At 42.9% G+C, this 72,089-nt stretch overlaps 2 protein-coding genes across 2 annotated transcripts; one reads left to right on the top strand and one right to left on the bottom strand.

The window, feature by feature from the left end:
• Positions 1-28,193: 28,193 nt before the first annotated feature.
• LOC128707562 (neuroligin 4-like) lies at positions 28,194-49,074 on the bottom strand. The gene is made up of 11 exons (XM_053802519.1): positions 48,620-49,074; positions 48,234-48,397; positions 37,043-37,204; positions 36,781-36,978; positions 34,719-34,961; positions 34,463-34,613; positions 34,171-34,383; positions 33,863-34,001; positions 30,509-30,660; positions 29,864-29,970; positions 28,194-29,143 (listed from the first exon to the last, which is right to left on the bottom strand). The coding sequence occupies exons 1-11, from the start codon at positions 49,048-49,050 to the stop codon at positions 28,194-28,196; spliced, it is 2,910 nt and encodes a 969-aa protein (XP_053658494.1). The 5' UTR covers positions 49,051-49,074.
• A 12,130-nt stretch (positions 49,075-61,204) lies between these two features.
• On the top strand, positions 61,205-69,884 carry LOC128715748 (uncharacterized). The gene is made up of 7 exons (XM_053810665.1): positions 61,205-61,940; positions 64,818-64,970; positions 65,062-65,539; positions 65,672-65,839; positions 66,044-66,233; positions 66,370-66,518; positions 67,616-69,884. Exons 1-7 carry the CDS (start codon positions 61,205-61,207, stop codon positions 69,882-69,884), a joined length of 4,143 nt encoding a protein of 1,380 aa, XP_053666640.1.
• The last annotated feature ends 2,205 nt before the right edge of the window (positions 69,885-72,089 follow it).

The raw sequence follows: 72,089 nt of genomic DNA, 5'->3' as shown, positions 1-72,089 counted from the left end.
GGGATGCCAGAAAAGAAACCACTCGGTTTACTATTTGGAACGCATACTTAAGACATTATTCATTCAAATTGATCAGGTGCATCAACTCCGAACAACACATATTGTACGTGAGAATCGTTCAAAAGAAACGCTGCAGAAAAATCAAATTTGGTCTCATTAATTACACCGAGCATTAGCTAATTTCTTAACAACGAAAGACGTCGTAATCTTTCGCACAAAAGAAATCGCTAGGCACTGGGGAATGCAAACAAACTTGCTCTTATTAATGGGACTTTTTTGATCCACCCATGCCCAACCCTCGGGCTACCCATGCTCCGGGTGGCATTATTTAGCAGAAATGTTTAACGTGGCGGATAGAATAAAATTACAATTATTCACCTTCAGAACGGTTCCGAAATCTACCACTTCCGGTGCATGCTATTAAATCGAGCCCAACGGAGGCCAACGTTACAAACCGTACTTCCGCCTGCCACCTGCACGGGTTGCAGGAAGTCGATTTGGTGAATGGAAACAAAAACAAAAAAAAAACAAGCTTCGGATACCTTGAGATTGTTTCCATCGCTTTATATTGTGCGTTGACGGGCGGTGGTGTTGTCGGTGGTACACACCTTATTCGGTAACGGTAAGTTTAATTTCGTATTCAAATTGGCCACTTTGTTACTTACCGGATGGGACCTTTTCGCTTCGATCCTCCGACCAACCCAAAACTTGGGATCTCTCCCGCGCTAGTTAGTTTGATGGTCGGTGCGAAGGAGCGAGGCGTCGTGAATTTCATCTCGGTACCCTCGGCCGGTATTGTTTGGGGAGGGAAAATTTTGTAATTATTTCCAAGTTGTTTCGACGGTGTTCGTGGCGCCTCTCTAACCTAGACGCTTCTTTAATACGCTGTATAGAATTTCTCATTCCCATTCTTAACGAGAAACCGTTCGTGTGGTTGCCTTTTGATTGTCGGCACCGGTAGCTGGTAGGACATGGCTTCCTTTTCTATTGTTTGCAAAGGTGATTTTCATTCACTCTGCTATAAAAAGAGTAATTTTAAAAGCTGTAGTTGAAAAAAGTTGTCCTGAGCAAATTTAGTGTAGAAATAATAGAATCGCCATTAGATTGATATACATGATTTCAGGAAGGGCGTTATGTGTAGCTTTTAAATAGATTCAAATTATGTCTTGGTCGTGTCTGGTGGTACTTTTTGAGGTACTGCTCCGAAAAATGGAAGCCTGTTGGAAGCTGTTGAATTTCGTTGATTGGTTTATGAGAGTCTCTTGATCTATAGCTGGTATGGCTGCGGGACGTTCTTAGCAGTGGACGAGTCCGTAAGAAAATTTTGATAGATTTTGTATAAAGCCGTTCATCGGTCGTTGTAGTAAAGTTAGACTTTGAATACTCTCGTTGAGAAGGCCAGCCACATACAATAGCCGTGCTATATGTCGTCTATCGCAGTGATTGCCAAGTACCACAAACCGAGATTCACAAAGTGTATGTTTACTGCCAGGCTAAGGTGTTGTAGGGCGGGAGAGTTTGTGTTGGATAGACTCTAATCTGTATGTTAGCACTTGATTTAAATGCTTTCAGTTGCATATCATAGTAACAAGTGAACGACATTATCGCAGAAAAAAAAATGTTACAGAAAGTTTTAACTCAAATTAATTTCATTCAATTTATGTCATCGTTAAATGATAAAACATGAAAATTATTCAAAAGCTTCACTTGAAACTGAAAAATGATAAAGGAACACAGAACACTGCGTGCAAACGCCCAAAATTATTAAGCATCAATATGTTCAATACGCAAAATACAAAGCTTTTTCTGATGAATAAAACCATTTTACAGAAAGCCGATCCGGCACTAACGTCATTTGGGTAGGTTTCGTAACGATCTGAGTAGCTTCTTATGGTGGTGGGTGAATTGGGCATCGTTCACCATTTTTACAGTGTCCCGGTACTATTCAATGGATATTCGAGCCTGTTGTTGTTTTCGCCAGAGGGTAGCTCGGACCGGCTTCTGTTGCCAACTTGCAATCGTAACGTTTTCGGCTAAGCCAGGCTAAAGTCAAACAGTTATGCAGCAATGGAAACTATTGGATCCGGAGGCATCGGACCGTTTACGAAGAAGTGGTATTATCTTTATTTCCTTTATTTGGGTGCATTTTCTCCGAGCTTACGGTCAATCCCGTGTCGGATTGAGTTGGTTGAGCTTGGATTGAACTTTAACAATGCTTTCTAGCCTTGATGCTGCAGTAATCGAGCATTGTTGCGCGCAAGTAAATCGCTTCCGAAAAGAAGTCCCTGTTTTGTTATCGTTTTGCGGTCGATTCAAGGTTCTGATGGTCTGATGTTGATGGTTATGGAAATATAAGCTTTTTTAAGTGGTATTTTATAAAAACGTTTTTAGTTCAGGTGCAATCCGGTAAGAAGAATGTCTACAGTTTTTGGTTTGTATGGTCATTCTCACTGGTTTTCGATGTCCTAGTTTTTGATTTGCTCGAGTGTATAACTAATATTGCTATATTCAAATATTCATGATCCAAAATGTGAGTACTGCAATCCAAACGATGATAAGTACGCATCTCCATTTGAAGTAATCATTATGAATTTGAAGTAACCATTTAGCAACCCTCAGTTACTTACTAGATTTTTGCATTCTAAATTCGCAGTACTATCAAAATACCGCTACCCATTGATTGTCCGTTGTAGCAATAATATTTTTAATATGGTTTTGATTATCTTTTGATCTAAAAAAATATATGATAATGCGAAATGCATAATATGAAAGTATTGCAAACGCTAACCTCTAACAACCTTAGAATTTTCTCGTTGACAGTAGCAGATTGTTTGGTTTACGGAATATATTACACTGAAAGCTTTCAATTAAAATTGCTTCCAACCAGACGAGCGTGCTATGTAGTAGGATATTGAGCAGAGATATCCGCGCGGGGATGATAGTACCAGGTTTTTTGATAGCGATAAACTTTACAAGATCCTTCACTTTATTAAAACAAAATTAAGCAAACATTTCTGACGAGGAAGGCATACGAAGGAGACGCATTGTTAATAAGTGTCTTTGCTTTGTTGCTTGGCAGGTTTCAACCGAGTACTCGCACTGCGTACATCATAACAAAACCGTCGATAGCCTGGATGTCCCCGGTCGGCACGAGACGGTTACCATGGTCCTCTTACTCAGCCGCAGATTGGTGGCAGTATGATCTGAACTTAATTGAATTTGAAACGGTATTTTAACAAACAGCAACGTACGAGCTTCTTGGTCGTCGCCATGGCCAATAGCACGACTGTGTGTATGTGTGAGGCAACGCCATCAAGACGGACGCAGTCAGTGGAGGGTTGCGTTCGAGCTGCTTTTTCGTTTCGGAAACGATGCACGTACGTTTGAAGGGAGGCTGTTGCAGAAACCATAAAATTGTAATCTAAAATCTAATATATTCTGTAATGAGAGTATGCCGCGGGTAACCGGCCTTGCAGCCAAGGCTGGGTGCCGCCGGTTGGGAAAAACCGATTACGTCAGGTGACGGTGTCACAGTGCCAGTGTATCAAATTACGAGATGAGTAGAAAAGCTAATGGCTTAAAATGGTGGACGGAAAATTGGACCAGCAAATTGGAATTCATCTATCTTATGGTTGCTTCATTCTCTTGTTCTTTTCGCTCATTTTTTTCGTACGTTGCCCATGCAGTTGACCACAGAAGAAGTGATGTGTAGTCTAACATTAAATGAAGACTTTAAATGGGAGTTGTGCTATTCCAAATTGAGGAAGGAAATATTATATAATTTATTATATTTTCAATCCATTTCAAAATTGAAAATTGTTTTCAAATATCGAACATAATATTTAAATTAAAATTTGTACTTTTAGTGAATATTGTAAAAATAAATGAAAAAAAAAATCACATAGCATTCACGATTCTTCTTCTGTTTGATTTTGATGTTTGATTCTTGCAAGTTTGACGTTCACCACAATAAGTGTGAGTTACCTTCATGAGGTTTACTTTTTTTCAAATTTATTTTCTCAAGCTACTTCTTACTGACCAGTGTGCGTATGGAAAATGAAATACTGATGCGAATGTTTTTTTGGCTTTCATCCGTTGTATATAAAGCAGGCAGATATGAGTTACGGTTCAGTTAAATGTGTCTCAAGCGTATCGGGTTCCAGATCGGGATAAGAACCAATCATGGCCATGCATAATCAGTGTATCCGTATGTTTGATAAAATCAGTCACCCGAAGAGATTTACTGAGTCGATGTTGTCGAGTGATGCCCATACGATGGGTACAATTCTTAAAACAAAAAAAGCTCTTTACTCCTTCGTTTATCAAATCAAACTTGTGATTCAAAATCGAACTGTTAGAAAAGGGAAAAGTTGAAGAGGAAATGTGTTGAAAGTAAGCGAAGAGAAAATGTGACCTTTCTCTAGGTTTGCTTGGTTGTAACGTGATATTCTTCCGCCTTAAATGTAATAAGTATGTAATGGATTCTGCTTAAACAATGGCTACATGGTTTCACGTGCTTTGTACAGACATGACGAAAGCATAAACAGCGCTTATGTGGGTCTGCTAAGATTATCTAGCCTATTTGGTTTGTTTGCTCCGAAAATGACGTCATTGCAACCGGAGAAATTGTGTTATTTTTTGCTGCCATACCTATCGCAATAGATAGCGAGTGCTCGCTCTGCCTATCTTGACTTGCGGGTGGAAGAGCCATACCGGTTTAACGTTTGCGTAAGCCGCCCTAAGCGCTGGTGAGGTTGACAAATAAGATCGCTTATTCTCAGATAATAAATCGTCCTGACCACCCTTTAGCTCACCTTTGCAATTTGCAACGCGTAAGCACTTCCGGTGTCATGGCGTTGCGCTCGAACGGAAGCGTCGGACAAACGTGCATGCAAACCTTGACGGCAGGCCACAGGGTGGGGTTTCGGCACGAGTGAGTGTTTGAAAAATTTCTTCGTTAAGTTCCGCTCTAACAAGCTTCATTTATCACTTACCGGTTTGACCCGCCGGTGGCCGTGCGCTATTCGTGCTGGTTCCGGGCCACCGAGTGAAAGGTTTGCGGCCCCCGACATGCAGCCCGTGACGATGTACGGCTTAAGCAGTCAATCACTCTGACAGAATGATTGTCGTCTGTGGTCACTTTATTGGAAGATGGTTCAGCCATGGCAGTAGCAGCTAACGAACAGCCGAACACTTTTACCCTTTTTCGGGCTATAATGGTCGTTATAAATGTTGTGTGAATGTATTGGAATGTTTATCAAATGAAACCACATTGAACGAGGGAACGTCACAATCGATCAAGGACTTCCAAAGTGTTTGCATGAATTGTGTTAGCCCCGAGTAAAATTATTCACCGAAAAATGACGAAACAAACTTATTTGTTTGAGTGAACAATGGGACATAAAGAGTGTTCTATGATTTCGCTTTAAATTAAGCTTCATATGTAAACGAATGAAATTGGTTTCGGCTGGGGCCGTTATGATAAAAAAATATAATACCAACACAATTTACATAATTTATCTTGCATAACACGCTCCGATTGGGAACTGATACGTTGCATCATTATCATTTAAAACGATTTGATTTGTAACGCTGCAGAAAAGCAAACAGCGGACGAGTTCAGTTTTGCATTCCGCGCACAATTTGAATTAATCGGTCAACGATCGCACACACAAGCGCAGATGAAGAACTCCTTGTGTGATGCAAACTGCTGAGGTACAACACCCAAGCCCAGGTGATCGGGTGTGGATGAAATTGTTTCACGAATGGAGTAGAACGTGTCTCACCGTGGAACTGGGAAGCAGGCGGAAGGAAGCAAATAAAATAACAAAACGGACGGGACATCGAACCAGCGGTGGCAGCACTGATACTAACCGCCACCTAGCCGGCCGTATCTCGCGGGACGGGTTGGGTGTTTTACTGCCACGAAAACCATAAACCAAATTGAATGACTAACTAATGTTGTGCAAAACAACACGGCCTACGTGTGACTGTGTGTGTGTTTTTTTTTATAGATATCACCGTGAACACCTTTCGATAGCTGAGTGGAAATAGTACGCTTCCGGTGCAAAAGTTAGCTTTGTGTGGTTTTGGACAGGGATGTGTGCGAATATTATGCACAGCTCAATCCACGCACCTGCCGATACAAATTTCATGGTTTTTTGAAAATTATCTAAAATTCCATCGATAGCTTTGCGGTTGGAGGCATTTACTGACCGCAGGGGGAACCCGCAACTAATGTTAACCTTAAAAATATCGCTTTAGGTGTTCACTAGCCATGGTTTTTACTTTAGTTTTAAAATATTTAACTGGTTTGTGGTTGTATAGCCAATTTATTCGTGGTTTTCCTTGACTTTATTGACCCGCAGCAGGATTGTCATTCCTGTGTTCGAGTTCACGGGCCGAATGGGATTTGGTGTCGCTATTGTCTTGTGAAAGACTGGCGCTGGTACCTATTGATGGGAATTAAAACCGTACAAGACAACTTTTATACATATTACACAACAAAGGTTTCAACTTCTCGAGTCAAACTGATGGTTTTGTCAGCAGGGTTCAGGCGGCTCTTGGAGTTGATAACCGGAATGCTTTGGTGAGGTCCTGCATTTCCTTTGCAGCAAACATTTTGTCGGTTACTTGGATTCCAGTTGCTAGAACAGTATTGGGCTGTTATGAAATCCTCTTGAATGAAACGACATAAAATGAAATGTAAGAAACAAAGTTTTTTGCCTTAAGTTCTGAACTTGGAAGACTTGGCTTCTCAATTATTTTAATGTTGTAACAATGTATAATGTCTTGATTTAGTTCAATTTGTTCATCCTTGAAACGCAGCATTTCTTCTCTCTTCAGAATGAAGAAATTTCTTGTTTTCGTTGGCTTTCCATTTTCAAACTTGGATATGGATTCATCTGTACAACCTTGGAAGTAAATTTATTTCTTTTGGTAGTTTACGAGTCGGCTCCGCTTTACTATTTATGTTACAATGATTCACCATTTATAAACCCTTTTCAATGTTTGTAACTAAGCTGGCAGAGAAACATAATTGCGGGGAACATTCTTTTCGGGAATATTTATTCATTTAAACAGTTTGTAACAGTGCTTGGGAGAGTGGAAACTATCAACTGTGGCTTTAATACAACTTTGTGTATACTTTGGTGAAATGCTTGAACTGGCAGTGTAAAATTCAATGAAGTAAATTTAAGTGTTCAGTTTAATAGCTTAGAATTTCCCTTCGAAAATCAACTCGGCCATGTTAGATCCCTGTCTGTCTTTTGATTGATATTCTAAACGAAGAATACTGCTGTTCGCATTCAGGTCGAACGAGTTCTCAAACACGAATAAACAATAGCGACAAAACCCGTAACAATCCTTATCCAATCATAGTTTTCCCCCAATGGTTGTACAGTTTAAGTTCCGACTTCAGCTTTTCCAGTGCTGCACGTGCTGTAGACGGCGGTTTGCGCGGGCTAAAATGTAGCGCGTTTTTCAAGTCTTGGATCGATACTTTTCTCATTTATTTTCCTTTATCACGGGGACAATCCAGTAGTATCGGGCTACTCGCCGTGCTGGTTCTGCTGCTCGACGAGTTGCTCTCCTGTTAGCCAAAATGCCCTTTGGCAAACTTTTCACCGATCCTGGTACTGTTTTAGTTTGTGTGTGTGTGTGTGTATGTGCTAGCAAATGCCCACAAACCGTCATTCCAGCTCATGAATATTAAAATGGCAGAAAGTAGGACTATTGGAAATGGTTGACAAAAAAAAAAACGAAAAGAAAAGAAAAAAACATTACCGAATGCTCGCGTATAGCAACACTTTCTCAAGCTGCTAGACTCACGTGGCGTTGCATATGTATTGAGAGCGGTAAAGAAACCCCTGGAACAAGAAATACAGGAAAGGCCTCCGGACACGACCGAACGCAAGGAGCAGGATGTGAAGTGTTATTCGTTCAGTTCTCATTTCTTGTTTCCAGTGCCGCAGGTCCTTTGCTTTCCGGTGTACATTTGCCTTGCAATCGGAGCACAATGCAAACTACTTCCGACGCAACAACGAAGCGCAAGGAATGGTATGTGTTGATAGCTGACAATCAGCACCGCTGAGAAGTACGGAATTGCATGGAAAGCGATCCAACATAGTTTGCTGTATGACGTTTAGCAATGCCCCAACAAGAGGTTTTATATAAAACGAATATGGTTGTGGATGAATGTTTCTTTTGCAATATTTAGCCTATTGTTTGGACAAACCTTGCTAACAAATCGCATTGTGACCAAAGTCCAAAACGATCTCATATCTGTTTCCAAGCATAAACGCAACAGCATCATCGTGTGATGAAACAAAAGTTATGGATTTATAGCATTACATGATTTCGTAATGGTAAACTTTAAATTAGAATGAATTAGGAAGTGTCTGTCTTTTCCCGAATCCGTTTTATAACCGTACCATTAACGGTAAGTAAAGGATGAATTTCGGACGACGGACTGTTGCTATACTGTTCAAGGCAGCGTAGGTGTCGTTGCATCGTAGACGGTGATTGACTGACAAATGAATCACAGACTTGTGAAACGTACATAACAAACGTTCACTGCGGGAAAGAGCCGGGGCAATAACTTCCCGCTGAACAGCAACATTGTTTCTTCTGGGGTAAAAATCCAACAGTACACCAGCACAGCATAAGGACAAAAACAGATAATCATCATTCACACAAAAACACGACCAGCGCAGAAGTGCAATGGCACACCATCCGGGATTATGCTGGCATTCTGCACTGTTTCAGTGTGGTAACGGAACCACCCAGTCGTGTCTACAATTCCATTCACCATTATGCGGAAGTGCAACCAGAGATGCACCGAAGCAACAAAAAACACAGTCCAACAATGGTATATCATTTCGGTACGCCTTGCGCCAAACAAAAGAGCACATCGAACGGTGGCTGTGTGGTGCAACGATCGTTCCATCGGATGTGCCGGTTGGGTTGTGTATTGTATTCGTTTGGATTTCTGCTCTGCCCCGCAATGCTGCACACACATAATGGGTCGATTTTCATCTGGTTGAGTCTTAGGAAACCTTATCACCATTCCGCTTGCCGGTACTGGTAAGGTGTAGCTCATTAAAGGACGCAGAGTTAAGGATATGCAATTTACACATGTTCCGGATAAAGTTCCTGTCGGTTTTAATAGCTCATCGTGAATGATTATTGCGTCTTGTTAAAGGTTTCTCACAATGGAGAAGCCGATAAATAGTGGAATGAAGCGAAAGTAATGGGCTTTGCTGCTGTTAGTTTGCGTTTGCTATGCAAATAATAATTGATGTTTTTTTGTTCGCGATCGATCCCTACGTTGTGTTTTTTTATGGGTTTCTTTCGAACCGATGAAAGTTAATAATTAATATTATTCAGTGGTTGTGCAAACAAGAATATGATGGTGGAAATATTGTCTTAGCCAAAACCGGTCCTAACCACTGATACATTCATATGTAATGTTAATGTTGGCCCAGTGCAATTACTGATAGATTAAACAGGTAGATAGGGGCGGCTCGATGGCATGACGGTATCAGCGCATTCGCGCGAACACAGCGGACATGCAGCTGTTCAAACTTTTAAGGAATATTTGTTTTCGCTCAGAAAAGATTAGTGTTGTATTAATTAAGTAAATACTAAAATATCTTGGTAATAATCAATTGTTGTAGCACTCAAAGAGGACGACAACGGCAGTGACTAATATTCTTCGTTTGAAACTTTAAATGAGTTGTTTTATTTTAAAAATAACGAACGTATTTTTATGCATTCATTTAATTTTTTTATGATTATCTGCTTGTTACGCTTAAATACTGTTGATAAGAATGAACAGCTCTCAATCCTGACAGTATTGCTTTGTAAAATATGTAATTACTCCGTTAACTTCTTAAATTGGCAGAACCGAATGGAACGGGTAAATAGAGAAAATTGAAGAAATTAATGGAAACATCTGAACGACCTCTCGCTAGGTACGTATTTCTCGTAAGGTACTGCCAGACCCGATCCGTTAGCACTGCGTTCCCGTTCATTCGTTCATGCTCAATATTTTATTTCATTAGTTACAACCGGTGCCAAAGGCGGCCTTTCCTTCCCGGTTAGGGTGTAGCGGACTCCAGTGCCTCCAGGGAAATCAAGCCGGCATGTGCAGAAGGCTAGAAAAGGGCACGGAAACGGTTCATTTAAAATCTGTTCGCAAACGGTTGCGACTACGGAAACAATCTGCTAAATTATGTATGCACTTCTGATTTTATTTTACAGTCACTGTGCCTGGACGTAGTGGACGATGCATAACTTGGAGGGCGGTAGTGGATGACAGGATGGTGCAGCACAGCAGAACGTGTTGGATGAGATCGTCTAGTGTCGCCAAATTTATTTCACCTCGTTGAAAGTACCATAAATTTTTACGAGTGATGGTACAACGATGCTGTTCGTGTTCTTCAGCGGTTCAGAGATGTCATGTTGCGGAACAACCCCGACCATAAGGTGCGCAGATTGAAAGGCTGTACCGTGCCCGGGACGACTTATCGGGATCGATTTTACCCGGAGAGTGGCTCCTTCATACCATACCGTCATCATAACAAGCAGCTTAAGAAGCGGTGATAGGTTCTAAGAGTAGATGGGGTTCGGGTAGCTCGAAAGGAAATTCATTGCGTTCCAATTATTGAACAGAGCGAGTACTGTAGTCCTTGAGCTAATGCATCGCCCAGGCACTGTCGCACTGCCAGGCCCAATTCCATGGTCTGTCATTAAAGCTCAAAATAATTTACCGGGAACCGCCTCACACATTAACGCAATAAATGTCTATCGAAAAGGTTTCCATTAGAACACGAACCATCCGGCTGGCAGAAACATACTCCCAGCCGAACCGAGTTGAAGAAGGATTAGGTCAGGCAGGCAGAGCTTTTTCCAACTGTATACTCGCTAACCTTGAAACACAGGAATTGAATTTGTGAAGCATTGCCGATAGGAGTTGAAGGAATTGAAAGGTGAAAACAACCATTTTACCCATGTACATTGCTAACGGAGTGTTGTTCTCGTCTTTAATGCGATCAAACCATAGGGTATAGAAAATGACAAGCGTCACTGTCACAAGGGATAGATGAACTGTTATAGCAAACGCTGTTGGGGCAGTTATGAAGGAAAATCAAAAATATTATTATTTATAGATAATATCAACTTTCAGCTTTTATTCCAGTTATTTAACTCTTGGTCAGTAGTTTGCCTAACGCATCATTTAGAGGGATCTGGTGCGAAGCAGGAAACGTGAGTTCTAGTAATGTTAATACCGGTCGATAATTATCTACTGTAGAATAGCAGTGTAGCTGAAAGATGTACAATATTCCATCGCGTAACATTGATACCCGCAAGCAAATACCAAAGTTAGAGCATTAAACAAGAGGCACGTACCCAATGTGAACACAAATCACTGTAATCATAGTTAATTTTAATTTATGTCACACTCACCTAGCAGCCCACGTTTGGACATGGCTTTGAAATTCCCCTGTGGCTCATACTATTATCAAATATAATTAAAATTGATTATCAACCAACCGTCTTACCGGTGGCGCTGCGTAGTATTTCGATTTCGGCTGCTCGCTGTCCCCAAGCGGGAGTCGGTGTTGCAAAAGTTAGATCAGCAACTCGCTCCCGGTGGTATCAGCGTTGCATGCCATTTGTGCTAGTTTCGCTACTCTTTCTTCCAGTTCGGTGGAAACCACGAATAGTTAGCTGCTACCAATTATTGATTGCTTGGGGTAATTTGGATACTTCTGTGCTTTGATTGTGGTCATACCGATGACGGATGTTATGTGATTTCACACACACACCCACACGGTACATATCAAGGCCGTTTTGTCCGAATGAAGCTTTCAGTGGATATGTGTTTGGTGTGGTAAACCGAATGCAAAACGCACTTACTTTCACGACTGTACTAAAACTGGCGGACTTTATGTGCGTATCATAAATGGGAACGTGATATACAGCGCGTATCTGCATGCAAATAACACAAATTCCACCAAACTAAGATGTATGTGGTAAAGCGCGGTATTACACCACGGATGCGTGGTTTTTTTCCCGCCCAACCTTGTTTTATGGCTTTGGCTCTGAAACAATTTCTGAAAAAGCTTTCTTCCTTTATATCATTAAGTTTGCTTTACGATAGTGACTTTAAAAGGCAGTATGATCTTTTTTTTTACTGTTGTGTATTAGATGCAAATGCCATTTCCTACGTACATAGGATCAGGTTAGGGACATAATCTTGCGCAAATTTACCTGTGCTTTAAGATCCGTCCTAGCTGGTGCTTCTTGATTCCATCGGTCAGTCCCGTACCTTTCGGCAACCGTGCGTTGGGTGGCGGAGGATGAACAAAACTATTCGGCTGAGCTATGCATAATATAAATGCTTCCGATGGATGGGATGGTTCGTGGCTCTTTTCCACAAGTAATAATTTTTCGCATATTTAAAAAAAAGTATCTCAGTCAGGTGCAATTTGTGCTCGCTTTTGGAATGTTGCAGTCAAAAAAAAATGACGGTTCTTACCAACCGTTGGATGTTGGTATGGTAGCACAAGTTTTGTCCAATTAGGATTCAAGGACGACAAGGTAGGTGGGATTGATGCATATTAAACGATGTTTTTTTTTTAATTTATGGAAGCGTTCATTTTAACGAATACGCATAATAGCATATAATATTCAACATAGCATGTGATACTTAAAATGTTGTCAATAATAGGGATTCAAAAGTATTTCTTTACATTCAACAATTTTCTTCTCAAATTAACCATTTCTAAATTACACCAATCTACGAATCTATAGTGTAAGATAAGTATTAAAAGTTACCTCAAATTTTCGTAACATTTTTCTTTAGTCGGTTTTTTGTTATTAAATCGATATATGCTATAGTAAGCGAACCACACACTTTCATATGGTCGTTCAATATTATGAATTTAAAAATCCTTCGCCAACGAAATGTTCGCTCGCAAAAGAAAATAAACATTCGTATAGATCTGGTATATTAAATCCGAAATGTACCATTCGCGTGCAAAAACCACTAGCATCGATTATAGGGCCCGTGTCTGTTGCTGTACGGCGCACTGGCCGGATAGCGAAGAGTTCTTACAGTTGGGAGAAATTGCTGCTTCCATCGTATTATTGCTAACGACCCTCATAACAACTTTCATAAGTTCATTATAGCCAATATGATGAGGTCGTTGAAGTAATGGTTGTAAGGTACGCAAGCAGGTAAACGGGTAGTAAGTGCGGCCAACATTTTGTGGGCTTCGCCCATTCCGTGGGAAAGGTTATGTCGTTCATGATCCTTTCAAAAGAGGACTGATATTGATTTTTCGGCTGAACACTTCCGGGCATAGTGATGCTGAAATTTATGAAGCTTTTCGAAAAGCTGTGCCAAAGCTTTTTCACATGCAATGAATAAATGGGGTCAAAATGTATCGGAAAACTTTTCTCTTTGCGCAAAGTTGTGTAGTTTTATACATTGAAATTTAATAGCTTTTCCGTCAATTCAACGTAGAATATATATTGTTCAGTCTCAGAAATTTATAACACATCATTTAAATCAATACATTATTTTACTACTTAATGGTAGTATTCGACGGAAGCAACATAAAAACCGGTTTTGCTACCGGTTAAACTAACTTTGTACAAGTGTCATCCTTGAAAGTAACCTGTCAATTTGTAATTCACTATTTGGCACCATACAGGCCATCGCCGTGGTGTGAAATTTAGGCAACAGCTGTTAAACGCGTTGATGGCTCAATTTTTAACATATCGTTTCCTCGCCTCGAAAGGGATGGTTCATTAAATGCAGCATTCCACGGTACGGTTATTGTGTAGGAACGTGCTAAGGCTTCACTCGTTAGTGACAAGCAGCTTAGAAGAGGTTGCTTACGGAATGGATATAAGCAGTTTCCAGCCTTAACCATGATAACACCCATTCCCATTCGGCTTGAGGTTATCCCAATTTGCTATCTCTTCCTTCCAAAACCCGCTGTTCCTCCGCGCAGTCGATCAATAGTTGTTTCGGGTAGGTGGTTGGTTCGTGTGCATTCCACGGTCGTCGAAACGGATCACACGGCCGAACGAGGGAAAACCTTGTCACATACCTAATAGGCGGCACAGGTAACAGAATAGAGCTCGGTGGACGATAAAAGGACGAAATGAAAATTACCAACCTCACTCAGTCGGCTTCCGGTGCTTTTTGAACGGTCGGTCCCATTCTTTCATCGAGGATGCCGAACCCATAGCCGATTTGAATAGCCTACAAAAGGTAAACGAAAATGGCTACATCCGGTCGCAGCTTGCGACAAGGGCAAGGGCATGTAATCTTGGCTAGGTCCAAATTTTCCCATAATATTGTACTCCCTCCCCTTCGGAATGCTCTTGCGAGAGTTCTTCGTTGGAGTGGCAGTAGGTTTGAGTGCTTCCCATCAGCGATGGGTAGAGCTGGTGCGTCATTTTCCTTCTTAAAGTTTCTTGCTCTACCGGACGTGCGCTTTACACGTAATAACCTAAATATGACAAATTATAATTTTACCTTTCTCTCACTGGTTTCTGCACGCTCGAGCCGTCTTTTAGCAAGCTTCCCGAACGTTTCCATCTCCACGTTTTCTAAGTATTTCTACAAAATTCCACACCGCAAGTGAATTATTTTGACTAGGAACGTTTTCGTCTTTTTTCTGCTCACTTTTGCTCATAATTTTAATTTGTCATCGTCATCGTGCTCCACCAGCAGCACACAAAGGATGACTGACTCACATGGAAAGGAAGAAACAAAAAAGAGCACCCTCTAATTCCACCGAAGGTTATTGGGTTGCATAAATCAAGTGGGTTATTGTGCGGTCATATCGAACGTTGTCAGCCGCGGTGGTGAATTCGTAAAAGGTGTGCCGAATTAGCGCACACCATCGCAGGCATGAGGTACATTGTGAGTAGAAACCATGGAATGGAAAGATATGAATTAAAGCCGTGCGGACAGGTAGTTAAGTCCGGCATTGAAGGAGCTGAAAACGTTATGAGACATTATGAGGAACAACAATGAAGTGATTTACAGCGGTGTTAATTTTCATCGCGAACTATGAAGCTAAGAACAGGGAATAAAAGAACGCTAAAAGAAAATGTACTTTACCATCCAGTCAAAAGTTAAAGAAATTTTAAGGCTTAAGGTACTGTTAGTTTCGTGGAACATGTTACAAATTGAGATAGAGGAATCGTGGACCATTGAAAAAAAATAAAAGCTTCCTTTAATATTCCCTCAATTGTCTGAATCTCATAGATTTTTGGCATTTTGTTTAAATCCGGTGAATCATTTTGTTCAAAATATTCTCTTGTAACATGACAAGTTAAAAGCTTTGCAAAAGTGTCAGTCAAAAAAGCTTAGATTAGATCCGAATTCATCTTGTAAAACATTTTGAAGTTGGTAAGAATCCCAGACGTTCCTTGATATTTTCCAGTTCTACTTGAGCAGAGTCCAAAAAAGGTTTCAAATTTTCCATTTAAAATCGAACTGTTGCTAAAAGCCTGCCTTGCTGAAACTTGATTCATCGAAAGATCCGTAATATTTTGTGAGACTAATATAGTTTATTTGTGTTTTACTTTCTTCCAGTGAACTGGTTAATGGCAAGAAATGCACATACGGGTAAATGCACAAATCTGGTCTGACATACGAAGGTGTAGTCAATAATGAAAGCATATTCTACGCTTTGAAGATGTACCTTACTGCTGGTATTTGTCTGCTGGTAGACTAAGCATTTACCATGGCACATTCGTACTTGAGGAGCACATTGAATAGGGGATCAGATTCTTATGCAGAGATTGCAGACCCAAAATTACAAAAGTGGATGTACAGGATGGTCGTTTACTTACTGGCCTGTGTTTGCAAGCTTTATTGTTTGTCTTCATGTGGGTCGGCACCTTAAGTTCTTACGCTGAATTCCTATCGCTTGGAAGTTTGAGCAAACTAATTTAAAGGGCGTGTCTGTGCAAATGATGCATATGACTTACATAGCATAGTACAATCTGTTTTATTTATCATTTATATAGTGTTTCTTGTCTAATACCTGCTTCACTTATTTCCAGCACAATTAACAATGAAATGTGTATACAATAAAATGCTATCGGTAAAAAATAATCATCTGTCAGAGCATTAAACTGTTCCCGTGAAAACATCCCCCGACACGCAATTATTTTGCATCCAACCGCGTCCGGTGATATTAGCATTTGTATTATTTATAGGGAAATTAATTTGCATATCATAGCGACACTTAAAAACACTACGACTGCACGCCTAGTTGCTGCACAGTCCCTTCCCAAGGTATGTTGGTGGTAATGCAACACTGACAAACATTGCCAATGCACGAAAACGGATAAGTCATGAGATCGTACGAATAAATCATCCATATTAGCGCTAAAGTACAGTGCACAGCCGGCACGATATGATAGGCAGGCGTACTGCTGCACGCAGCAGTAATAGAAACGCTTGGTGCACGATCATTTTGTGTACCCTTTTGTTTGGTGCAATCTTTTTCAAACACCAGCACTGAAACGAGATTTTAATTAATACATATCCCGACCGAAATGAACTGTAAACCACATTATTAAGGGCGGGAACGGTTCGTTCGTTCGTCACAGTGTGGTGGGTTTTGTGGTGGTCTTTGCAGGCGAGAGCTGCACCGAGACGTGAGGTCGCCGGTGATTGAAAATCATGTACCGGTTACGATTTAGGACACTCGCAGCGTTACATCGTGACACCGAACACACGGGAAAGTGGCAGAAATGCATGCATGCATGTATACGTGCGTTTCCACGGCATGGCGAATATGGCAGGTGTGCTATTGTAATTATGAACAGTTTAATTAGATTGCACCACCTGGCCCGGTGTGCCGGAGAAATGAATGCTAAACATGCAATGCTGTGATGAGTAATAAGGTCCTGGTGGTTGATACACGGGCGAATATGGACCCGATACAATGTGTAGATAACCAACATGATTCTCAATTTAGCGAATATAAAGCATAAATTACTCAATGGAGATAATAAAGCAATCATTCAATGGTGCATCGATCACATTACTGTCATCTTGGTACATTGCTACCTAAAGCTTGATACAAACAAACGAAACATCATCAAACATGGTGTTTGCGTCCTTCGGTTGTACTTGTTCAAAGGTGTGCTGTGTTTGTTTTGTTGAAACCTTATATTCGCTATAGGTTTCTGGTTGAATGTTTTCGATTTTTTAATCGCTTTCACACAAACGTTAATTGAAGCGCCCAGTATCAGGAATACTTACAGATCAAACCATACCATTCAGAGAAATAATAACAATCTATGTGATGCCTGCCGAGTTCGGTTGAATCATAATGAGCACCCGCCATGTTCGTGTATCCCCCAATGGGCCCACGTTTGATTATATTGCGCCCAGCCCGCGACGTTGAACCGCGGCTTATGTGTATACGCTTGCATACGTAAAATGGGACCCGAAAGAGAAATTTTTCATCCACACGCAATGTAGAGCTTCACCGCAACGGTGCCGAACAAAATGGCGGGGAAATAAAAGCAACAAACCGAAATAAAACAAATCAAAATAATAATATAAAAAGAACACGATAAAAGTCTAATGTGTTTGTTAGTGCCATTTTTCGACGAATTAATTCCTGCGGGAGGCTAAAATATGCTGAGAAAATTCTGGAACGTGGTATGCTTTTCATATTTTGCGTGCTCGGGTACATGGACGGTGTTGTGCTGTTGATATACGCATGAAAACCACACAAAACCGTAGGATTTCAAGTAGAAATTGGTATTCGTAAGGGGAATTTGGGATGCAAAGTATTACGCGCAGTCGATCGAAGGCAATTGCTCAGGGATGCAGCTTATTGTTAAACTCCTGCCGAAACTTTTGGTTCAATTAAATTAAGATTTCAAGAGATTTAAGGGGAAATCAGCTTCCCCTAAACCTCCTAGAACAGCTCCTAAATAATGGAAGGGTATTGAAGAATTTGTTGTGAATTTTCTCAGAATATTTATGAACTTTTTCGTTCCAAATATGAAAAATTTATTGAAGCCGAGCTGAAGTAACTGCCCGGCGTATGAGACATTATGCGACCGTACAAAAATTCGACGTAGAGACAATATTCGACGATATTATCTAGAATCCTGCACCACCTGCCGTCTCCTGGGATCCATAAAATTGTTGAGTGTAATTAAAACTGATTCTACGCTTTGCTGCTGTATACGCGTGCGACACGAGCTACGGTAGCGCCCGGTAGAAACCGCATGCGGTGTCTGCAAAAGTGTTTTCATCTCCGACCCGTCGACAGCGTTGACACACACGCTTTACGGTAATTGAAAATTACATTCGATCTTATCTTACCGATGGGCAATGATTTAATAGGTACTCTGAAAGGCTGGCCATGTCGAAGTGTCACTGGGTCCCTGGTTGGTAGTAAAATTAAACGCTCTCATTTTGCCATGATAATGTGAAACTAGTGTTGGATGGATTGATTTATGGGAACGGTTAATGGTGCTAGAAAAACTGGCTTCGGTCACATATAATCTTTGTTTATGGCTACGGAGCACCCAAGGCAGTGGCCGGTGTTGGTGTAGCTTGTGACGGGCGGCTTTTTGCTGCAAATAAAACTAATCCAGCGGATTGCTAGTGGTTTGCTAATGCTCATTTTGGCAAGGTTAGTTAGATAATGTTAATGCGCTTCTTTGTGTACATCGCTTGACCTATTCCACCTTATTTTGACCAGCGACCTTAGCTGTCCATCATAGGTCAGCCGAAAAACAAAACAAAGTTCACTATAACGCTGCTGACAGCAACAGCAAGCGAGCCCCACCTGCAAGCGTCCAGGCTACTCGAGGACATAATTAATGATATGTTTATTACCTATCAGAACCAACGCCTCTCAAAACCGGACACTGGGCAACTGGGGCGCTTTGGCACCGACACCAGATAGGGTAAATGATTGATGCCAGCGGGTCGACCTTTTCGCTGTTTTCCGACACAAGCAACAGGCAACCGGTTCATGGATTTTTCGATCGGATGTGGGGTGTGTGTGTACGCGTCCTTTTGGCGCTGGGTGCTATTAGTTGATCATTTAGCAAGCTAGAACAGAAGCCCCAAGCTCATCGGAGTATATTACGTGACACAAAAAGGTGGAGCAAACGACAAAACGTCGTACAAGAAGAGAAAAACTTAGTTTGGGAAGTTGTTTCTTTTTCTTTACGAGCTATTTTAGCTTATAATTAAGCCAATCGCTTCGACGAGCGTCTAATAGGGGTTGAAGTTACAAGATTGATTTTCCGATTGAATGCTTGCTCAAGCATGGTGAGTTGTCTGAAGCTGTAGATAATCGTTGCTCAAGCAACAGTTTAATTTTTCTTTTTTCGGACTCGCTTGTACTTTGATCTTGATACTCGCAAGTTTAAACAACGCGTTTGAGTACACTCATCAGGTTTGGTGATTTCGTTCCACGTTTTGCGTAGCCGGGTGCGGTTAACGTTAAATGGAAGATAAATCTTTACCGTGCGAAGTGTTCTATCGGCGATATAATCTTCACGAACGATGAGCCAACATCAAGTAAACACGAGTACCACACGCTGCTCCAAGTGGCCGTGAGGCCGTACCAGAAGTGCGTACCTCTTGTTTGATATGATTTTCAATCCGCTCACGCTCGCTGGCTGGGAACCGGCAATGGAAATTTTCAGAAAAGGAAGATTAATTAAACATCATTCCTCCGGCAGGCAGCTTTCGACTCCCGGCCGGATCACGAGTGGGAGCATCTTATCGTCCCGGAAGCGAAACGAATGCCGGGAGGCTTCGGCTTTAATTAATTGCATTATACAGATCGGTGGTGGCCGGGTGGTGCAGAGTTTATGTTTCGAGAGAATTAGAGCTGAGACGAAGCATGAAATTGGTCCCACGCAGATGGCCCACGTTTGGCGCAAATGACATTCGCGCGAATGATGCATAAGGTGAAAATATATGTTTTTTCATAAAATTGAGACAAGTAAAGGTAATAGTTTATGTATTTTATGTTGGTGGTGATTTGTAAATTCATGCAAGAGCGTGAAACATAATGTTTGTAAGTTTCATCTCAAACAGGAATTTGATACATCGGACTGGTGCGATACTTTTGGAAACAATCGTCGCATAAGATGGTAATAAATTGATGACCAGAGTCATCTTACAGGGATTCAATGGAAATTAGTGAAAGTTACTCAAAAAATTTAACATTTTACCGAAGTTAATAAAGAAAACTATTAATGATTCAACATGTACGAATGCGTTAATTTGATCTCGATGGATTGGTTGGTTTATGTAATATAGTATATGAAAAATATTCTCAGTGGCACAAGAGCTGAGTAATCATCGGGTAACTAATCTACGCCAACACATACTAGACATAGTATGTCAATAACATCAATTAAACATAGAATTTTGGCAAATATTGCATGTGTCTGTCAGAGAACATGCTGGTTATTAAAACTCGTAGTGATTGTTTTGTATTTTTTAAGTATGTTTTTAAATTTATGTACAGAAATTTTTCAATGACTTATTACATCAAAACATAGTTGTAGCTGTAAAATGGATTCGAAGCGTGCTGTTGATGACTAATGATACCGTCCATTGATTACACAGTGGGAGCATTAGTTATCTAAATTATGTATTTGAGTGGAAAAGAGGTTAACGATGGTAGAACGATCAATGGTTCTACAGCTTCAATTTCTGCCATGCTCCTTCATTCAGCATCATTCCACCCATCCGTGTCTGCTAACTGTGAATGGGTATAGCGCCGCACGATACACGCTCAATGTCATGCAGGTTTGACGATCCCATTCAGCGGATTTCATCCATATAACTATCGTCGAGCAAAACAGCACCGTGCGAACCATGCACTTCGGGGGACATCTCGACAGGCGGTGCATTTCAGACAAACGAACAATTTGCACTTGCTACTCGGGAAGAAACGACCGGCTTACAGCCGTTTGAAACTCCTGGTCACGGTTCCGAGAGGTAAATGGTTTCGAGAATGTTGTGGTGCAATCGATTTTGCGTCTGTTGCGTAGTCTTGTGCCGTTTTGCCAATGGATGCGCTGTAGCCGATGGAAAGATGCCTTTTGGATCTATGTTAACAATGCTAGACACTACTGGTCCGAATACCGATCCATCGTTTCGAATCGAGTTCGGATGTACGGGATGTGTGGGATAGACAAACTTTGGTACATCATTCAGGTCGATGGTACGGATGCCGTCTTCAACAATGCCATCAGAATTGGTTATTGTTTTTCGTCTCCAAATGTAACGCGGTAGCAATATTGCTTTGCCACCTCAACGTGCACGGGTTTTTACCGATGCACCGTAGCTATTACGTATCGCAAATGCAACCGGTTCGGTGGGAAATGTGGCACCTTTCTTATGCACTGCTTACTGGATGTGGTTAAGCCCGTCAAACCGCTGGAAAATATTGAACCCATTTCACAGGGCAGTGGCACGACATCTGTACATAAGTTTGTGTGCGTGCATTTTTAACCGACTCGCTGTTCTGCGGAGACTCTTAGCAGTGACTGAGTTGATATTCGTGTTGCGTTATTTGTACGCCACAGTGACCACAGGTGGGGATAAAAAAATAATTTACCGATATCCTGCGGCGACTGAAATAAACAGATCGCACAGTGTTTGTGTACGCGGTTGATGGTCACATAATTAGCATTTTGTTACGAACAACAAACAGGCTTGAAATTGGTTAAATTGGTGGTATTTTGGATAGGCTTGTCAACATATTCTTGGAAACAGGAATTAAAAGTTGGAACAGCACTGCACGAACATTGTTACCTGAGAGCAACATGGACCAAAAGACAAATTTAAGCAAAATCATGATATGTATCGTGGAGAATGCTTCTGCTTCAGGATATCTAACAAAAATCAAAACCGTAAAAAGCATGAGACATACGATAGGCCTGAAAACCACATTGGGCCTTTCAACGATACTCAGCAATAATTCATGAACAATGCTTCCTTTCAATCTCCATTCGTTCGGTTTATCGTGAACTTGGTACCGAAGCAAAACACACAACTAGAGGGAAAGCGTAGGACAAATTTATAGCCGCTTGAAATCACTCAAGCGTAACATATTGAAGGGTTATTTCATTTGCTCGCGTTACATAATTTAACTGCACTCACGATACGCAAACGGTACGCACCCGAAAAACGTGGCACGATAAATTGCGTAATCGATTAAGACACAATGGAAAACGGTCGGGCAGAAGAACCACCGCAGCCACGAAACAGGCATAAAGCGAGCAAGCGAACGAAGCCCCATTCTCCATGTCATGCCGTGGAAAACCACAAAACACCGAAAAGACACGTTCTTTGTCGAACGCCGAGTTTCAGGGCCGTTTGGCACAAGAAAGTTGAAGGCATGACCGCTTTCCATCGGGCTGGGAAGAATACACCAACCATAAATCATGGTCACTTCACCCGAAGCGACTCACGGCCGGAGAAGATTTGTTGAACAACTGGAATCAAATCCGGAATTTAGAGTCTAATAAAAAACGAATAAAACTCCGTTTCGCGCAGCAAAACGCAGGGCGGACCAACCATCGTGGTTTCGGGTGAAAGTAATTTACTTTTACTTAAGGGTTTTGCTTGTCGCGGAAATTTGTTTCTTTTTATTCTGCGAGTAGCAAATACCAGCGAGCGTGGAAAAGGTAGCCACGAATCGTTCTCATCGCGCGACAGTCCTGCGGGGGCCATTGTTGTGCGTTGTCATTTTAGCGTGGGTTGCCAGTTCTGTTACTGCCACGCCACTGGGCTACGGCGGAGACGCTGGCAAAACTGTGTAGCAAATTTTGGATTCTTTACCTTTGCCGTTCGTTTGGCAAACTTTTATTTCCCCGTGTTTCGTGCCCGTGCTTGCGCTACTCTGTTTGATTGTGTTTGCGTTGTGGGATGATGGGTATCAAATGTAACGCCACCACCTGTGGGTGAAAGGTGTTTAAATTTTCGCCATTCGCCTGTTTGATGCCTTGTCGCCAGCGAACGAATGGGTCGCGCTGTTAAATTTACGATGAAAACCAGAATAAATAATTCAATAGGCCGCGTAAGGTCAGCAAAGTGCATGATAAAGTTAGACGCTATACCAAGGATGAGCTGCTAATGGAATTATTTGTTCGAGTGATAATGGCAACGCGGCGGTTGTGTAACGGTTTGTGAGGCATTTTGGATGAACGTTATGCTTTGTATGACTCAATCGGTTTTTTAAGGGGTTATATACAGACAACGTAGTTTAAAATCATCGATCAATATTTTCTGTAAGTTCAAAGCATAGGGAACATTTAACGAAAATGTCAAAACCAACATCAACCAAAACAAATGTCAAAAAAGAAATATTATAGGAAGGGATACTAGCCACTGTTCTTTAGGTGATAAGAGATAATGTTCAAGATAAAGATAAAACTAAAATGCAGTTCTGAGACAAGGGATTTGTCCTGAACAGACTAAACTCTCTTGGTTGCGCTACAGAGTAAAATGCACTGAATATTTTTTTGCCCCGTATAATTGGAAGGACAATGAAATAATTGATACAATGACGAACTCCACGAGGTGCACGATGAACTCATTATTGTACAACGCATCCTACTCGCCAGGGCCAGGGGAGCTGTTCATGTCAGCTGGTTTAATTTATCATGAATTGTTTGCCGAAACGGTGTGACCTTCTCAACTCCTCTCAATTAAATTTTATATAAAGAAAAACAAATTTTATAAAAAAAAACAATGCATTATTTGTAGTGATATCAACCACCATTTTGTTTCAAGTTAGCGTTTTTAAAGTTAAAATGTTTTCAACTTACGAATATATTATAACTTAAACAACTTAAACATAATGAATATGATCTATTGTTTGGGATCATTTTGACTTAGTCATGAAATTAAAGATAATTGTAGCAAGAAAAGTAGTTCTAGGTGTCTGCTTACACCAGAATGCTGTTTATTTTTTGAAAAAGTTCCCGAATGAATCTCTCTTATAATATTACCTACAGAGTTAAACGATTATTTTCAATAGAGAGAGGCAAGATTCCTTCAGCGAGAAAGTGTCTACATGCCCGATCAACAGTAACATAAACGTAGCAATTTCTTTCGAATGATACTTACCACGTTTCATTGGGGATGTAAATAAACAAATAAGCAATGAACGTAATTAAACGTCTACAAACCGTCACATCTGTTGTCTGTTTCAATTTTCTCCGTGTACACAATCAATACGCGATCGGTTCAATTTCAACGCTTCGTGTCGCATTTATTTCGAGCATCCATTTTCCTGTTCTTCATTTCGTTTGATTCTACTATCTCTGTTCGTCTTGGTATCGCAATTCGAATGCATTTACCCCGAAACTTGCTGTGTGTACAGTACGCTTTTTGTTCTGTTTGGTTTTTTGGAATGCGCGCTTCTCCGTTGTGCTTTACATGTAGTTTAATTTCCCATCAAATTTGTTTTGTTACCTTTTGTTTAAAGTGGCGCCATTTGGATTCTTGTCAATATTTTTAGATAGCTCATTAATTTCAGAAATATTTACATTGTTAAAAGTACATTTTATCCCACTTGCACATCACTGGTCTTGAAATGACGCGTTTGGCAAGTACGTAACGATTTGCTCAACATGTTGCCCGTTGTTTTGTTTACCTTTGGCGGGCGGATACTTCGCACGCCTGTGGTAGCGCAGGGTATGAAAAGGTTGTACACGCCGTATGGAAGAAAGGATGCTATTTGTATCCTTTACGTTCACACACAGAAACGCATGCCTATTAGTGCTTAGTTTTAGTACTTGGGAGTGAGTTTGAACGACGACACACAATATTAGCTAGTTCCTGTGTTTTTGTTTTCTCCCAACCATCCACGGCAACAACCACGATTGATACAACAGAACAGTGAAATGGAAACTTTTCCTAATAATGTTGATAGAAAATTAAAGCTTATCGATGTACGGGCAAGGGAGGAATGTATTCGGGCGCAACATGCATGTAGAGATGCTATCATTTCCGAATCAATTTCATATTTGTGTGTTTTGTTTGCTGATGCTTTGCGGTTGGGATTTTCCACCCGACTACATTACCGGGCCGTGGATTTTCTCGCCCAGTTCGTCATCTGGTCGTCGTCGAACACAAGTACTCTTCAGAAAGGTCAGTCTTTAGAAATTCTATTAAAATTAAACCAACAAAGATAAAATCTTTTGTCACACCGCCAAAACTTTGCGTTTCGTTTACACTATTTTTTTACTGTGTAAACGTTCTGCGTATCTATGCGAACAGATTTCCCATGCTTTACACCCCGATCATACCTTTTCAGTAGATGTGTTTGGTTTTCGTTTTACGAAAGGAATAGTAAAATTGTCGTGCGTGTCGCTTCGAGCCGCACGCAAACCGACAATTATCCAACTGCGGTCGCACCATACCGACACGTCGACCGATAATTCCTCATTAATCTTGGCGCGTTTTTAAACAGAACGTGACACCATTTGCCTTAACTTTATTGGGAGTGAATAATTGTATTTTTGTAGTGTTTCATCATGGTTTGGCATGAAATAAAGCTAAACAACGGTTTAAAAGTTGTGCCTTGTGCTCCTTAAACACGGTACTTGTTTCGCAACAGATAGAAATCAGGAAAAAGGTGAACTATGCTGAACCAATTCGGGGAGAAAAAAAAACTCTCCAAAAATGATTAACCATAATTATAAGCTTCATGTTTTGTTCCCCCGTTCTCTGACACTTGGGTTATTAATAATGAAGGCTGTTGTTCATTTAGGCCCATAATTAAAACTGGTTGCTTTTTGTTGATGGTACCGCTCTCACTTCATTAAACGTGTTGGGGGGGGTTTCGGATTCCTATGTAGAGAATGAGGTTATGGGAGCAGAATTCCATGAAAATGCACAAATCACAAGTCACCGGAAAAAAAATATGTTTTTCCCATTGTCCAGCAGTAGCGACGATCCTTGATGGGGACACCGGTAATACCAACAATGAAACAAGCAACAACAAGGGTAAAAAGACATACAACAAACCCATCCCAAATAACATTCCAACCCCTTATCTCGCTCGCTTATGGCGGCTTATCAAATACTTAATCAAAGATACAACTGTGTCCGGGGAAAATGTGTTATCATACTCTACCGGTGTTCTCAATCCAGTGTTCGGGTTCTCGCAACATCCACACAAAACCGGTACCGGATAACCGTGCGCGCGGCACATTATGTCCGGCAGCATGCCCCTGTCGCCCGGAACTGGGAAGGAGTTTATTATGTACAAAGAGATTTTTATTGTTATTGTTATTATTTCCTAGAATTTATGGTGCCGCCTCCTTGGTCCTACATTCAAACAAAAGGGCATTATTTCTGTCCCGTTGCCCCAACACTTCTCGGGGGGGCAAAGGTGTGCGCGGTAACGGTGAGGAGACTGCAGGAGTTGGGGAAGTTCGAAGGATTTCGGCTGTAGTTTGGAAGGGATAACCGGCGGATGTAACAGGGCGCTGGATGATTCAAGGTAATGAACTGTATGACTGAACCGGAAAAGAATCCCGTACCAGTCCGTGCACCATCCGGGGGGCCTTTTTGCATCCCGCCCCAACTGGCGATGCTATCAATCATGTGCGGCAAAACAATGGAGGTGGAGCAAATAAATTGCCTGATCAAACAGTCAAAACATCGAGCAGAACGCGTGAGACAGCAGGTTTGAGGTTGGAGCAAGATCACAAACCAATACCAGTACCGAACAGTACGACAAAGTGGTTGGTGTCCAAAACGGAGTTGTTTATTTTTATTGTTGAGAAAGAGAGAACCAGAACTCTAGTTCTGGACAATAAAAAACTGCTTACAAACGCACAAATTCCACCAAATCCAAAAGTAGCGCGTTTTGTTGGACTTTTGTTTCATTTGCTGCCTATCTGCCTCGTTGTTGTCTGTAATGCTGTTCTGTCTTATAAATGGGGCACCTTCAGGCAGGAAGGTAAAATATTTTAACGACCTTCCAACGACGGGCTCCAGAATGGAATGGAAGATTTCGTTCCAAGTTCCCCGAAAAAAGGCATTTGGTGGCTAGAAATGGCACGAGTGGGATGCCGTTAATGGAAACTGTCAACGGTTGAGCGAGCTTGGCAAAAACAACCCCTAAAATCAAAATATTTTCCAATTATCAGAACGCTTCCAATCTGCCCGGGCTGTAGCGGGAGCCCTGCCGTAGACGTCTTACCATAGACACAGGCGAAATGTTTTAATCATTAATTTAGCTATTTCGGCGGCAGGCGTTGTTGAGGGATGGTGCTGATGTTGGTTTTTTCAAGGATGGATGGAAAATTAAGGCTCATCCTTCGTACTTCAGCTCGAGAGCACGGCAAAAGGTGACCTTTGACAGGCGCTATCTCACCATTTGAAGAAAGAGGGGGGTGGGGAAGAAACGGAAGCCCACGGAACGACGAGGCAGATAATTTAGCTCAGGAAGTGTCACTGATAAATCATAAGCGAACCGTTCGGCTGGCAGAAATGCAAAATTAATGTTTTAATTTTACCACCCTGTACCAACGCCTTCACTTCATGGGCAGGAAGGGAATGGGAATTTGCGGAAAGGAAGGGGTTTGTGGCGATGTGAGGGGGAGAAAGGTGCAGGCTCCACCTCGTCATTATTGATTAATTACAACCTGCTTCTAGCAGGACAGAACATGCTATACAGTGGCGTGTACCTACCCATCGTCATCACCCACTGCTATCTTTCAATTCCTTGGGAAAAGTTCACCCACACATACACACATTCGCTTGGGCTGGACATGCGCTACAGCTCGGCATGTTTTTCGGCTAAAAATTGGCTGCCGCGCCTCTGCCTCCCTGGGAACTGTGTGGGAGCACCTGCCGTTTGCACTAATTATTCATAACCTATTGAAATTCATCATTAACATCCGCTCTCTTGGGCTTTCGCGCGGCAGTGACCGACCGGTGTTGACAACCCCCAAACTCCCCGTCTGATGTTGGGTTCCAGCCCTGTCTTGGGGCATGAGCTACCTCGCTACAGGGCAGTCATAGCGCCATCGATCGCATGGTTCCTGCTGTCGCCCAGACTCATCAGGTGCATGTGCCCATTGTCAGGGGCCACTACCGTTCGGTCCTCGAGAGCGAACGACACTTAACGTCACACGCGCAGCTCATCCATGGTGACGTTCTGGGACGGGTGGCCGACCACGCTGCCACCCATTCCCGCCGCCGACAAGTTCGATTTGACGCAGCTCTTCTTGGTCAGTGTGCCGCAGTTGCTGCCGATCAGCTGGAGTGCGTGTGCGGGCAGCATTCCACCACCGTCACCTGGGACCGATTTGAGGTGCTTCGGTGGCGGTGGTGCTCGCTGCGGAAGATCGGCAAACTCGGGCGGTGGCATTTGATGATGCTGCAGCGCCGGATGATGGTGTCCGAGTATGGTGGATGGGTCCGTTTTGGAGTGAATCGTGAGACTCTCCAGCTCACCACAGATGTTATTCGGTATCTGTCCGTTTTCGTTGCGTTTCTTCGTTTGCAGTGTACCGTGGCCACCGGGACCCATCCCAGCACCACCGCGCGGTTCGTTTAATCGCGTCTTATCACGCTGGTAGTACACGCCGGCAAAGATCAACACGTTCAGTATGAGCAAACTGCATCCGATCGCGATCGTTACGCTGAGGGCGGTACTGTACGCGGCAAACCCATCCTCCTGCGACGAAGACATTCCACCCGCTCCGATACCACCCGCGCCAGTACCATCATCGTCTCCACCCTCGGAGGATTCAGCCGTCACCGGATGGCTTGGTCTTGGGGCCGGATGATGCCGGCTACCGTTCGGCAGGATGCCGTACGAGGAGAAGTTGAGCAGCGAAAAGACCTGCGTAGTGAAGAGCGTATAATTCGACCCGATCGCTGCCGGATCTCGCTGGGGTGGGTTGAGCGGTTTCACCGTGGGCATCGCAACTGGGGGTTCCTCATCGTCCGCTTCCAGCTCGTGGTGCCCGCTGGGGACATCGTCATTGCCCGGCTTATGCAAATCCGGCACCAAGTTCAGCCAGAAGGATAGTCGATGCGCACGGTAGTGGTTCTTCAGTTTGGGTTTCGTGTCTGCTTGAAAAACCGGCACAAAGAATACACAAAGCGTCAGGAATGGTATTAGATACAGCGAAACCAAAAAATAAAAATAAAGGAAAGAGTTTCCCTGTACCGTGAATAGTCACGGGGCGTAGTCGAATGTGAAAGAAAACCCGAACAGGCAAGGTCTCACGCGCACCAGTCACGAATTCGCGACGGGAGTTTCCATATCCTTGGGGGATGTCGACTGGCAGAACGGCATATCTGACGAAAGCTATCATCAAAGTGGCGCTATCGTTCTAATCGTATTCAGCTCGCCCGGTCGCCCGGTGAAGCATATTTGACATTGATTGGTCTGCCCTCCCCGAGGGAACCGGGAACAATCGGCGGATCGATAAAACGGAATCATTCAGCTTTCATTGTACCGTTTGATCCACACGGGTTTAGCGAAACCAAACGAGCTGAGGGTTCTTAGCGTAAGGCCTATAAATCCTCCACAAACACAGAGTAGCACACACAAGCGTAATGTGAGTCGAGTTCTCATCTACCTTCATTGGTGTTTTTTTACTTCACCTCCTTTTTTTAGCTCTACATATGCTCCCATTGTTCATTTGTGCGCGTTGTTCTGTTACTCGCGATGACATTTGTTCAGACGTAAAAGTTCGCCATTTTTTCGCTGTCAAATCAAGTTGAACAGCACAAAAAAAAAGTTTAAAAACCAAAAACCTACGCAGTAGTGGAAATTCTACTCACCGAGATTGAGATATTTTTTGTGCACACTCTCGTACGGCGTCCATTCGATGTTCTTGAAGCGTGTCCGGTCGCGTACGTGATCATTTTCGAGCTGCTCATTCGGATTACTGTTCGAGAGAAAAAAAAGAGAACCGTGTATGTGCGTTGAAAAGGATGGCATAAAAAAATCGCTCAAGCAGCTCCATTAGGAAAAATACATCAGCGATAGGGGTACATTTTTAAAGGATAAAAAGTCTGCTAAAACCAATCCGACCAAGCTAAGTGGAAACACCGCTCCATAACAAGCAGGTACTTCCGAGTTTTTCAAAGGCGAGTACGAATCGGTCGTTTTCTGTCGATGGAGACGCACGGTAGTGTTATGGATAGACGTGCCCACATTGACAGGGCCACCGGAGAATTGGACCGGATTTGGTATTTTTCGGAACACGCGGTTAACAGCCACGTGAGATGGGGAAAAAACAGCAACAAAAAAAAAGAAACAAATCACACACTGAAGGGAGATGAACAGTGTCGAATGGTAGACGTGAGAATTGAGTAACCAATGAGGAAAGTAGCTTTTCGGGAAGCGGGGAAAAGATTTGGAAGGCACAAACGGTAGAAGAAAAACGAAAAGCGCTCTGGTTCAACATACGAAGCTGCACTTACCCGGTGCGGATGAAGTTTGACCAGTAGATCATAACCGCTTCCGAGAGGGCGATCTCGGACTTGGTGTAGTTGCGCGTGAAGTGATTGAATCCTCCGACCAGTGGTGCACCGAACAGATACGGCAGATCCTCCCCATGGATACATCCCTGTCGCTGGTTTGTCCGGACAATTTGGTGGCGTTCGGGTTTTGGCATCCGGCATGTGACAGGAGCAGCGGCACAGGAAAAAAAACACAAGAGAACGCAGAGTTGTGATTGAGAGCAATGTGATAACAACATGAGTTCAGATTACGTTACGAGCGTGCGGCGCAAAGTTATGTGTTCGTGTGGCATGTTAGCTTTATTTTTCGTGTTTTCATTTATCTTTTATTTCTTTCCTGTTTAGTCGTTTTGAGTTGCGGTGCCGTGTTTTGGTTTCGGGTTGAACTCGAACCACTTTTTTGCCCGGTTCGGGTTCGGACGTCTGTGCCCCAGTTCTGTTGGTTGATTTCGTATTCCCACAGTTGGTGTTTCATGTTTGTGGTTTTGTAGGCAACTTTGCGAACAAATCCATGCTTTGCCACGCCGAGCTGCCCACAGGTTACTGCTCCGCCTGCAGCTCGCCGGTTTAAATTCCGGATAGGACGAAAAGAGCACAGCTCGGAACCGAGAAAACACAAACAAATGTGTTGGTTCAGTTGAAAGTTGGCATCAGAAATACAGTGACGAGGAACAAGAAAAAATAAAACAACATGTAACCCTTACGCACGCAAACTCCCAAAAATGTTGCAATACGGCAAGGTGCAGGCAAGAAACAAAGCAAAACGCGATTGAGGTCATGATTGTCAGACAGCGAGCGTAGCTGCCAGAGCATTTTGCGAGAAGTTGGCGTGCGTATTTCTTTTTTCGCACGCTATGTTTACCAACCATCGGAAAAGGATTATGAAATTTCTCCGAACTCTACGTCTGGGATTATTAGTGTACTTTGTCGCGATTGTTTATTTGTGTTCTCATTTAATCTGGCAACAGTGTGGTTAATATTACTGTCTTTGGAAAAATCACAAAACCGCTGTTTGATTTTAACCAAACTGTGGGTTGCTGTCGGTTGAAATCTAGCTTATATTTTGCTTCCGATAAAATCCGTTTCTAATGTTTTTTTTTTCATTTTTGAAGTTGTATGGCATACTTTTGCTTTGCTGGAAAGGTGTTAGAATACAAAAGGAAGTGTAACTGTATGATGTGGTGCTGTCAACTTTATCGGAGAGCCAGAGATCAGAGAGATGAACTTTATTGTTTACCCTGCGTTATAGGGGGGAGTATTAAGACTTGTAATATTTGAAAGATACACATTTGCTATAAGTCTTTTCAGATCCGGGGACTCATAAATTCTCGAGGTGTACATAAAACAAAACTACTGGCTTTTATGAAAAAGGGATGCAAAGATAACTGATCTCATCCTTGATGGTTTTCAAAATTTCATCTTTCTTCGATCAAAAGTCAGTACCGACAAAAACATTGAAGTAAGGACAACAACATTGCCATAACGATCATTGTATAGTCTGATGTATGTGTACTGAAAATACCTAATGCGATGGTCAGTGCTGAGGATTGTGTAAAATTTACTCACATAAACCTTTGCGACATGGACTCTGTACAAAACTCAAACTAGTATTGATTGTAAGTATTATTAGTAGTTTATTGCTTTATTCATATTACCTTCAGTTGTTTTTGTAAACCATGGAAACTATAAAAAAGGGAAAGCTTAAGCAGAAAATAAAAAAATCTGCTTCCCGATTGGTTTTAAATTGCATGAATACACCGCTGGACTGGCAGCAAACTGATATCTACAGTTGGTAGCAGGTCGGTTTCACTAACAGCCGTTTGAAAGCGGATCCACCCTGGAACAGCTTTGCGCAGAGGCACATTGTTTGGTTTTGTTGTGGTCGATTGTACGGGAATTTGATAACTGGCAAGGTTAAGCAGGGAGGCAAAGCTTCAAAATGGTACGCATCGGTGGGACTCGGATGAGAGTGACAGGGTAAAGCGTTGGCCACAACAGGATATTTAATCTTTGACCCGTCTCGAATGCCCACGGCACTAGCTGACGGAAGAACCATCTCGGAAGCGCTGTAAAGGATGCTTATACTGCCCGAAGGATCGAACAAACTACCGGCGAAATATCCAACGTTTCATTCAATGATGGACCATTGCGATTTTTTAACCCACTTGCCCAATACGTTTCTCATTCGAAGCATTCGCTGTAATAGGTTATGGAAACAGAAGCACCAAGAATGACGCACCATCCAGCAGGGAGGAGAAAGAAATCTAATCTGCCGAGAGAACATTATTCTGATCCTTTTGGTTTACGGGCTGAAGAATTTCAATTGCGATTTTTGTTCTTTTTTTGGTTGGTGTGTGCCCACGTTCTGCGTTATGTTTCCTATCGCCAACTGCAAACTTGAGCAATTTGCAAACCTCAAACAAATCGGTATGGAAAGAATGTTTTTATTGAAACCACCGAAAGCTAGTTGTTGGCAGGGGTGGGGTTGAAATTTCCGTACGATAAAGTTTTACCGTCTAGGGTTGAGCTAGACTCTGCTCAGTGAGGCGAACACAGTACGGCCGGGGTGTAGCCGGTCGGCAACTTCACAATCTGCTAACTCGGGTAAAACAATCACTGAAGCATTTAGAAATAAAGCAAAACCATCGCCAAAAAGTATCATGGTAGTAAAAATGTTTTAAATATACTTTTGGGAAGAGTTGATTGGACGTACTCGCCTCTCTTTATTGATTCATCTTACGTTTACGTCATTTTGCACCAACTTTTATTGCTTCTATTGCATGTAATCGATAGGGGAAGAAAGAAATCGTCATCTCCACATGTTGTCACACACGCGCAAGCTGGCAGGAAAGTTTACAACGTTTAGAAGTTTTTTTCCGTTTATTCCTTTTTGCCTTCATTTTATATGAGTTTAGAGAGAGCATTTTGTTCCCAGCGTTCCAACCACTAGCTAATAATTGGAGGGTAGAAAACAGTGCAAAGAATGTGAAACAAACAGTATGGTTTTGACATTTTATCTGGGCGGGACAGGAAATTAATGGATTTTTATGTCCGACAAAGGATTGGCAAACGGGTGTATCTCGTCAGGGCAGTTACGGTTTTGGGTGTAGTGAGCCATTTCAGCGTTTTTTGTTTTTTTGGGGCGGGTGAGCCAAAAGCATCCGTACGCTGCGAATTGATTCCTTGGTTTGTCACGAATGTAGCGCACATACACACAAACACATAAAGCAAAATCGCATCGCTCGGTAATGGGGCTGATTACGGGGTTGGTACGTTGCGACTAGAGAGTCAAGTCATCTATTCGTGGTATCTTACCTGTGGAAAATCGCCAAATTTCGTCTGATAATCGAACACGTACAGAAACGAATTGCGGTGATCAGCGGAATGTAGGTCGGCCGTTTGTACGGCAGGCGCCACGATACGTGCATCGCTCAAGGCTTCCAGCGTTTCATCTCTGCACCCGGGGATCCAGCAATGGGGCGGAAAACGTGGTACACCACCAGACGTCGAACGGGCATGAATCAAAGTTAAACAAAGGTACAGAGAGAAATAAATGGTCCGGATCGGATGCTGCCCAAGCAGCGCAGCAGTGCAGCGAGCTGAAGAAACATTAACCCCCGTACCTTATATTGATGGGATGCTGAACCGGACGTTCCCAATCGGTGTACTCGTTCACGATCGTGGCCAGTATTTCGTTCAGATGAAAGCTGTACGTGCTTCGGACGTAGTTTTTCAGTATTTTCGTCCTCCGGTCCGCCTCGATACCGTACTGGACGTCTTCGGAGTTGAAGGCAAAGTACGCTTCGGCTCGCGTTACACCCACCAGTAGATCGTACCTGTAACACGCGAACGGGTTTTAATTACCAGCGAGCGACGGTTGCGGTGCGGATGGGTTGCACACAGGCGTATACTTACTTGGACAATTTGTTAATAGCTAGTTTGCGCAACAGTATCGCATTGATCGTGTTGAGCGTGTTGTGGATATGAGCGGATGGTTTCGATGCTGAAGGACTGCCATTGTAATCGCTGTAGTGCGTCCCATCCATCTGCTGAATTTCCCCAGTGTCTGCAGTGCAGGGATAAAGCGTGTGATTTAATTATGTTGGTGAAAGAAAGCCTCCGTTTTCGTTTTTCCCGGTTGGCAGAAAACTCCCAATGGCTTGGTACCTACCGATTACAACACCGTCTACACTGGGGCCGAACGCGTTCCCGAAATCTGGTGCTCGCACGCTGGTGGATAGAATGTCCTCGAGCGGTTTGTCCCGCAAGCACTTGAGTAGCAGCTGATGAGGTAGATCGGGTGAGCAGTTTACGTGGTGCGATACGTAAGCGGCAAATTTGGCCGGTTCACCTACCAGCGACCACGGAGCTAGGCCCGATCCGGACATCATGATTGCCCGGTGGAAAAGAAGCCCTAGGGTAAATAGAGGTGAAATAGTGGAATCAAACGAATGTGTGACGATACGGGTGACCTGTCCGATGTGATGAGCTTGTGGCAAACTTCAATGCTGAGGATAAAGCACAAATTACTTTTCATCGGAACGCTGTACATGTTCCCAGCATGGGAACGATTTGAATTCATTTTTGGCAAATGCCCCCCCAAAACTTCTCGGCAACGTGCAACGCCACTGAAGTGCTTGGCGCACCGTTTGCTGGAACGTTTGCGAGTAAATTAAAAACCCCGCTGCGAAAATGACAACCCAGCACGATGATGGGCGAAAAGTGAACTGGAAATCGAAACGCCACTCAAGCGCCCGCTCTGGTACGCTTGATTTCATGTGCGTCATTGCGATCGGCTGTAACAACGCCGCCAACTATTTAGTGAATGTTGCATTAGCTTGATGCCAACGCGCGCCTGCAGTAAGTGTACTTGACGTTCGCCGAAACAAACCATATTCAAATGTGTGCCACCAGCTCGCAACCGGGCAGCGAAATGGTTATTACCTAGAACTTAATCATTCCGCTCCAGTTCACTTGTGGCAAAGTTTCCTTTACGGGCAGAACGACCTCCGACGGAGCGAGATACAGATAGAGAGAGAGAACGAATTTGGTGGAACACAAAAATATTGCTCGCCATTCGCCGTTCCGGAGTCCGTGCTTTCCATAAGCACACAATATTAGTAAATTGGATGCCAACTGCTGCTATCGACATAAATCAAAATCAACAATGCTCGAATGGGAAATGTAGTTAATAATGGTCGTTCAGTTTCCGGTTGTTTTTGCGTATATGTGTGTGTGTATTTTTTTTTGCTACTTGCAATCCAGAATTTATAGGTCTGATTGCAAATGTCATGTAGAAAGGAACAACTTCCCAAAATGAAAAAAAGGTTAAAAAAAGCAAAATTTGAATCATAAAAATGGTCGCAATTTTTAATGTACCATGCACGTGGCGGGACTGTCACTCAGCTAGAATAATGCTCCGCCGAGAAATGAGAGAAAGAAACAATTTAAAGTGCAGCATCTTGGATAGGATGTTTATTGATTTTGACGTTTCGTTTATTTGTGTCGAAACGTGGGCTTTATAGCGTGGCAAGCTCATGAATGGCATCCTGTGGCGCGTTACCATGCACGGGTAGTGAGTTCCAGGCATTTCCAAGCAGCAGAATGCGAGAACAGAAATTTCTCACTTAAGAATCTGTTCGTTATTATTTTTTTTTACTATCGTTCATTCTTTCTTCGAGACTTTTGGACGCCTTGGCGCGTCTTCTTCGTCTGTATACGGCGTGTTTGCAGCCGTGCCGCGGCTTAAAAGCAGTCGCGCAGCAGTAGTGATGGATTTATTCATTCCATTAGTGATAGAGCTAGCGACTGGAAACGGTGGCACAGTAATTGATGATTATCAAACAAAAATTTATCTTTTCCATAATGGAAACGTGACAAGCGGGCAAACGTGTTGGATACGTCTATCTGGCGTATTCTGAGAGCTTTAGAACACGCAACGGTTCCCTTGGCTGGTGCACAGTGCGGAGAAAGTAAAAGTGGGTATTTTGTAATGCTAATTCCCAAACTGGTACATTGAAAATGAAATCTGAATGCTTTTGAAGCATCGCAAGTGGTGGATTCGTGGGGTGTGGTGTTTTTGAATAAAATACTTAAAAGCATGATGGCTATTAGTCTGTAGTGAATTGATTCTATTCATTGACACTTATCGGTTCTATGGTATAAGTAATAAAATTAATAGTGAAAGGGCATTTCACTTTACTACCTTGTAGGTGCTTTAGATTAGCTCATACCTTCTGGAACAGCTGCCGAGGCGATCAGAAAATGTACACAGGCGGCACCGGTACCGTGACCCGCCAGCGTCACACTTTTGGGATCACCTCCAAAGGCCTCGATGTTTTCCTGTATCCAATGCAGGGCGGCAATGATATCCATTAGACCGTAGTTTGCCGGTGCTTTCGAGAACCGGTCCACGTTGGCATTTAAAAATCCTGTTCGGAAAGGATGTAGTGTTAGGGAACTAGCGGATGAAAGTCAATATCCCACTCTACTTACCTAATATTCCTAAACGATAATTGATTGTAACTACTAAAATTTGTCCATAACTTGCTAGTACAGATCCATCGTACGGGTTCCCACTGTTCCACTCGTACGATTCACCATGGACAAACACCACGACGGCGTATTTGGAGGAGCTAGAGCTTTCCCGCGAACCAGCTAGAAGGGTAGAAATAAAAGGTCGTAAGATACGGAAATCTATGTCCAGAAATGATGACGATGACGATGACGATGTCACTGCCAAAAGGTAAAAAGAAATATGAACCAAAAGAAAACGGTAATTTGATATTGTTCCTTCTTGCATGTTGCTTTACATTTCTTCCAAATGCACTGCGAGTTGGTACCGCTGTCGGGTTCCAATTTCGTCACTATGTTTCAAATATGCAATTAGTACTGTAATAGCTCAATTTTCTATAGCTGCCGCTATTCTTCTAATGTGCTTTTATGATACTCTTGCACGTTTCAAAGAAACACAATTTTTTTCAATTAAATTTTCATCATAAAATATATGATACTTAAAACTGGTATAATTTATTGGTCTTGTTGTTGTTGAGTACTTTGTTCTTACGAAGGTTAAGGTTAGCTCACTTTACAATCCATTATTCCTTCCAATGTGGCAGGATTTCGATTAAGATAGGCTTGAAATGTTTGTGTTATTGTTTTCAAAATAAGTATTTTTCTGCGAAATCCAGATTAAAAATTGCAACGTGAACTGCAGAGAGCATTAAACAAAAATGAATAACAAATAGGATTTTGTTGAAGTACAAACATCTATAAGAGATGCAAGTGCATCTACAAGATGATCCTTCCGTGGAAAAGGGTGTTGTGAAGTATTTGGGTTTTGCTCTTTGAACGGCTGTTATTTTATTGGAACCCTCGTATCACTAGGTATCACTTAGTATTCTTCAGAAAATATAACAGTTTTGGTTAACAGTTTCATAGCATTCTGTTGAATTGAGAGATTCCTTGATTTTCTTGAGAATTGTGGTGGAATTTAAACAAAAAATATATAAAAGAAAGAAATAAAACTTCTTTAGTTGCTGGAAGTTTAGTTTAGTGATAAGACAGTTGAAAGGAGTTTATTTACGATCTATCGAGTTTTCGTCCGATTACGCGGAATGCTACAATTATACCTGTGTAATTGTCGCTTGTTCGTTTTTAGTTTTACATAAAACAATACCACTTGGCCTGATAACAAATTTCTTGAGAAAATTACTAAATACTTGTTTCAAACTTGAGTAAAGCGTTGTTGAGTAAATCTGTCCAGTTTAGATAATTAAAAAAAATTGAGTATCATGTTTTAGGCAGCTGAATCGGAAAAAATCTTCACTACACAGAAGATAAAACATTTCTATGCTATTGTTTGGGATATTTCTTTAGGGTTTTAACTCACGCATAATAACATCATCACATCATCATCATCACACCAAGTTTACCAGTGTTGTGTTTGCTGCTGTGAATGTGCAGAAGGCGAACCCGTTTTGGATGTCGCAAATGAATTTTGTGTAATCCTTTTGAAGCGTATGCTTTCAGGACAACATTGGAGAGCGCCTTCGAAACATTGGCAGGTCTAAGTATTAGAGATTTAGATCGTTATTCTAGCATTAAATTGTGGTTGTGGAACCATACATGTTTAAGAGAAAAGGAGCCATACAATGCTGACAAGACAGGAATCATACAATGCTGACATGATTTGGCCACGTTTAAAATACTCTTTTTTTTACTATTTCGGTTTCACATAATCTTATGTTGGCACAACCTTCAAAATCGCTTCTCAAATGCCTTTATGAACAGAAGCTTGGAGGAATTCTAAACCATATGTTTATATTCCTTGTGGTGATATATTATCCTCGTTTGATGAAACATTCGCCCAACAACATGTTCGATTGCGATTACAAATCTCGACAGCTACTAAAAGCTGGCCGAATAATCGTTTTCTTCGGTCTGGCACTTCTATTCGGGCAATGCTAGATTAACAGGCAGCCAGCGTTGGCACATCAACCGGCACAGCACAATATTCGGCTTGAAGTTTCCCCTGTACTCGAATCATCACCGTTCAAAAAGGGAATCTGTATCAAAGCTGTGCGCTTAAAAGCTGGTTGCCATCGATGCTAAGACGAATGCTTCGCTCCAATACCGTGCGAGTCATTGTCATCATTGCGAGAGATTGTCTTCGAACGAGCTTCATCGCATTGCCCCGCCAGTTGCTGCGTACCGTAGCAAAGTCCAAAGTCAACCTTCCGGTTCCGGGCCGTGAGGGGCGGATGGAAAATAAAATCTATCTGTCAAATGAGCTCCAAAGGTATGTGAGTTTCGTTAAGCTTCTAATTGGATGCTTATGTCATATTGTAATCTTCTCTTTCCGTTTTGCTCCATTGGGAGCGGATTTGCTACACGTTTAATCCATTAGAATCTTCCTTTGTTGTTGACTGTCGGCGTTCACTTTCCGACTGTTGTGTGTATGTCGGTGTTTTAGTTATTTTTTCCGTTCCGACGGTTGCCCGCTTTTTTCGCCATTTTCTTGCCCGATAAGCTGCTCGCTATCATTCGTGTAAGTATACTAAGGCGATGCTGTCGGTTATTCGATACCGTGTCGTACAGGTTTCCATTGTCGTCTGCTCTTTCAATACATCCGGACAAATGGCGAGTTGTTTAAGCGGGTGGTAATGGTTATGATGGTAGCGTGCTGGGGATATAGTTATAGGGCTTCGGTATTTTGAGCTATTGTACTTGTTTGGATCATGCTTTTACCGTGACACACCGACGTGTCTGTGTGATGAGTTTCCACCAAATTCCTGGAACCAGTTATAAGGGATTTAGTTTTCGCTCCAGTTTGATATTTAGTATATTGTAAGCATTGAACAGTTCAGCCAGTATATAGCAAATTCATTCGCATTTTTAACGATCACTGCTGACAAAATAATTCCCGAACAGGTAAATACTGTAACGAGACGTAATGATAACCACGAGATACGTTTGTGGCCGCCTAACGATTTTTTCAAATGTTTGTTCCATTTCGCAATATTTATATGCGTAAATATCATTACATTGCGCTCGCATACACGCTCAATCCTATTCCCGGGGCTGTCGGATAAGGCTGGGCAAAAATTACAGTGCATAAATCACGGCGATTGGGATTTGTTGAATATTTGCACAATAAATTTCAATATGCCTTACATTTTTCATACCTTACTCGCGTGAATACGCTAGGGCTTCGAGTTTTTCGCTCGTTTGCCGTCCAATTTTCGTGCGACAAAATATGCTTCAACGCTAACACAATAACCGCAGGCTGCGTTAGAAGTTTTTGGGGTAGAAAGGTTCTGCTTGGTGCCTGTGTTATGTCGGTCTGTGCCATCGGAAACCGTATCGCTGTGTCTCACCGTGTCCCGCGGTAATGGATGGGAGGTATTGGTAAGAATTTATGATAGGTACCGTGAAGAACGAACAGCGCTCGATGGATGGACCAATCGATTGTCCGACGGGCGAATGGAACGAAGAGCGGAACACATACCGCCCAAGGTGGGTACTCACCGAAATTCAATTTATCTCAATTCAAGTACGAATCGCTATCCTCTGACGGGACCAAGCGCTACCACTTGAACACGTATCGAATTTTCTTTGGCGACCTTCGTTGGGAACTTTCGGTGGAGAGAAGAGAAAGAGAGATGGTGATAAATGTGTTTCTTGGCATAGAAAAGGACGATGCCTTTTGGACCAGCATCGAATGTTGGACGGTCGATGTAGGAATTTGTTGGGGCTTTCCGAAATTTCTATCTTCATAGCTGACCCATCGAGCAAGGCGGTTGGGTAGAGGCTTAGTGTTTTGTATTCCGTACTGGCCGTAGGTGTAATCAGAATTCATCTTTATTAAATAGGTCCATTAATAAGATATCCCACTAGATCGAATTCAATTGGTTGGTACCATACGGTAACGGTTCGTGCTATGTCTTTCGAGGATTTCCAAAATCGTTTGGCTATTGAATGCCATCGGTTGAGACAATCTTTGTACCGCATCAGCGTGGGTTTTTGTATTTAATTTCGTACAATTTTGGAGGAGTTCAAACCGACCTAGTTCTGGGCGCCCTTTCTGCGAGTAAGTTTTTGTGTGCTGTATAAAGTACTTGATCGTACACCGTTTCCGAGCGAGACTAAAAGAGCAATTGAAAAAATACAATACAGCTCGACCCTTACTCGAACTCACCAACTCGTTCGACCACTTGGATGCATGTTTCATGAACCAAATGTGGAACATCTGAAGCAACCGTAAGCTTTGGAAAGGATGCCCCCGGCACCAGTTGATGGGAGTATTTAGTTCCGAGCTTTATTGATACCCAACGGGCTGCTGCGGAACTTGATCGGGTTCAGTACGAGAGGTGGGTGATACCTTCTCTGTTGGGTATGTAGCTACCTTCGGAATATATATATTTTGCAGCAGCAGCTTTCATATATTCAAGAACCATGCTCTACAACCAGTGGGAACGTTTCTGTAGGGCAGGTTAGCCAGTTGGTCAGTAGTTTGATTTCGGTTCAAACGAAGGTGCTCATTTAATATTTATGAAATGCTGCTGTCCTTTTTGTTTGCTTTTTCATCTTTGTTACAAACCATGTGCAGGATGCTGAACACCGGGCTCATTTTGATAGCATTTTAGAGGACAACCTGCAGAGGTGTCTGCTGCATTTGCAATGAGTACCGGGTGGTTTTGCAAAATAGTAGGAAATTGAACATGCCAGACCCTTGGCAGGTGATACACATATGGCTGCACGAGAAAGGGTTGATTAATTTTGAATTGTTCAAGACGGATAATTGCTGCTTGGTTGGACTAGCATGTCGTAAGACAATAGTCGACACTGACTTCAACACTCATAACTTCTCGTGTGCTAGAGCAGTTCTTGAAGGCCTTTTGTATGTCTTCATAATAGAATTCTAGTTCAAGAATTGAAGAAACATTGTGTCTGCTGCACGTTGTGAAACATACACGGGATGTAACTAAATCATATATAGACTGCACGAGAGTATTTTCGTATTTGTTTATATTTTGTACGAGCAGCATTTTTTACATTCTTTTCTTCACAACTCGTTTATTTATTTACTTATTTATTTATCTATTTATTTGAAATCGACTAATTATATCTGCCACAAGGTTGGACAAAATATTTGCTTACAACGTAAACAAATTATACATGGGAATTGACCTCTTTCAGGATTTATTTGTGACTATGAGGCTCTTCAACGTATAACAGCGTGCTTAGAGTGTTCGGACATAAGGGCCGATGCACTTGAGAATTACCAAAGTTCAGTACGAATTACCACGGAAACTTCAGTATCAGAAATTTAGAAGCGATCAAAGCTCGTCTTCTAGAGAAATATATTCTCGTTTAAAGGGAAGGTACTGACATTGGTTCAGATCTTTTGCAGAAGATAGTAACAATCGCTTTGTACTGAATAAACTGTTTCTGTTGTACTTGCATTTAACTTGATTCTGATTCTGTTCAAGTGGAAATGGAATATGCCGCGATAGGTTTAGATAGCGCTATCTGCAATTTGTTCAAAAGGTAAATCAACTACCTTTACAAAGCCTAATCGACTGATACACTGAAAGCTTTCAATGAAAAGGCTTTCAATGCATCAATTGGTAGGACTTTGAACAGAATTAATGCTCGTTTGCAGGAATTCCTAAAAATATATTCAGAAATGGCCTCAACTTTGCCTATTACCTTTCTGCTTGTTTTTTTGCGCTTAGTATTTGCCTCAGAGCATCTACCATGCGTTACTCCCTGTAATTGATTGATTTTGTCACAGATCAGATAAGTTTGTATACTTCAATATCACCAGTAAAGATCTGTTGAAACGTTTTTGCTAACTGTTGGAACAACTAAATTCTCAATTGCGGTTCCATCCGCTCGTAAATGTTTGCCGTAAATGCGATTTGTCCCGATACGAGGATTGTTCCCATTGGGATACACGAATCACGAATGACTCATTTTACGCCCATGTTTTGAAACATTCCAACCACCGCCCGTAACGACCGAACCGTATCAACCGGATGAATCAATCAAAGTCAATCGAATGTAGCCGCATAGAAGTGATCCGCACCGTAAACCTCAGTACGTAACCTTCGATTAGCATTTTCCATGCATGCGGGCGAAGAATTCAAAGCACTCCGTACGGCTCGTGGCGGCAAAATATGTAAACTATGCTTATTTTTCGACATTCATCCACGGCCGATGACGACGGACCAGCAGGCACTCATCCATCATTGCAGTTCTCAAATCGATCCTGATCTTCGTGCGTGCGACAGTCCAACAGTGTTGGCGGAAATGTGAAGCATTCTGCGCTGTAGACACGCAGGACCAACTTTCCTCATGGAGCATGGGAGCATGATGGGCAACAGTGCTGGTGTTGTTTGTGTCGTCGTCCTCATCCGTACGGTGTCCGGAATTGGTAACTCGCAAGTCGAGCCCAAACGGAAGTGTCAAGTCACGCTTCAAACCGGCGACTGGCGCCTGGTACGGTCGCTTGTTTGTCTAGTGGTCCCGGGAGCCTCGGGCTCGCTCGGTACATACCGTACTGCATAAAGCGCCGGCAAATGAGTTTGTGTTTTGGGGTGCGGCTCTCGCATCCTAAGTTAGTCCCAAAGGCTTCACATACGCTGCCACACAAGTGTATGTGGGCGCGCGTGTGTGCTGTTTCGAACCGTGCGTGGAAAAGGATAAGACGCGTGAGTAAACAATGAAATCATTCCACTCCTCGTATCTTTCTCCCTCGTACAATTGAGTACTCTTGAAGTTCCGAGTGCGGTGGAAGATTTATTGATCAATCAAACAAATGATTAATTGTTGGTGGAAACTGTCAGTTACGGGCAAATGCGTTTCGCCGTCATGCTTGTCGTCGTCATCGACCACCGACGAGTAAAGTTTTCGCCTTGCCGCGTTTGTTGTTCTGCATTCGACGGTTGACGGGTCGACGCTACATACACGTTCCAGCAAGGGGGCCAGGAAATCCTCCTACACTGGGTGGTGGGAAATTTAATTTATGTGAGCTAATAAGATGAGACGTCACTATTTGACCCGTTCGTTTCTTTGCCTGCGATCCAGACAGAAGAAAGTAACGTCGCTTCGTACGGGTACGGTTCACATGTTCACATGTGTTGGTACGTGAGAGTATTTGGTGGGAAGATTTGCAGCTCAAGTAAATCAGTTCATGATATTTCAGACCAAGCCCATGCCAATGGAACATGGTTTGGGCGAGCTGTGCAGTAGAATCCGTGCACCCGTACAGTAATATACACATACACATTTATTACGAGGGAATACGTGACAGTAGGTAAGCTCGTAAAAAAGCACCCAAAGTTAACAATCCTCCCCTTCTAAATGATGTATATAATTAATGACGGGTTTTATGGGTGTTATGATAAGCTGTAACACCACCATGCGGCCGTACAGTAATTGGAAAACTCGTAGCATGATAGGCACCAATTCGATTGTGTTCCATAAAATATGTCGAACATGACCATCATGCCATTCCTTGGCTATTTGTGTGGGCGGTAATCATATGATTGGATTGACGAAATGTTACGGAATAGTTCAGCGATTAGCATGAAAAAGGCATGGAATCCGATGCTCCATGCCGAAACAGGAATGTGCAATGGATCATGCAGATATATGCAAATAATTCGTGTTTCAAACCGTTTCGTAGATGAATAAAATGGATGTGCAATACGTTTTTACCATGTTTCAGGAGATGTTTATTGCGTCGAATGGAATTACACAAGATTTTTTTTCATCACCAATGAACGTGTAATGGAACATAATTAGCAGCGTGGTGAGTCAAATTGTTCACACAACGTTCAAAAGTGTAAAATTATTTTTCAATTTTCTGCTTATCGTTGAACAACTGCAATTTGATTGATTTTGCAAGGATTTTATTGTTGTTTATTTTTAATTAATGTTTTATTTTTTTTGTAATTTGATATGCATTCTGTGTTTTCTTAAGTTTCGAACTTTCGTTTCTACGTAATTTTGTAGAGTTTCAATTGTTTTCAATGAACGCTATACATGTTTGCTTTTTACTCATGCTTTAAAATTCACATGAAACCTTTCATTATTTTTCCATACTTTTGGGAGAATTGTTTATTTACTGCAAATTTTGTGGTGTTTTTTTTTTAATCCCTGTCCAGTATTAAAATAAATTAACAAGTAATTTATTTTTTTTTTAATCTTTAATTTTGAAATAATGCAGATTTTGTCCAATCACACACTTCTCCAATTGTCCTTTTCACACTCGAGCAAATGTAATAAGCGCATTAAGTGAACGAGTGTGATTGTTAATGGGTTAATGGGTAGAGAAATTTCATTGAAGAACTCTACAATTATTGGTTCACCGAAATAGGACATACAACTCCCAATTGTTTCAGACATCAATGGGCAGAATAGTTGTTAGTGGTGAAGATTAATTCTGGGTGTTCAAAAACCAATTGAATAGTCTCTCGCTGTTCTCACGAAAGAAAATAAAAATTAAAAACAAGAAAATTAAAGCAGAAAATAACAGGAAATAATAATAATAAATGTGAGCTTTATCACAGTTTATGAGCTGTTTTTGTACCTGTGGTTTATATCATTACTAAAAATTTCAGCCTGTCCGCTTCTCTGGTCAAAAGTGTTGACTATCCGGCTACATGGTAAAATAAGGCTAGTATATGGCCAACATAACCAAGTAGGTCGTTATACCATGAAGAAAATGAAGAAGCCTCTATCGTTCTTGTCGTTTAAAATAGGTTCAGTGAAGGATTTATTTATAGAAGAATTCGTTTGATACATCTTTGATCTTCGTAGAAATATTTACTTTGTTTAGAAACATAGCGTTGAAAGTTGTATCTATAATCAAACCGACCCAAAAACGGTCCCTGCCGTCCCACTTTTTCGAGCGCACCACTTTCCTTTCTATTATGCGTTGAAAATCACTAAAATTAGCACGAACATTTGATTGACGGTTCCGTTATGGCTGATTAATTTTCAACGGTTTTGTCTGATTTAAAGTAAATGTATGCGAAATCGCGCATAACGTTTGCTTCGCCTGAAGACTTATTTCAGTACGGTGCAAAAGCGATCCTACGTACCCCAAAATCAAACAAACTCAATCGGAGCATCTTTAAATTACGTTTTCACCGAAATTTCAAAGGTAAGGCTGACGAAGATCAAAGCGTCGAACGCTTTTCCTTTCAGCTACCTGAAGAACCGACCAAAGGTCAAAGCGGTTTGGAGATGGATCCTCACACACCAAAATAAACCGAAAAAAAACCTTCATTTTCAGATGCCCGGAAAATGTTGTTCATTAGAAGAAAAGTGGGTTCATGGCTGACCGGTTGGGGAGTCTTTTTTTGTTGTTGTTGTGCTCACTTCGTTCCTTCTCGGTCGGAAGGTGCTGAGGGCTGGAATTCGTGAGTTGATTAAGAATCACCGGCATTTTAATGGCGATTGAAGAATGTGGCCAACAAAGACAGACTACCTTTAGAATTTTTCTTTCCATCGGACCCATCGGTACGTGCCTGTGTAGCCTGGCGAACGTCGTGGATATAAAATATTGTGACTCGTGCGCCTGTTTTTTTCGCTGGCCTTCGACATCGAACACGGGGTCGATCTGCACTAGATTATGATTTCATCGAACGAAGACGAAGGACGAGAAGCCATAAAAACAGGCACATGAAGTGGCACATGAACTAACCGTTGAAGCGGTTTTGCCGAAGACCATGAAAAGGTCGCGACGACCATCGGGAGGTGCGCGCTATCAAAAAGGGATTTTATTTTATTCGTTCCGAACTTTGTGTGAAGGATTTTGGGGCTTGAATTTTTTTTGTCGAGTTCTCTCTAGAACCAAAAACCATAGCATCCCTCTTCGTCGTGTCACCATAATAACATGCGTGTCTCACCGTCCCTGGCGTGTTCTCACCGCTCCTCGTCGGTGGTTGTTTCCCTGGAGCATGAAAACGGTCAATCCCGGTCCCGGGTGGATTTGCGGTGAGGGCGTAGATTTTGCAGCAAACCTTCGCGCTGTTTGCTAATCCTTCACTTACGAAAGCTACTAAAAATGGGACCACAGTAAATGCTACCAGCTCAAGGGCTTGAGCTCCCCTTTCTGTATGGTACAAGCGAGACAATGAAGTATTCGCCCCTAAAAAGGGAGCAGGAGAGGAATAAAAATACCCTCACAACTAAAATCCCACTTGGGACTCGTCCGGTCCGGTCGTCTATTTTTTTTTTGTTTTGCTCATTGTTATTGTCTTGCTCGGTTCGCTTTCTTTGGGGCGTGGTGATGATAGGAAAACGCAACTTCGACGGACGCCCCGAAGCACACACACACACACACATACACCCAGAAAAAAACAAAGTTACGATCCTGCACCGACAGTGCCGCAGTGTGGGTCGGGCAAAATGGGTCCGCTTTTTTATTTCATTTTGATGTCACAAAATCGATACTTAGCGGGTGAATGTTGTTGTTTTTGCTGCTACTGATGCTGCTGCGTGTTGGATATTAAAATATAATCTCACATCCTTCGGCTCAGCATTTGACGCCTTCGCGACAGGAGACAGTAGTCTGGGCAGGGGATTGGGGAGAAGTAGGGCACAAGAATGGCAGGGAAGCAGGGAACGAGAATGCAAGACGAGCCAATTTTATTTTTCTCATCCACCGCCACAAAAGTTGCAAGCGTAATCTTCTTCCCATTCCATGGTGGGGGGGGATGCTCCGTAAGGATGGCGCCTCCCTCCCGTGCCCATAACTTGCCCACGCGTATGTCCTTCGGGTAAGGATATTCTAAATCTCATAAAATTTCGTGCGCTTTACGCTGGTGGGTTTGCGTGTTTTTTTCCATGTTGTTGCCGCTCGCTATACGCTTCCCTTGTTTGTTTGTATCTGTCATGGGTCTTTGGGATGGAGGCGTTGCGTTTGTTAGCGCTCCTTTTGTCTCGGTTGGGAACCGCTCTAATGACACTTGCAATGACAGCCCAAAAAACAAGCACACTTTGCAAAAGAAGGAAAAACACCGACACCGATGGAATGTTTTATGCTTATGAGGGTATTGGGTTCTGTTTTTTTTGTTCTTCTCTCTTTTCTTTGCACCCATTGTTATAACCCATTGTCTCGGTGAGTACGTTCACTCAGCCGAGGCAGTGGCGTGGGCAGAGCGCATACCTTGCGTCGGGACGTAGATGTTGAGATACAGGCAGTCCTCTGATTGATTGCGCAGGTACGGCAAGAGGCGTCGCAGGTATTCCAACCGGCCGCGTGGCATCCGTTCCAGGGCAGCCGTTTCGTTGTAGATATCGGGCAGCCGCTGTGGGCAGACGGGACTGAATCTAGAAGTGTGATAAAGAATCGATCGAACGACCCACCCCGAAAACGTACGGGAAAGGTGTTAACATTAATGAACGATAGCAAGTGAGCTTAAAAAGATTGGGGGTAGCAAAAGGAAATTCGCCGCAAATAACTGGTCCGGAAAGCCTTCCGGAAAAGCGGAACTCATGCGGGTCTATTTTTAATCGCTCTTACTCCTTCCTCCCCGAAACAGTCATGCTAACCTGTCCGCCTTTTTTACACCGGACCAGAGCGCCCCGGTTACCGGGGGCATGAACCGCAGAATGCCCACCGGGGGCGAAGCGTACGGTACACCGCGGAACGCCTCGACCGGATCCAGATGGCGCCCGTCCAGGTGTTCGATCGTGCCGGAAACGGAACCATACTTTGTGTGCACGATCCGCGAACTGGTGGACTTCTTGAGCGTTTCGCTTTCGTCCATGTTGCCGCTGGTACCGCCGGCACTGTTGCCGCTGCCGCTGATGCTGTTAGCGCCACCGCTGCTGCCAGATCCTGCGGAATTGATGGGAGCCACCAGCGAAACGGCGAAAACAACCACCGCAATAATCACCGTTGCTGGCAGCATGGTTACTTTATTCGAGTCGTTTCGGCTGCCTGGTGCTGCTTCAGCTGCCACATTGCTGTGCAAGCTCATACATCACACATTTTACACTGCACTTCCTTTTATGTGTGTCGGCACGGTACACATTCGCAATCGCATTACACGGCACAGTGCACTATGGTCGGCCGGATTCGAACGGCTTTACTTACTTTTCCCAGGCGGTTACACAGACTTTTGGGGAAGCTTTTTAATTCTTTCTATATCTATGCTTCACTCTTTTTTCCGTTTCTTTGCACACTATTCGTGCGTGAAATTTGCTTTTGTTATGACTTTGGATCACGTCGGAATGCACTGCGGTGTTCACTTCACTAGATAATTTGTATGCTTGATTTTTGTAGAACTTCACTTGCTGTTTAAAGCTTCAGCCGCTTTCTTTGATTGGAACTGTGCTAGTTGCAGCTTAACTCTTTTCCATATTCTTTACTCTTCACTTCTGTACGACATTTTTAATTTTGCTTTTCATCTGCACTGCACCCAACAACATTTTTCACGTAATCCGATTTTACTTCTATTGACAATTTTGATGGCTTACTCTCTTACATTTTTTACTCAGACTTGGGTAACATCACTACTAAACTTCAGAGAACGCGTTTAACTAGCATTGATCGGGAAGAATGGTGCAGGAAGATGCAATCATCCATCACAATGCACACGCCCTCGTGCTTCTTGACGGCCACACGCGACTCGATGGAGCGATTTTATTTTTCCCACCTTCACTCGCCCTCACACTCGATGCCCTTGTTCTTTGACGTCAGCCTTCCCAGCAGCGATGAGTTGGATAACTGGCGTAATCCCACCAGGATGCGGATGAACCGTGAAAACTCGACGACAAACGCTCACTACCCAAAGCCTTGGGCGATTGTTGGCGATGAATAATCCACTTCGCACACACATCCATCGGGCACTCTGGCCCCAATGGAAACGATGGCTGGCTAACGAACCAGCTAAACAACCGCACGGATGCACTCTTGTAGGGACACCGACACGCACACATACGTACACACATATACACTCTTCACCAACGGTAGGAATGGAGTGCAGTTCAATGCCAAACCGTCACTATGGGACGATGTTCTTGCAGCCGTAGCGTACACTCGGCTGCTGAGTGTTGCAGCATTTCCATTCCTTTTTGGTATACCCGTGCACGACAATAATTTGACATAATTCCTTATGCGAAAGCGAAGGATCGTGATGCGCGGAACGGTGTCAAACACATTTCAAATCACTGCCAGTCACAACTAGTTTTGAAGGGGTGCCACCATTGCCAGTGCCAACGCGTATCCATGCATCGTGAGCATAATCGACGAGCGATGCAGAACACACTGATGCCGTGCCGCGTACATGGTGCAAACGGTCTGCACGGTGCTGGGTGTATCGCAACCGATGGAGGCGCCCAGCTTTGCACCGCCAACAGCAAGGCGCACCTGTTTACCGCACGAATGAGGACGACGATATACGCGCGATTAATCCCATTGATTCCATTCACCTGTGCGCTAAATCGTGGCACATTGTTTGCAGATGATTAGCGCGCCGCCATCGTTCGGTGTGTCTCCCCGTGTGTGTGTGTGTGTGTATCTATTCTATGCACTTGCTGCAATTCGTGGAATTCGTGGACAAAACGCGTGACGCGAGGCGTATGCAATGACACGATGACGTTTTGGATATCGGTATCACGTCACGAAACACTTGACCACGCCAGGGGTTGTCTTGGGCTTGCGGAAATTTGTGCAGAGGCAAGCAAATCACCACACGCGAACAGCGCACATCGAACGCGTTTCACTCAGCGCTGGCTCGTGTCCTAACTCCGACTGAATGGGCTAAATGTTACGTTCGTCGGTCGATAGTGGTGTTGTTCGCGGGTTCCTCAAGGGTTGACGTTTACGATACGCACGAGCGTGTTGGTGTGTGGGTGCGCATGAGCGTCTGGTCCATACAACGAGTTGACGAAGGATGGTCAGCATGCCCAACAGAGCAGCCTCTGGAGGTGGGTTTGTGAACGAACGATGTGCACTCACAGTTTAGCAGCAGCAGTGCGCATGGCTAACAACGGGTTTTTTGTGTTTGACGTGTATGAGTGAGTACCGTTCAGCTGTTTTCGGTGGGTGCTTTCAGGCAATGCGTTTGTGCCATAATCGGTGAGGGTTGCTGCAAAAGTTGAAGAATGTAAAAAAAATGTTTCTAATTTTCGGATGAACATTTTTAATAATTTTTTTATGTCTTTTCGGAACTGAGATAGGTTTTAGTATTATTATAAGTTATCTTTTTTTGCAGTAAATTTTATTTTACAGATTTGCTTCTTGTGGTTTTATTATTACCAATAGTTATATTAGTAATAATCCAGTATTGTCTGTTTAAAACAGCATATATTATTCAGTTTTATACTTTTTAACGAAACATATGAAATTTACAATTTTAAATATTATGAGGTGTTGTTTTGTTATAGTTAAAATGGAAAACCTCTTGGTTTTGTACATTATGTTTTATGAGTACCACAATAGAAAAGAAACAACTAGTAAAGTAGGTTTGTATTTGCTACTCCCGCAACTATTTTTATTTTTTGGTTAGTGGATTTCGAGACTAAATATTGATTTAAGTGATTTATTACTAATTATTATTACAGAATGTAATGCAATGTAAAACAATTAATGACATCCAATAGCAGGGCATAACATTACATAAATAGTGTTTATTTCCAAAAAAATATGAATTTCCGATTGCGATTTGTGTTTCCTGCATAGAGACATATACAGGGCAATATATTACAATGTACAATATACGCAGGACAATTATAGGCAGTTTTTAAATTTTCATTTTGTATATTGTTCAATGAAGAAACCAGTAGGAGCTAGTTACTAGCGGTAACCAAAGGATTAAATTTACTTTTTCGCAATTGCTATTTATCATAAAAGTTGTAGTGTTTTTATATCGCTTCGATTAGATCTTACTACCATGTGTTAAAAGGATCACCACTCATTGAATTACACTGTGGAATGGTAGCTTACAATCTTAAAATACTGCTGCGCGATTAATTATACAATCAAATATATATATTCAATATTCAATACTATTAAATGACGTCGTTTTATTTATGAGTCATAACTGTTATCAATTGTTCGATATCCGGGATCAAACGTGAAATCTTTCAAGATTCGGCTGTTTTGTTTTGATGAAAATTGTCACCGATCGTGTAGTAGGCACGAGTAGCCGAGAGCGTGATCTCGCGCCGTTAGTGAGAGTTGTCGCCGTGCTGCTTCTCTGCTAGGTTCAGTCTACGATCGATCGCGGTGTTGTCAACACGTGCAGCACGAAATCGCGGATTCGACGCAGCGCCTTGATCGCGCTTTTTGTCGCCGTAAGGGCCATCGTCCCGTGTGCCATTCGAAAGCATTATACGTTTTACGTTACGAAAAAAGAAAGAAAAACAAAATACGAATCAACACTCTGCGCCGTGTGCGAGATAGAAAGGGAAAACGTTCGAAAGATTGCGATCGACAGTAACCACAAAAGCCAGTAAGTCTCTTTCGTCGATGTCGTGTGTGCGCCGGATTCATGAAGCGTTGGCATTCAAAAAATTTGAATAAGAAAAGCAACACGTTCGAATGCATCTTTCCGGTTGTGTTGTGTGCGGTTGCAGTGCGGTGACGAATTCCCTTGGGTGTGTAGTGAGATGATCGGGAGGATGTCTTGTCTTTCATGCGAAGCAATGAATTGTTGTGCGCGAAGTGTGGCATTTGTTACCGTTTGAAAAAAAGGTTTAAAAGTGTGCACGTTTTAAATATTCAATCGTTTACTGTTTGGTCTATACCCATGTGATCTTCAAGCTATGTATGAGAATGAATGTTTGTGCCAGAGTTAGTAAAAAGAACACGCAGGTCAAAGGGCAGCCTACTAAAATTGCTACATTTTAGGACGCAAAATTTGATGGAAACGCAGTTCAGTCACCTGGCTAAAAGAAGATCGCATCGCCTACTATTTTGCGCCCCGCGCCGCAAAAGACCCAATACATTGGGTGGTATTCACTGCGTCCCACGAGGGAAGAAATGTCGCGCAACGCAACGCATAACCAGCGCAACGGCAACTAAACCAGAGCGCACGAAGAAAAAGATCTTGTCGGCTTCTTCCTCTCGAGCGTTTTATAAATAACGCCACGCTACGCTCAGTGTTGCTTCCCAGCCCTTACTTTACCGTGTGTTCTTTTGCAGCAAAGAGTGCTGCCTAACACTAGCGTGCGCACATTAAGCTGAACACAGCATTAAACACGCAGCTGGCAGGCAGAGCCTTTTGCCGGTTTAGATCCGCCCTTCCGCCTTACCCGGGTGGACACGCACACGTGACATTGTGTGTATGCGTGCACGGTACTTTATTTTGTGTTTTTGCTCTTGCTCCTCCTCGCTACCCATAGCGGATGAACGCGCGTTTCGGTTGCGCTAAATTTATAAAGTGTCACGACGTAGGTTCGTTCCATACACGGTAGGTTCGTGAAATTTGAACACGGTAAGCCTGCCCGCGAAGGGGTAAGGTGGGACGGAAGGTGATCAAATCGAACGACGGGGAAAGAAAAGGAAAATGGCAGCGCGCTGATGTGGAGTGGAAAGTCATGCAGTTTACGTTCGAGAAAGAACACACCCCGGTGCGATTGCCAGTGCGATGACGGTGTTGACACTAGGAAGTGGATTTACGAAAGGAATCCCGCAGACGTAGAATTCCTTGCGCAAACCCATACCAAACCGGGTGCGGGCGAAGATCTGGTCGGTTGGGTGACAGCAATTGCGGATCTCGCACTGGTGTGATGCTGTTTTGTATGGTTGTGCTTTAATTTTCTTATCAAGTTCAGTGCGGTTCTTAATTGTTAGATGTTTATTTGACGAGAACTAAGAAACAAAAAAACTATTCAACTTACTCGCATGAGATGGATGGTTTTGGTCATGGGTTATTCTCAAGTAGTAAATGTGCCTTAACACGAGAAGTTTTTCGTCACCATAAGGAATGCAATCACGCGGCCATCCCCGATAAAATGTTGTTTGTGTTTTAGTATTGTGTTTTTATGCTTTCATCTCTTTCTGCTACTATGTTAAGATGGTTTGGTTCGGTTTTGCTAGTGAGAATTATTTTTAGATATCAAGCAGAACTTTTTTTCCTTTTCCTTTCTTTTTCTGTGGTATTTTGAGAATTTGCACAATGTAATTCAGTGAAAGTGATTATTGAAAATAGTTCTTTTTATTATTGAGGTTTTTGCAGGTATATCTTTTCGTCAAAGAAGTTTTATAATTATTGCAAAATGGAATTACAGCGATGATGAGTCGTTCACGAGTTGCACGCGCAAAACATAAATCCTATTTTATTAATGTTTATTAAATCATGGTTCAAGACAACAAACAAACAAACATTTAAACTTTAATTAAGCAATTTAAACAACGTAAATGACGAAAAATAATTAAAATCATTTTCATCAATTTAATATCAGAGGCTAAACAATTGTACCGAAGTTGATATATGACTTTTAAATATTTATTGTATATTGTACTTTAAATACTATTACACTATCTACTCTGTTCTGTAACAAGAAAACGTCTAAAATATAAAGTACGCTTGACATGCAAGGCGATTCTAGCGCTATACACTTTTTATTTCTTGCCGTACCATTTCGTGTAAATTATGATTTGTCGATATTCACATGACCACATAGCTATGTTACACACTGCATAACATACTAATACGGTTTAAAACGAAAACCGAAGTGATATCGATGTTTCATAGCATTTTTTATCCAATTACTTACTTCACATACATACAGACGACATTATCGCATTTTGAACGCAAAACACTCAATTGACGCGTTGGCCAATATTTCCTATTTGCTTACAAACTTTGAAATAAAAGCAAATAAATACGGTAATGGTAATGGACAACAGTGAGCAGTAACGAGACGAAGCCTTTATTTTTACATTTCTTTAGCTTCCGACAAGTGGATAGTGGCGAACAGATGTTGCCATTCGCACACCGATCAGCCGGAAAAAGCCAAACCATAGACGGGAGAGTTCCGCATTCGATTCGACTTTCTTTTGCAAAGCCCCAACCATACCGTACGTACGGAAACATTTCACATTCGGACATGTCTTCATGGCCTGTACACATTCCCTTTCTCGTTTCGATTAGAGACGCCGCACGCTAGGATAGGTTACCGGAAAATTAATGACCAACTAATGACGGCAGAAGTTTGGAAGCGACGTTCCATTGCGGCGTAGAAATTGGGTTCTTTCTATAATGCGTACCATTGACTGGGGCTGTGCAGGGAAGACTACGCTCGCCGAAGATGATGATGATGATAGCACACGAATTAATTAGCAGTTGCGTTGTATTGCAGTTTGCAGGTTGCGTCCGGTCCGACAGTATACCCGTTGCTCATGTCTTTTGCAAATGACAATCTTCGGAACCTGCAGGCCCGAGTGTATGCATTGGCAAACAGGTACAAGGATGGATTGGATGGTGTTTTCCATGCTTCGTTTTCTATTTCGCACACTCTTCTGCAATGCTAGTTACGGCATGTTCGTAACGTTGCAAACGCATCTGTAGCATCTGTGGCATACCGGGCGAAGACACATTTTGCCTTCATTGGCCACAAAAGTAAATCAATCTTCTTCATTCGTTACCTACCATTTCGTGCTTCGCCACTGCTCGAATCCAACCCGTGCGCACATAAAAGCGAGTTGACTCATTTTCATGTCATTCGGGGATTTTTTTTTGTTTTTCGCCCTACCATTGACACGATCCTGGTGCAGATATGATGAATGCTGCACGTGCCCACAGCTGCACGGGTGCATCCCAAAAATTAGGGTTACAAAAAAAAAAAAACCATGGAACATATGGTACCGAGCGGAGTCTTTTCGCTTTCGAGCTCCGTTTCGGTTACGGTTTGCATCTGTAAATGGTGTTGCAGCTGTACAGCACGGAACGACTATGCAGGGAGTCGGAAAGATGTTTTGAGTTTAAAGCAGTCCCTTCGATGCGATATCCCAGGAAAAGATTGCCGAGTGCAGAAGTTTGTCCGTTTTTCCTGTTGGTGGGTAATTTTTCCTACTTGCGCTCGTGCTGCTCGTGCCGTGCAGTCGTACAGTTGTGGCCCAGGGGCAATTAAAGTAACAACCATGCAGCACTTCATTCAGCCATGGAGCTGAACGGTTGGTATTGGTTGACGTGTAATGAAGCAACGGTTTCCATGGCAGGCGAAAAAGGTGAACTTTGCCCGGCTGGAGTCCTTCGGGTATGGGCGATGCAATGCGAATGATCGCACTGCTGCGTTACGATGACTCTTCTCCGATGCCCTTTCGAATGAGGAAATGGCTGTAACGACCGCACCACAGAATGTCTGAGCGAAGTTGTAGGATATAGTTCGCTTCATTCGACCAGTTTTATTGGTGCCCAGGGAGACGAATGGATTGGTTCGCAGTCGCAGGTATGTGGAGTACCGTGCGGTGTTGGGGCAATGGCAAGACTTCCCGAAAGTCGGGTTCCACAGACAGGAACAGATGTTCGACGGGTACGGCTTGCACTTATTTCCATCCCCATCCAAGTGCGACAGTAACGCGCCTGCTATGCGTATATGGTCCACATGGAAGATGATGGACTTTGACGCAAAACGGGAAAACGCATTTGCTCCTGCCGTACTTCATAAGAAATTTGCTTCCACTGCTCGTCCAAATGCTCGTCCAGAGTGTAGTTTAACGGGGATGGAGTTTAATTTTAGCTCTTCCTTCTCGTCGCGGTGTCGACTACGAGTGCTCTGGATCTTAGATAGAGCTGGTGCGCATAGGGCAGCGAGTGTGCCGCGTCTGTCTACCGACGGAATACCCGATCGCCGGATATTGACCGGATCAATGCGAAACTTTGAACAGTGGAAGCGAAAAGAACTATCCCTGTCGTGGTACGGGTAAACTTTAATTAATTGCATTCGACGATAGTTGCGGAACCGCGCTCAATGGGGTCTGCAAAGGCACAGCGAAAGTTCGGCGATTGGTGGAAATCGTCCGGACGGCGATGTTTTGATCATTTGATGAAATATTACCGTGGATAGACCTGCGCTGTCTACAGTACCGGGACCAACTGGGCACCTTACGATGGGCGTTGGTCACTCGATTCTAACTCGTTCTGTCCTCGCGAATAAGCCGGAAGTCTGCAGCTGGTGCTGGCGTTTGTGCCCATACTGTGTACGCTTCCTTAATTAATAAAGTTTGAGTGGTGCACGTTTGATGGGTACAGGAAAAAAACACACAAACCTACATAAAGGCATCCGGTCACTTGTACTTTTGCTCGAACGCTTCCTTCTGGTTGGACGCGTATCTGGTCGCGCACATCGCACGTTTCCTGTCCATCGGACACTACACGCAACCGGGGCTGGAATTGGGTGAATGGTTGATCTGGTGTAATTTTTCTTTTCCGTCGCATTGGTTTACGGAGCCAAACGTCGAGCACTTTGGATCCCTGGTGGCAATAAAACTCCAAGATTCATCAAGAAGTTATGATGCCCCCTGTTTGTGTTTCCCGCGTCGTTCCATTAGTTCCGCCCGCGGTTTTTTCAAGAGAGCATTTTTGGCTTACAAAAAGCGGTCGGTGGGCAGATGATGGGTGACGCCAGGATGCGAAGGTGTTTCTATTTATACATGGCCGGTTTGCGAGCGGCACGTAACTGGTATGCGTACAGTGTTCATGGGACGCAACGGCAATACCACGCGTCAGATGCACGAAGAGCGATAATTATTGTTCAGTAAACAGAGCAAGTAGCCGAAATGGTGACGGTCGGCACGCAATGGAACATGTTGTGATTCGTTGGTGCCGGGCTTCCGGTGAAGTGTTTAGCATCCAAATTCAAACAACATAACTGAATATTGGATGGATGGTGATGAAAGCGAATGGCAAATGACTGGTGTAGGATGATTTGATGAATTCGCGGGCATGGGGTACGCACGCACGTATAGATTAGCATGATAACTCGATGCTTTTTGCATCGATTTGCCAGAACTTACTTCGCATACATAGCATTCTGCTATCAAATGGATTGGTAGAAATACAATAATCCAATCGCTACCGGAATGAATTAAATATATTCATATTCTGTCAATTTTGTCGCATGACTTTCAGTGAACAAAAGCCACTAATGTAATTTGAGATAACATGATACGCAGTGTTCATAGTAGCTTCTAGATCAATTTTATCGAATCTCTTAAAATTTTCAGGTTGATGTAGAAGATTTTTAACTTGGAATTTGACTACACGTGTAACGTAACGAGAAATTGCCACTCGGACAATTATCATTCGCAAGATTGCTGGGGCATTTGGAATGCATTGAAATAGCTTATAAAATATAAATGAATAATGGATGGATACATCAGATCCATCAATAAGTCCCATGGCAGGAATTTCGAGCAACAATGACAATATGCAACGAGCAAGTTTGTGTTTTCTTGTGATTGGAGCATTGGTAAAGACCTGTATCCTGTACGAGCAGGAATCAACGTTTAATTTTGTCACAAAATTCAATGATATTTGATCGAATTCCTGTATTTTGTGTATTTGTAACATCATAACGAATTAATACATTGGAAAAATATCGTGTATATTTTGGTATTTCAAAACACTTTTAAATTTTGTAAAGAACAATGCGGTATGGTTGGTTTTATTATCTCTTTTTTATCTTTAAAACATGAAAGTATTGCAATCATTACTTTTCACATTCCGTCTGGAATTTAATCATCCAATACATTCACACATAGCGTTTCGATTTTTCATGACCCAGCATGGTGTTATTCTATTTATTTTATGCTGTCGCAATACTCATCAACAGATCATTATAACAAAAATGTATGAATCTTCAAAAACAAGTGTACAGTGAATTTGAAACGTTTAAAAAATGCGTCTTAAAAATATCACAACTTTTCAGGCGCACAGATGAGAATGAGACGTATAGAGCCCAAACCCAGAACAATGTACTCATCGCAAGCAGATGTTTGTGGTTCTGCGAATTAAAGTAAAAAAAAAAACCACACAAAAATCGTATCGATTCAGTCATACCACCGAAAGTACGCACACTCATTGAGACCGTTTTTTGTGCCGCGTTGACATTGAACTGCATCAACGCAAAGGAATGTGCAAATTGTCTCTTAGGCTGTACCATTTCTGGCGAAGTTTTTTTTTATTCCATTTTCGTTTGTTTTTTCGAAGAATTTAGGTACGTTTTCACAAAAAAAAACGAAAGAAATCGGTAACCATTTGCCCACAGGCATGTAAATAAGCGGTTGTTTGCGCCGTGAACTTACACGGCCTCCAATAAAAAACTCATGCTTTTGCTTGTTGAACCGTGTAACTGGGGCTCGAAATCATCAAAGCTATGCGGTCCGTACGCGTTTATAGGTAAATCATGTGACTGACAAGCGCACGGACATGAAAAGTTGCCCTCGAACGACACTAATAGAGTGTTGGTGTTGATGTAAATGAGCTGTTTTCGAACGGCTTAATTGATACTCTGCTGGTTTTTGCTTGGTCTGACGTGGATCGGGTACCGCGCAATAGAACAAGCTCGCTGGAAGTTGAGCGAGAGCATGTTATGATCCTTTTCATGTCTTCATTTTCTTCCCTTCTTCGTGGTGGAGGTTTTTTGAATTCCTTGCGACACTAAGCGCTTTCGTTTGGGATATGTAAAGTATTTTTGGGTACACACAATCATTTTCGCGCAATTCAAGTGCACAACAATATCACACAACATACACCCGTTCGCATCGTGTTTGAAGGCGCACGAGTTCTTTCGTAAAACCCCGCAACCGAAAACGACGAAGCGGAGAAACGAATTTTTGGGAGATGTGTGAGTGTGATCGAGGGGGGCGTGGACGTGGAAAGTGATGGAGGACATCGGTAGCATAAAAATAGCCCGCACTAGATGGGCAGATGCTTAAGATGACGCTTTTTTTGTACGTAGAATTTGTTTTAGTATTTTTTTGGTTGTTGCTCGTTGGTGTTCATTTTTAGTTCGCCCGTTTGTGTTCGCCCCGCACCGTGCACTGTACGGCAGCTGCGGTGTTCTGGCAGGCTGTCCTCTCTAATGCATCTCTTTACACACGCCATCCCCCAAACCAATCTGCGTTTGAAAACACAAACAGCGGGCCCCCATTAGTTGGTAGAACTCACTTAAAACCGTTTCGCGTTTCACCATAGCGTAAACATCTGATTAGCTGCCCGGTATATGGTGGGACCAGGCCAGAAGGAACGGATGTAGCGTGAGTGTGTGTGTGCGTGTAGAAGCAGATTTTCTTTTATTTTCCACCTGTCCTCTTTACGCACTTGAGGCGCTAGCTGGTGTGAGGAAGGAAGAACGGCGCATTATCATGTTGTGTCATCGGGGCCGGTAATCCTTCGTACACCCAAGACCCAAGTATTCCTTTTTCCCCAGGTTCGTAGTTTTAAATGTAGCGGTGCATACATGCATGCTCGGAGTATGATACAGTGCTGTTGGCATTTTAGCTTTGCTCTAAACAATCCACGCCGCCCTCACCGTCACCATTGTGCCAACTGTGATGCTATTGTTTTTCTTTTTTTTTTGGTTTAAAACATTTGGTAGCTGCCCTTTTAGTTTGTAGGTCGACAAACAACGTCGTCGTGCCGATGCATCGTTCTGTGCTCATCACAATGTTGAGTTTAATGTTATCGTTTCATCTCCTTCTAGATTACGAACCATCACCAGCAAGTGTAAGAGATGATCTGCAAACTGAACAATATAGCTGCTCAAATCCGAAACGTGCTATGAGGGTTACGATTAAGTTACGAGCGTTACAGCACAACTAAAGAAAAAAAATCAAAAAGCACGGTGCAGTGGGATCAAGCGAACGTTACAATCACCATTAGCTGTGTGGGAATGTATTGAAGTTTTGTGTTGTGTGAATAACATAAAAAAATGCGAGGTGGATAAAGGAGTGCGTGATAAATTGCGCGACAAGTGTGTGACAGATTCCAGAAAACAAATAATGTTAATAAATTCCCGATCATACAATTTCTGGGATGGTATTTAAACGCAGTTTTGTGTGTGATGATTTTTTTCTGCGAAACCAAGTGATTACGTGTGGTGAATAGTTTAGCGTGGCGTGAATATTGCGTACCTTTTCCACTTCCATTTAATGTAAGCTTCTTCATAATATAAAACAAAATGACGAGCTTACGAGTGCTCACATTGCTTATAGTAGTCCTGTCGGTGAGACTCGGGTACTCGCAGGTCGAAACTATACTTGACAGCAGTGAGTACGATGACTTGGGGTTACCCACCGCGACCGAACGTAAACCCCAGATTGCGGGTTTCCTCTCAAATGACGGAACCGACCTCTACCCATCGGTATCGATGTCTAACGATGGTCCATCGATTGCGTACCAGCAGCGTCCGTCGATCTCAAATTACGGCAACAATCCATTCATAGCCCGTGCCGAACAGTACCGAAAGGCGCACAGTGTGGGCTTACGACAGCAAACCCTGTCCTCGCAACAACAGCAACAGCAGCATCAACAGCAACAGCAACAAGGATATGATCCGCGGGACGGCACACCGTACACACGCGACATCGCAGTGAAGCAAGGGATACTGCGGGGTTTCGTGCGTGTGATGCATCCCCAGTCCGGGTTAAAGAATGTCGATCAGTTCCTTGGAATACCGTACGCTGAGGCACCGGTCGGCTCGAGACGCTTCATGCCGCCGAGTGCGCCGATACCGTGGAACGGGCTCAAGATGGCTACCAAACTGTCACCGGTATGTCCACAGAATCTTCCCAGCCTGAACAATGCGAACAATAACTACTCCAAGGGACGGTACGATCAGATCAAACGATTACTGCCCTACCTAAAGGTGGAAAGTGAAGATTGTCTGTATCTGAATCTATACGTGCCAAGTTACGGTGAGTTTTTTGTTGTTGTATTTAGTGTTTAAAGCAAACTAATTAAAGTGAGATGTTTCCGAAGATAGACTGACGTGCAACGTTGGTGGTCAGTTGACGTCAAATCGAACCATTGGCCGGAACAGTAAACATTGGAGCAGCAAATGTCCGGTGTACAAAATTGGAATCACACGTATACTAATCTGCCGCATCCATCATAAACGTAACGATTGGCTGGTTGTGTATTATTTCTACAGGCGGTTACCGGTAGAAGCTTCACACGCAAAGTTTGTCTCTGCGTCCTTGAATGTGTGGATCGCTCAGTGGCGCCAAACAAATTTCGATCAGCACGCGTAAACGCGGGTGTTGATTTGGATGGCGTTTGCACGGTATTTTCGACTCGAGTTCGTTTTCTTTGCTCTCGTGCTCGTTGTTTGGCGCTTACCCCCCATGGTGACACCATCCCACGTGTCGTGGGGTGTCCGTCTTCGGGAAATGTGGGTCGCAAGAAGGCCAACTCGAAAGTCGCGATCGCACTTGGATCTGTTCCATATTTTATACCCTTCACTTGGCGCTATTAATTGGTTTTTGCCACTAGGAATTAATGCTTGTTTGCTGGTGGTGTAGGTTTATTGATCATGGTTGTGGTCAAAATATGGAGTGCGATTGGCGAAAATGATTTTCTACTGCCATTCGGGATTTATCAATACAGTTTTGTATTTTAATTTTCTCTAGAACATATTATTTTAAATATGTACATATTTACAAAGTTTTAAAGCGAATGCAATAATAATTGACCATATAGAAATATATTAGATAAAAGAAAAGCTTTGAATCACTCGTTTAATTATGCAGTTTTTTACACTCCTCATTCGTGTATAACGCAGATTTTAATCCTTTGAAGGAAACAAAAGAAACATCGAAACCAAACCCCTTTTCGCACATAGAGGATGTAAATGTTTTCATGCATTCGCCGGCAATGGAATAACTAACCAGCGTATATGAGCTAGCGAACCGTTCAGGTACGGAAGGCTACTTGAGTAGTCTGAAGACCGTGTATGTGTTTATTTCGTTTGTATTGTATCATTCTGTTGCATTTTAACCGCTGGCCAATCTAGCATTTGGCGAAGCAAACCTGAATTTTGGCTGCTATTTTCAGCATTCGGATGAAAATTTATGTTCGCATTATATGCGGAACGGTTGAGAATGGAATTAATTTTACTCCCCCTCTCGGCACCATTCTGATTCACTCTTGGTGCGGAAGAGTCGATGGCGGCCACTGTCACCTACCTGGCACAAGGTGAGAGTACGCGGGTTTAAAAACGAATCCGTAAAACAGAGACGAGTGCTAAAATCTCCCAAGCAGCGGATAGTGTTCGCTTCGTACCGGACAGGAGGCAAAAACAGCAGCAAACAAAATTGAATTTAATAAACGAAAAACAACTCACCGCGGTATGGTTCTGCGTGTGGAAACGCTGGTGTGCTCAGGATGTACAGGGCGTCGCGGGGTGTACGGTAAAGAGCGTAAATTTTATTACGTTCAGCAGAATTCAATTACTGACCCACTTCACAAACGCGAAAATGATCGTCCGTTTCTTCGGTGTCGGCCCATCATGCTGTAGTTAAAAATTTGCCAAAGATGAAGAGAATAAACGAAGTTCGACAGGACCTCGATGCGGTTGCTTGCAGTGGCACGCTTTATTCAATTCCTGTTGCATTCGCGTTGTGGAATGAAGCAGGTGGGTTGAAAGGTTTCGTTGGAACAATGCCAGTCCAGCTTTTGGGGAGGTTTCTGTGTGGGCCAAAAGTTTCAAGGATATTGAGGTCAGGAATTTCGGTGGATTGTTTGGGTTGTTTGTGAAATATTACTTTATCGCGTAGCGTAGGTTGGGAACATATTTTTAAACAGCATTTCTATGCGAAAATAAAATGAAGTTTTGGAAGGAAAATAATTTGATCAAATAATTCAAACTAAGTATTAGTAAAAAGCATGGTTCAAGTAATTAATGATCTTTGTTAATTTAACGCTAGCACGTTCAGGATTAAAAAGCACGGCTTTAGTTGGACTGATAAAAAAAAATCTGTTATCTTTAATGGGCGAATTTCCCAAAATTTAAAAAATACATTTGCATTTTGAACATCGTGCCCTTTCTGCAACTCTCTACAAATAGTGTCATTGTTTACCGATGCATGAATGCTTCTTCATCGGTAGAAAAATGATAAACATGTTAGCTCTAATGAGAAAACCTTAAGATTCAAGTGTTTAAGAGAGACACAATATTCTAGGAAAGCCTTCAACGGTGTCGTTGAAGGAATGGAAAGTATAGTTAAGTTTGGAGTATATTGTTACTACAGCTTGTACTATATGTAATAGTATACAAGGTTCTTTATGAAAAAGCTAGATAACAGATGGGCTGTTTGGGGTTTTTCCTCACCAAAGTAAAGTTTTTAGCATTTGATTGATATGAAAAACATCCTTGTATTGCTTATTTCGTGTGAATACGATGCAAACTCCCCGTACATTATAACCCCCCGAACAGCTCATTCAAGGTAAAATGATTTCCTATAGATATAGTGTATTATGAAAATAAATGCACAACTGTTTGAAAAATACAGATGGACCGCTTCGCAAAAGCATAATTATGTTCGCACAAAACATGAAATCTAATCAACCATCGCTGCACACATACTACCTTTTGCTCGTCGCATGTTTTGTTGGAAAACACGAACCTAAGCAGCGGTTTTCAATTTCAACCGACCACACCTACCCGGCAACACGGCCAATCGTGGCAGTTACGTCTGTAATTTGATATTGAATTTCAATTAGCGTGTATTGTGCGGCACAGTGCTAGTTAGTGCATCCTTTTCTCACCTGCACCTGTTCCTTGTGCTTTGCAGATGGTATCGGACCACAGACTAAGTATCCCGTTATCGTGTACATCCACGGTGAATCGTACGAGTGGAACAGCGGTAACCCATATGACGGGTCCATCCTGGCCAGCTACGGTCAGGTGATAGTGGTCACGCTTAACTTCAGACTGGGCATTCTCGGTAAGTACTCAACACTACGCACCAGGGAACCAGGCAGCCGTACTAATTGGACCACTTTACGTTCGTTTCTCATGCCCCCACGTGCTCTCAGGTTTTATGAAGCCCGGCATCAGCGATCATACGACCAGCAACTTCGGCCTGCTGGACCAGATAGCGGCCCTGCAGTGGATCAAGGAAAACATTGGTGCGTTCGGTGGGGACGCGAAGCTGGTGACGGTGATGGGCCAGGGTACGGGTGCGGCTTGTGTCAACTTTCTGATGGTGTCACCGGTAGCCAAGGGATTGTTCCATCGGGCTATTCTGCTGTCGGGATCGGCACTGTCCGATTGGGCCCTGACGCAGCACCCGCTGCAGTCAACGATGCAGGTCCTGCAGGGTCTGAACTGTCCACTGAACGGTGAAAACGACGAGGTGACGGCCTGCTTGCGCCGCAAGCGCTACAGCGAAATACTCGGCGTTAAAACTGCGTCGCCCCAGTTTTCGACCCGGTTTGGGCCGATCGTCGATGGGCTGGTCATACCCAATATGCCGCACAAAGTCATGGGCCAGTACAGTGACATTTTTAGTGGGTAACCGTCGTGTGATTTATCCCATCGTGGCCACTGTGCGTTTCAGAAATTAATTTTGATTTATCATTTTTCTTCCCTGTTTCACGGGCTCGTGCCCGCCACAACCCATTGGACTGCCGGGAATCAACGCAGATACGATCTGCTGTATGGCATGACCGAGCTGGAATCCTATCACATCCTGAATGCGGTCGCGCTCACGTACGGGCTGCTGGAAAACGAACGAGACAATTTATTGCGATTTTACATGCAAAATCGCTTCGAAATACGTCCCGACCTGGCCCTCGCTGCTACATTGCGCGAGTAAGTGGATTTTATTTCATTCGCTGCATTATTTCTTCCAGCACTGGTCGCACTTAGCGGGCGGTGCGGCATGGTGGCTGCAGTGGGAGAGGAATTTAAATTGCACGATAGAAAAACGGAAACAGACAGCAACGTGTTTCGACACACTCATTACATCCCGTTTTACCATATTCCTTTTTTTTTGTTTTGTTCACCCGGCTCTAGGTACACCGACATCTACATGGACCCGAACAAGGCACTGGCCGACGAGCATCGGGACAACCTGCTGGAGATACTGTCCGATGCGCGCGTCGCTGCCCCGATGGTCCAGACCGGTCTTTATCTGTCGAAGGTCAACCCCAAGTGCTACATGTACGTGTTTGGCCACAACAGCGAAGCGGGCGAGTACGGACGAGTGAGTGTTTTAGCCGATCGAGCGTCTCCGGCGTAGCGGCAGCACATGAATGATGTCTAATTACTGGTAACCGTTCTCGGTGTTCGGTTTATCTATTTTGGGTTTTGTCCATTTTTTCTTCGGTCGCATACAACAGCTATCGCAGAGCGTGGTAGGCGAGGACTTGGCGTACGTGTTCGGTGCCCCGCTTGGACAGGTGGGTCCATTCCAGCACCATTACAATGCGCGCGAGCGATTGTTTTCCGAGGCGGTGATGAAGTATTTTACCAACTTTGCCAAAACCGGGTAAGGGGAGTTAAGTTTTTGTTGAATGTGTTGTCTGATTTGATGTCGTTTTGAAGCATTAGTAACATATGAAATTAATTTAGTATTCAAACTTAAATGTGACATTTTGTGAAAGGCCTGCAATCCCTTCAATAGTTCAGTTTATCAATGCGACATTTTTGGCGCTTCTGACGCAACTTGAATTGAATTTAAAATAAGAGTATATACAGTCTTTTATGTACAAACAGTTGAGTACTGTATATTATATAAAGTCTATGCACTACTAGGATATCCCCGTAAGCCGAATATCATCGTCTGAAGAAAATATTTTCTTCTATGATCCTTCTAGCGCATCAAGAAAATTTTCATAACTCTTTGATAAATTGACATTAAATGAAATGCAATAAAGCTAGAAACAGCTTACTAATTAAACATCAGATCAAAGTTACGCAAGCATATTGTTTATATTGAGTTATCATATTTTTTTTAGTTGCAATTAAATTCTTACCTAAAGTTTGAAATATTGTGGATTGAAGCATGGGCCCCATTTTCGAGAAAAGATTGTCTCTGTACTCTGTAATTTAAGCATGCAATCATTAGCAAAGTTTTTATGCAATGTTCGAGTGAGTGACAACATAAAACCCTTTGACTGTCAAACCCAAATGAGAAAGCGTGAAAGGGATCATCCTTACTGAAAACATCCATTCGACATAACATGGCAGACTTTTTAATTAAATTGTTCAATCGATAATGCTTTAAAAGCATGTTCCACATTATGGTTTTGCTATGCATGTAAAACTAACCAACGAACTAATCTGCTTTGCTGCAAATTCCTTCAGCTGGATACGCCCCCGCCTGGCTCAAATTTCCCGTGTGTGTGTGTGACGAGTGCATACGTGCTGCAGATAGACGCTTTTCTATCGATGCAACGCTGGATGCATGCGTTTACATGAGTGAAGTTGTGCCAAAGTTTTTGACCAGATTTTCATTCCGGCTTCACTCGTGGCTAGCCATGATTACAGCAAACAAATAATTGGTTTTCCTCGGGCCGTGTTCTTGCCATCTTTCCCTCTCTCTTTCTCTCTCTCTCTCTCATACAACCCTTTTCATTTCCCCAGCAATCCGAAGGCACCGTGGAAGGATCTATTTTTGAATCTCAACCCGGAAGATTGGTCGTACTACGATGTTGACTGGCCGGAGTACAACAGCATCAACCAGAGCTATTTGCACATGGGCATAACGCCGGTCGTGGGCCACCGGTACCGGCAGAAGTACATGAAGTTCTGGAACGAAGAGCTACCGGAAGAGCTGAAGAAGATTACCAGTTCGAAGGCGTACGCTCCGTACTCGGACTTCTTCAGTCCGCCGGGTGCTGGTAAGGGTAGCGTCGGTGCGGGCATTGGTCGGATTCGGGGTGGCACTACACCCCATCCCGATTATCCTACCGGTCACATTAACCTGTATCCGATCCACGTAGACATCGAGCGTCCGACGGAGGATCCGTTTAAGGAGCTGCTGTATCAGATGAAGGACCCTCTGGCTGGGCCCGGTATGTACAATGCTCCCGCCACGTCCTCTGCTGCTGCTATACCGGATAAGGGAGCAAGTCCTGCCCAGCTGGCTGCCGGTGTGGATCATCAGAAGCACCAAAAGCATCTGAAACAAGTTCAACAGTCCGCGAAGGATCCATTTGGATCACCGGGTGACGTAGAGCTGGATGGAAGTGCGACGGAAATCATGAAAAGTGAATCGACGCTCACTGTTCTGATAGCAGTCGCCATCGTGTTTCTGCTGTTTAACATCGTCGTCATCGTGGGGTATCTCGTGCGCCGTCATCTTGGCAAGGGTGGAGTGGGAGCTGGAGGGCGCAAGGTGAAACGAAAGTACGACGATTCAATGCTGGAGAGCGCGGCCGCCGTCGTGGTGTCCGGCGTGAGTCTCGGCGAAAAGGAAGACGGATGCAATCAGCTGCATGCCCATCACCATCATCATCTGCATCACGGTTCTTACCTGTTGGACGAGGCTGCAACGATGATGCTGAGGAAATCGAATTCGTACGAACCGGTGGCAAAGCAACCGTTTGGGGACGATGTTCACGGACCGGTTTCGATCGGTGTCGATGCGGTCGATTCGCATACGAAGGTGTGTGATTGGATGGTGGCATCGTCAGGCTGCCGGATTCCACCGGTCGTGCCTCCGCACAAGATCAGTGTTGCGATTGATGCTACACCACAAGCGCGTGGCAACAGTGTGCTACGGCAGGAACCGATAGAGATAACGAAGGCAAAATCGTTTGAGTATGGACCGACGGACGAAGTGGACTGTGCTGCCCGAGGTTGTCCTGGGGATGACACGGTTCGGGAAGCTGATTCGAGCGGTACCGGCAGCAGCTCTTCCGGGACTACGTCATCCTGCTCTAGTTCAGCGGCCACCGATGAGCTGAAACAGGCGATGCCTGCTGGCATTTATTACAACTGTCCGGAATATTCGTTGCGACGGTTCGGTGCGGCCGAGGGTGGAGAAGAAGAGGTAACAAGCTTCATCGAACCGGAGATCCCGGGAGATATAAACGTAACGTCCCGTGATGAAAGTACCGAAAAGGATCTCCTTTCGCCTGAAGAAGCGCTTCGAGTAATTCAGAGGAGGAATTTCCCCAAAGTGCTCCCGGACCATCCACGGTCCGGTGGAGTCGGAGGCGCAACGCTCGGTACCTCCATGAAACGACGCTCGCTGCCTCCACAGTCACTGTACGGTCCGCTACCCCACGGTAGTCACAGTTTGCGTCGAGATGCGTCTGGCGGTGGACGATTGATTCCGGCACCACCACCACGTATCTGTTCCACCCTCGGTCGACCGGCAGCCGTTCGACAGGCGCGAACAAGCCACAACTTCATCAGCTCACCACCGATAGTGGCCGAGGAGCCACCGGTCGAAGAGGAACCTCCGATCGCGCTGAACACGCTGCACGTGGGCCCATTGTTACCGACACACCAGGAAAGCACCTACATGACAATATCTCGCCAGAACTCGGTGGACTCGGAGGGTGATCCAAGCTCGCTGGCGAACGAATCACAGACAGAGCACGAACACGTTGCGGATGACGTCGAGGAACAACCACCGGTCGACATCATTTGTATAGAGCATAAGCCGGAAAACCACTACAGCTACGTGCGGCCAGTTGGCTTAATGCGAACACCGTCCTCATTTAAGTGTTTCGATACACCACGAACGGGTAGTGGGGAAATGCGAAGTGCGGGCGATGGTGAAACGTTGCAGCCTGCGCCATGCGATGGAGACGCCCAGCTACCCGTACGGGATAAGTTTAGTTCCGATTCTTCCGCTACCGACACGACATCCGGGAGTACCGGCACGATAAAGAAACTGTAAATAGCAAAGCAAGACAACTTTGGATGGAAGCCGGGACTCTTTCACGCGTGTCTGCTGGCTTCGTTTGACTAACGAGAAGGATATTGATTTGTGCGCTTTGTAGGTAGCGCACTGTTTGCAGCACTAGTGCAAACGGGTTTGTCATGCACTTGAAGCATGAAGTATTTATTCTTAGGATCACGTTCACTTGCAATATCTTCCGGATGGGCATACAAACCGTACTGGTTTTCTCTACCGGGAACAAACATCCCAAAACCTTGTTACACATGTATTTGACCATTCGCGCGAATAAACGGCGCGTCTGTACTACTCATGTTCCAAGCATTCGGACCAAGGACCGACCGAGATACACATACACATGAAGATTCCATATATTGATTACATTAATCCGGTAAACTAACGCAGAATGCGGCACTGGCACTGCGAAAACGTACCGACGTTGATCGATTTGCTTTGTCAGAACTGTACGCGCTGGTGCCTGACTATTTATTTACGTTATTTGTACAAATAAAATAACACGCAAAACAAACACACGGTTTTAGTTGGTAAGTAACATTAAGGAACTGGACCGAAGATAGAAGCAGCACGTGGCAATAAATTAATTTTCATAGAAAAACATTGTGTATCCAATGTACTTGAGAAATTTTGTTAGCCGAAATTTGCCCATGAACTTCTCTCACTTTTCTTATGTGAGTTAAGTTAAAATTAAGGGTTTTTACAATCGTGCATTCGAATTCAAGGATTTTCCACAGGTTCCGGTTAGTACATGTTTTTATGTTGCAAAGATTTTCTGTTTTCCCCTAGTTGAGCTTTCGGTGGAGCTTTAAGCATATAAACGGTTAATTGCGTAAAACATGGTTGCTTACAATGTTTCATGCAATGTTATTTCGATGGAATATTTCAAATAGCAAGGTTTTCTGGTGGTTTGTCGTTAGAAAAATGGTTCCGATGGGGTTAACTTTTAAATTTTAAACATTTAACAATTTTCGACAAACACATCTACGAAATAGGTACAACAATTAAACAATGAAGAGTAAACGAATTTCAAGTCAATGCAAACGCTAATAGCGAATCATGTGCAAGGAATCATTTGACTGTTTGTAACAATAATCATGAAATATTATTTATGCATATTTTTTCTTTGTAATGCTAAAAAATTGAATTAAGCTTTTTTAAGCTATGACCAAATTGAACGCCTTTGGTTTTATTTTGTACCTTGAAGGACCCTTAACTTTTTTTTTTTTACAATTTGGTTAACGTACGTTCCCTATCACGATCATTGTTGTTGAGTGTCAATGTTCTGATATAGAATCTTAATCTTAAAATGAATCTTACGGTATTGCTGTCCGTCTAAATTTCACACATCGATCTAAGAGCGCTTTTAAGTAATTAACATGTAACTTGTGAAGAGAAGAATTACTTTCGAAGAGTCTTAACATGAAAACTAGAAAATGTAAAATATTGACATAGAAAACAAAACTTGATTTAAATGAATATTTAAACGCCTTTAAACATGTTCGCTTCATTTTCTTAAAAATATTAGGCATTTTGAATTTCATTCCGTAACCGTAATTAGCCCTTTGACATGAAATGCATTTAATAGCCCATTCGATTTAAAATTGAATGTTAGGAAGTTAGAATGTGATTGCAAACCGACCTAGAGAACCAATACTCAATTAATGAAACACCTTTTAACATTGTCGATGCATTTATTCTGATAACTTTCATTTCCTATTTTTTTCCAAAAATATTTATAAACGAGTTTATGCACAAGAATAAGAATTAAGTACGAATCAATCAATTTATTTGTTACATTATTTTTATGAACGCTAATTTTCAACATGATTTTTTTATTATGGTGTTTGAGCGCATTTTGAAAGTTAGGATTATTAGCGAACGCTTAGTTCATTTGTTTGTTTCGTTTTTTTCGTTTTATTGTTATTGCAACACAAACAAGTTTTTCTTTTCGTACGCGTTGTACTTTAGCCTTATTTTCAATGAAAACAGTATCAAAGTGCATGTTCGCTGGTGTTCACATTAAAAAATCCAGTGCTCGAATGAACAGTAAAACAGCAAAAGGAAAGAAAAAGGATTCAGTAGGGAAATCAAGAGGAAGTAGTCGTTTGTGGAAAAATTGTGAAGCGTACGGGGAAGGAAAACAGAATCTTGCAGTTAAAGAAGGCAAAGAAAAAAGCGCACTCACTC

Source organism: Anopheles marshallii, chromosome 2 (assembly GCF_943734725.1).
Source record: "Anopheles marshallii chromosome 2, idAnoMarsDA_429_01, whole genome shotgun sequence".
NCBI classification, from domain to species: domain Eukaryota; kingdom Metazoa; phylum Arthropoda; class Insecta; order Diptera; family Culicidae; genus Anopheles; species Anopheles marshallii.
Note: the sequence above shows the minus strand (reverse complement) of the source record. Positions and strands in the feature narration are given on the sequence as shown.

Coding starts and splice junctions, on each gene's coding strand:
- LOC128707562 (XM_053802519.1), bottom strand. CDS start 49,050: ATGAGCTTGCACAGCAATGTGGCAGCTGAAGCAGCACCAGGCAGCCGA. Junction 48,398..48,619: donor GGTGTAAAAAAGGCGGACAG/GTTAGCATGACT, acceptor TCACACTTCTAG/ATTCAGTCCCGTCTGCCCAC. Junction 29,971..30,508: donor TCAAACTTCATCCGCACCGG/GTAAGTGCAGCT, acceptor TCTCTCGAACAG/TAATCCGAATGAGCAGCTCG.
- LOC128715748 (XM_053810665.1), top strand. CDS start 61,205: ATGACGAGCTTACGAGTGCTCACATTGCTTATAGTAGTCCTGTCGGTG. Junction 65,540..65,671: donor TACAGTGACATTTTTAGTGG/GTAACCGTCGTG, acceptor GAATCAACGCAG/ATACGATCTGCTGTATGGCA. Junction 66,234..66,369: donor AAGCGGGCGAGTACGGACGA/GTGAGTGTTTTA, acceptor CGCATACAACAG/CTATCGCAGAGCGTGGTAGG.